Raw genomic sequence first — 72089 nt, 5'->3', positions numbered from 1 at the left:
AAAGTGTTTATCACTTGCCAAAAAAAAGAAAAGTAAGTGTGCTTTCAAATTGGCAAAGAAATTTCGTTTTGTGACTAATGTGAAAACATGACTCTGTGTGCAAATAGGAATTACAGGCAGAGATTTATTGCGTATTGCTCTGGAGATTTCACATTTGCATTAGATGGAAAGGGGGAACCATTTTTTTGTGCAGAAGCAGACTCTTAGCACACACCCAGCTGCTTATCCTGTGGAATCATGCACAGTATTCACAACCGAGTGGGGTTTGAGGTTTCAGTCAGTAATGCAAATACATTCAGCATCATTAAGGCTGGTTGCCCTTGCTGGAGTGTAGTCAGTCACCCAGGTTACACATGGTGCTGGTCTGAAAAAGCAGTTTGGACATGTGCTGTTTTCAGAATCTGAAAAGTGGATTCAAGATGTGTCAGACTGTAAAAGTACTTATCACTTGCCAAAAAAAAGAGAAGTAAGTGTGCTTTCAAATTGGCAAAGAAATTTCGTTTTGTGACTAATGTGAAAACATGACTCTGTGTGCAAATAGGAATTACAGGCAGAGATTTATTGCGCATTGCTCTGGAGATTTCACATTTGCATTAGATGGAAAGGGGGAGCCATTTTTTTTGTGCAGAAGCAGACTCTTAGCACACACCCAGCTGCTTATCCTGTGGAATCATGCACAGTATTCACAACCGAGTGGGGTTTGAGGTTACAGTCAGTAATGCAAATAGACTCAGCATCACTAAGGCTGGTTGCCCTTGCTGGAGTGTAGTCAGTCACCCAGGTTACACATGGTGCTGGTCTGAAAAAGCAGTTTGGACATGTGCTCTTTTAAGAATCTGAAAAATGGATTCAAAATGTGTCAGTCTGTAAAAGTGTTTATCACTTGCCAAAAAAAAGAGTAGTAAGTGTGCTTTCAAATTGGCAAATAAATTTCGTTTAAGGGCCTAATGTGAAAACATGACTCTGTGTGTAAATAGGAATTACAAGCATAGATTTATTGCGTATTGCTCTGGTGATTTCACAGTTGCATTAGATGGAAAGGGGGAACCATTTTTTGGTGCAGAAGCAGACTCTTAGCACACACCCAGCTGCTTATCCTGTGGAATCATGCACAGTATTCACAACCGAGTGGGGTTTGAGGTTTCAGTCAGTAATGCAAATACATTCAGCATCACTAAGGCTGGTTGCCCTTGCTGGAGTGTAGTCAGTCACCCAGGTTACACATGGTGCTGGTCTGAAAAAGCAGTTTGGACATGTGCTTTTTTAAGAATCTGAAAAGTCGATTCAAAATGTGTCAGTCTGTAAAAGTACTTATCACTTGCCTAAAAAGTAGTAGAAAGTATGCTTTGCAATTGGCAAAGAAATTTCGTTTTCTGCCTAATTTCAAAGCATGACTTTGTGTGCACACAGGAATTATTTTTAGATATTTAATTTGTGAAGGTGTTATTGTGATTTTCATTTATAGGAAAGGGGTTTATAGTATTTTAAGATTTCTAAAGAACATAAAAAATGTAGTGATATATTTAAATAAAATAAAGGAATTTTTTTTTTGTTTTTTTCAGGTATTGCTGAAGAGCAGTGAACAAAATTTAAGATGCCTACAAAATCCAGACTAAAGAAAGACCACAAAAAAAACCTATATTTGAAGACAACTGGAGGACCTAAGTTAGTTGGAGATGCTCATGTTGGGAAAAAGTAAAAATCTTCTGGTAAGCAGACAAAAGATTTTTTAAAGAACATATTCAAAAAAAGGAAAAATGTACAAAATGTCTGTACTGGAAAGAATGTTTTCAATAGAAAAGGACAGGAAAAAATTGAGAATTTAGTTAATGCAAATATACCTTCTGCAACTATAAAGATTAACTTAAACAGAAAAACAGCGTTTAAAGAGATACGTAGAAAAATGTTTCAGAGAAGAGTTATGTCCAATTTGATAAAGGATGTGAAGAAATATAAGTAAAAGGCAAAATTTTACATGAGAAAAAAAGAAATTGAAGCCATTGCAGCAAAGGCATTAGAATTAAAAAGGAAACTATTCATTTTAATTTTGAATAGGATGCATACATTAGATAAAATGGTTAATGTACTGAAATCACAAAGCAAAAGGAAAAGAGTAGTGAACAGAACAAACTTTTGTAAAGTGTTTTTAGGAAAATGGATGCATAGTTCAAGTAGTGAACCCTTTTTTAATGAAGAGAGCTATTTTCAAAGTAATAGTTTGCTGCATGCAGTTGACACCAGAGGTCGTGCTTATGAAGTGAAAAATGGTTGCATAATGGAGAAGGAGATAATGGTTCCAAGAGATGAGGTACAAGTGATGGCGGATGAGGCTATGGGGAGACGTCCTAATGCCCCAGTGTACACTTGGAATTGTAGTAGTATTTGCACTGTGCGTCAGGAATCTATTGATAAATTTCATGAGTTTCTAAGAGAATATAGTAAAAAAAGTGTAAAACAGAAGATTAAGGTGCTTCAAAGTCTAGATCCATGCAGAGTGAGAGAGAATACTGGTTTGCAGGGTCATTCTCTGGCTTGTCTATCTAGAAAAGTGTGTAATAGTGTTTTCCATCATTTTAGGATGCTGGCTGTTCATCATACTGAAATGAGAAAGTTTGTGAGACGGTTGTATTTTGCTAAAAGTCCAGCAATAAAGTTAGATGAATTGAATAGGGCTCTGTTCCGTGGATCGGTATCAGATGTAGAGAAGGTTGTTGATGAAATTCAGTTTTGTTACTTTGGTCCTGAACAAAACAGTGCAGAAAAGGACACAGTAAATGGGGAAGAAGTGGAAGAGAATGTAGAACCCTCTGTAAGTAAGACATTTAATGATCACATAACAAAATTTGCAATAATCTCTAATGAAAGACCAAATATTACTTGTATTTGTTGCCGCAGAACTCATTATAGAAAACAAACTAGGAATGTTGATCTCTACAGAAAGAGTGAAAATGAAGATAATTATAAGTGGAAGGATTTTGCCACATATATATTTCTTGAAAATTGTTTTGAATTGGGTGAAGATCAGCGTATTTGTAAATACTGTTACAACAAGTTAGAGGAAAATAGAATGCCGACCAGAGCTGTACATAATAATTTAGAATTGGATGCTATTCCTGCTGAACTTTCTGAATTAAATACATATGAGTCTATACTCATTCAATGTGTTCATCCGTTTTAGACCATAGTACGTATGGAGCCCAAAACTGGTAAATTACCTCCTTCAGATTTACTGAGAGGTTTAAAAGGTAGAGTGGTGTATTTGCCCTTGGATTTGAAAAAAAATATGGAAACTATTGATGCGGATACTTTGGAAACTGAACCATTAATTATTCTGGTTAATGGTGTACCTACAAAGAATAAGAAGATTTGGCAGGAGCTGGTAGATGTACGGAAAGTACAAAGAGCAAATTTGTATTTGAAAAGGAATAACAAATGGTATGAATCAATTTATATAGAAGAAGAAGAAGAAGATTTACAAGAAGACACAGAAAAACCAACTGGACAAATTGAAAAAGTGGACAAGTCAAAGGAAGAAGAAATTTATGAACATTTTAGCATACATCCTCTTCATTCAAAAGAAGTTATGGGAGACAATATTGATCTGTTTCAGATGAAGAAAGCAAAAGGAAATCCCGTGAGTGTATGGGAGGAGAGCTTGGAAGCTCGATGTTTTCCCCAGCTGTTTCCTAAAGGAAAAGGAGGACGATACGATGAACGTCCAGAACAGATTCCAGCTTCTGAGCATCGGACTACAAGACTATATGCTGAAGATCCCAGATTTCGACAAAGTATTCCTTATTTATTCCATCTTTTATTTGAAAGCGACTTGTCTGCATTATCATATGCAGTAAATCACATTTTAAAAAGTGGAGTACATTTACAAAATGTGTCTGCTAAGGATTTTATGGAGAAAGTGCAGCACCGAGATGATCATTTGGAAACACAACTGATCAATCTGATGGCTTGTCAGCGTGGGACAAATGAATATTGGTACCGACGCCATGGTGAATTAAAATGCATGTTACAAAATTTAGGAACACCAACATGGTTCCTTACCCTAAGCTGTGCTGAGTACGCTTGGGATGATTTACTGGATTTTCTACGAGAGGCAAATTCAAACATTAAAAACATCGAATACAAGACAGCAGGAGAACTGTGCTCATTGGATCCGGTTAATGTTTGCAGATATTTCAATCATAGATTTGAGGCTATGATGTCCTTCATCTGCAATAAAAAAATCCACCTCTAGGAGAAGTAGTGGATTTCTTTTGGAGAAAAGAGTACCAGGCAAGAGGTGCTCCTCATATTCATATGCTGTTGTGGATCAAGGAGGCCCCAAAGTTTGGAACATATACTGATGAAGCAGTGTTATCTTACATTGAAGAATATGCAACATGTGCTATACCAAAAAGCACAGAAGAGAAAAAGTTAAAGGAGCAAGTTTTACGTTTCCAAAGTCATCGGTGTGGAAAATACTGTCGACGGAAATACAAGAGCAAAGATAAATACTACACTAAATGTCGATTTGGATTTCCTAGACCTGTTCTTTCAAATGGAAGAGTAAACAGTTTTATGTCATCTGTGAGACATACTATCACAAGAAAATCACCTAAGAATACCTACAACCTAAAAAGAAAAGAAGAATCAAAAAATATAAATGACTACAACCCAGTCATTTTATCCATGTGGAATGCTAACATGGATATACAGTATGTAGCTGACAATTCCATTGCTGTTGCTCGATATGTAACGTCTTACATTACTAAATCAGAAAAAACTGAATTGAAAGAAATGTGGGAAGAGATTTCTCACGAGAAGACTGTCAGTAAGAAGCTGTACAGTTTCAGTTTAAAGATGTTATCGCATCGAGAAATTGGATCCTACGAATGTTCAGATAGGTTATCTTCTGCAAGTCTCTACTCGAAATCAAGAAGAATAATTTGGGCAAGTTTAGGCCTTGCAGCAATGAGAAATCTGGTACTGAAATCTGTTGGAGATATTGAATATTTGGCCGAGAATGACCCAGAAAGTACAGATATTTTGAAATCAAACATGTTGGACACATATTATCCCAAGAGAAGTCAACATCTGGAGAACATGTGTCTCTATGAAGTGCTGCAGAACTACATTTATTCACGGAAAGCCGCAGAAGACATCAAAAATGGAAAATATAAAGTCATTGGTGAGGAAGGATGTTTGGTGAAGCAAACAAAAGGAAGTTTGATAAATCACCGGAAGCTGAGTTGCGACACTACTGACAAAAAGGAATTTTACTACTTGGCTCTTTTACAGCTGTTTAAACCATGGCGTTCAGAGGATGGACTACTGGGAGAATTTCAAAGCTATGAAGATTCATTTAATGCTTGCAAAGACAGCATACAATGCAGTACATTCACAACTTATCTGCAAATGTTAAATGAAGAAATTGAACAGGAAACTACAATTGCAGCAGAAGTAGCTAGAGACAGTTCTCAGGACAGCCAAAGTTCAGGAACACTCAGTCAAGATCCCCTAGGACAACCAATCGTTGAAAATGAAGCATCAATAGCCATGAATGAAGTGGAAACGGCTATGAATCAAGCTCAAGAAGAATTTATAGACTTACAAAATTTGGAAAGACAACTGAATGAAGAGCAGCAACAAATTTATGAAGAGATCAGAAACAAAATTGATCACGGATTTCTACATGAAAAAAAAGAGTGCTCATGCACATCATTTCATCCAATCAGGATGTATGTAAGTGGACAAGCTGGAACTGGAAAAAGTTTCTTAATAAAAGTAATCAGAAGCTACCTACAGCAAAAAACGGATTCTACTTTGTCTTGTGTGGTTACTGCTCCAACTGGGTTAGCAGCCTATAACATAAAAGGAATCACCTTACATCGTTTGCTAATGTTACCAGTGGAGCATGAGAACAAAATACAATACAACAAGCTAACTGGAGAAGCATGCTTGGAAGTTTCAAGAGTATTGAAGAAGATGCAAGTTCTCATTATTGATGAGGTGAGCATGGTATCAAACTTAATGCTTGCCTTTGTGCATTTAAGAATGCAGCAAATTCTAAGGACAGACTATGACGTGTTATTTGGTGGAAAACATGCCATAGTTTTTGGGGATCTTCTACAGCTTACTCCAGTTAAAGGACAACCAGTGTTTAATACTGTGACACATGAAGACACAAAGAAGTCATTGGGAAGCATTGGTAATGCAAATATTTGGTCCTTCTTTGAGTACAAGGATCTTACTACTAATATGAGGCAAGCAAACGATGAAGAATATGGAAGTATTCTGAAAGATATCAGGATTGGACTACTCACTGAAGCAGGCACAAAAGCATTACAGAGTCGGTTGCTACATAATTTATTTCCAAAGGAAGAAATAGTTGCAGAGAAGATATACAAGAACATTGCAGAAAAGAAAAGTGTCATCTGCTTAATGCCAACTCTACGTGAATGCTCAATATTCAATGAGGAGCTTTTGAAATTGGAAAAGGAAGATATCAGGAAATTGGAAGCAGTGGACAAAATTGAGGATGGAAGAATTACTATCACATTAACAGGCACACTGAAAAATAAATTGGATTCACTAGAGAAGAACATTTCCAAAACAGCTGGATTAGAAAAAAATCTATATGTTTGCATGAACTGTAGAGTATTTTTAAGGAGAAATTTGGATGTTGAAAAAGGTTTAGTTAATGGAGCTATGGGACGAGTTGTGGGTTTTATTAATTACCAGAAAAAAGATGGAATTGAATGTTTAAAAATAAAATTTGATCAGATAGAAGAAGTTAAAGACATTTGTCGTTGTTCAGTTCGTTTCATGCTTGTGAAAGACTTATATGTACGTAGGAAGCAGTTTCCGTTTTCGCTAGCATATGCTGTAACTATTCACAAGTCTCAAGGATTGACTGTAGATTGTGCTTTTGTGAACATTGGTTCAACTGTGTTCAAAGATGGTATGGCTTATGTAGCTTTGTCACGAGTGAAAACATTATCTGGTTTATTCATGATAGACTTTGATGACTCAAAAGTTAGTGCTGATACAAATTGTGTAAAGGAGTATAATAGATTAAGAAGAACCTATGCTCCTCATTTAGGTCAGTATCCTGTGTTGGAGAAACGTGTAGTTTCTCGTAAAAGGAGAAATGAGAATATCTGTAATGAAGATGTAGAGAGGAGGAAAAAAAAGAGGAGTGATGTAATTGCAAGCAAAAAGAAAAAGGAAGAAGAGGTTGTAGGATGTCATTTTGAAAATAGCTCTGGTGTCAACTGCTACGCTAATGTAGTGCTGAATGTTGCATTTTATCTGGAAAGTGTGCATGAGCAGATAATAGTAAATCAGGGAAAAATATTCTGTTCTGAGTTGAGTCTCCTTTTTCAAAAGCTGAGTAATGATAAAACTCAAATAGAAAGTGCTACTGAAATTAGAAAACTTTTAGATGTATGTTCAGGACGAACACAGTTTTCTCAAAATGTACAGCAAGATGCACAGGAATTCTTGATGTTTTTTCTTCAGGTACTGGAAGAAGAAGGGGTTCCCATTAAAAATGTGTTTGGTCTCTCTTATAAATGGGAACATAGTTGTGAAAACTGTTTCAATACATGTGGCTCTAATGTTGATTCTGAAAGGTTTATTTATTTAACATTGCCAGAAAGTAAAACAGTCACTTTTGCTAAATTAGTTAAAGATGCTAATCATAACATGGAATGCAGTGAGTGTCAATCTGAAATGTTTTCAACGTTACTTTTAAAGGAATACGGACAATATGTAATTTTAATGATGCAACGATGTAAAGCTGATGGTTCAAAATTGGATACTTTAATCAAGAAGTTTACAGGACAGCAATTATCAATTTCAGGAAAAACTTTTGTAACAGTTGCAATCATTTTCCATGAAGGACCTACTGTTACTTCTGGACATTACACAGTTTATCTTAAATGTGAAAAAGGCTGGACACTGTGTAATGATTCCCAATTGATTTTCAAGCAACGTTTGCCTTTTGATTTAGCAAATTCCTATCTAATCTTCCTGAAACCTAAATTTTAGAGAGACTTGGCAAGATGTGTACAAAACAATTTTACCATTTTATTGGATTACCATTGGAATTTAAAAAAAAAATGATTTTTCAAATTACCATTTGGCCTAAAGGAAAGGTAACCAATTGTAATGTGGACTTTTTAAATTTTTAATGAAACTTTGGAAAACCAAAAATTTAGACAAAATCGGTAACATCTGCACAATTTAAATTTTGGAATGTTATTGGATTGCCATTGGAAATTTATTCAAAAAAGATTTTTAAAATTACTATTTGGCCATGAGGAAAGGTAAACAATTGTATTGTGGACTTATTTAATTATTAATTAATCGTTCGGAAACCAAAATGTTACAGAGAATCGGTAAGATCTGTACAATTTAAACTTTAGAATTTTATTGGATTACCATTGGAAATTTAATCAAAAAAGAATTTTAAAATTACTATTTGGCCTAAAGGAAATGGAACCAGATGTATTGTGGAGTTATTTGAGATATATTTTTGTGATTATACTTCTGAAACAAAAATGTCAGACGATATTTTAAAGAAATAAGTATTGATATTAGTTGATATTTTTTTAGAATATTATGCATTTCTATAATGTTATGTTTAAGTTAAAAGAGATTCTGGGCTTTTTTTAAACAATCTTTGAGATTGTTATTTTTTTTTTGCCCGCTGTTAAATGATGAATGCAATTGCTTTAACAATTTATAGTGAAATGCAATATATTCTGAAAACAGCAAAAAAAAGGCAAAACATTTTTGGGGAAAAACATGTAAATTCGTGTACTGTGTAATATATTGATTTATTAAATATTAATACTTTTTTCTTTTTTTTCAGATTGTGGAAGAAAATTTTCAAAAAAAACCAACCATTTTTTCAAGTAATTTCAATTACATTTTAATTAAAAATTAAAATGTTGGGTGGGACAGGTAACTGAGAAATTAGAAGGTCTCTTTCTTCCACTTTATCTCAAAAAGATTTTTAGTATTTAGTTATTAATTCCTCAAGGATCTTGAGATGTGGTAATTGATTTTTAGTGTTTTTTAAAAAAAAAAAAAATACGCTTACCGTACGCGTACGGTAAAAAAAAAAAAAAAAAGTTTTAAAGAAAAAACTAAAAAAAAGTTGAGAGGTAAGGTTGGCTCTTAAAAGAGCCGTTGTGTTCATGCAGGGACAGAGGAAAGGAAGTATGGGAACATTAGCTGGTTGGACATTTGTGCTGATCTATTCTGTTGTTAATGAGGGAAACACTGGTCTCCCTGTGAACAATTAGATCATGGCAAAATGAACACCGCATAGTAACCCTACCAAACCGAGGGTTCATTTCCAGAGGTTCAGAAAAAGGTGATTGTGCCCCCACAGATGAAGGGCTCTGCTGAGCTTCCGAAGAAGGACTCGGCTGAGCTGCTGTGGATGTGCTCGCTCGATTTACTGAAGGGTTGCCCCTAGTATGTCGTGCATGTGTCCTAGGATGCACATCCTTAAGGTGTCTCAACATAGTGTGATTCCCAAAGGAATACTTCTTGTTGGGATTACCTCTCGAAAGTACACGCTGGCACAGCTTGCAAGTCACCAGTGCAGCATTGACTTTTTTTTCACCCTCTGGAAAACTGAAATACTCCCATATGAAAGAGCTCTTCTGTTTCCTCCTTCTCTGCCTGATGGTGGTGCTGCTAGCCTCACTCTCAGCAGAAGAGTGGTGGTCTGTATCGTATCCCAAAGACAACTCAGCTCCTTCTCCTAAGGGATCACAAGCAGAAATGAGGGGAATGGGTGTGGTGTAGGAGAGTTCTAGAACTGAAAGTAGTTTCAACCAATCAAAAGTTGTGTTTCATGATCACATGACCCACCGTGCGCGTACGTTACGCTTACGTTACGCTTACGGTGCGCTTACGGTAAAAGTGCGCATGCGCGTAAAAAAGACACGCGCTCGCGCGCATGCGCAAAAGAGTCACTCTACAACACTTCCGCGTAACGTGCGCGTGTAGCGTACACGCCTACGTGCCCCACGCACAGTACGTGCGGCTACGCAAATTGCGTAACTATACGCAAACAGAGTAGATAAATTACGGACATTGCGTAAACCGTAAGCTTACCGTACACTTACCGTACGCGCACTAAAAAAAAAAAAAAAAAAAAAAATATTTTCTATGTTATACTAATATATGTTACCTGTTTGGTAAAAAAAAAAGAGAAAACTTGATATATTGCATATATTTTATTAAAAAAACATAGTGTTTTAAGAGAATAAAAAGTTTAAAAAAATTGTTTTTTTTTTAAAAAAAAACACATTTAAGATAAGAATTTATAATAAAAAAATCATACAAAATCAAAAAAAAAATATGGGAATCACATATGTTTTAGGTAAGAATTAGCATTTAAAAAACCATACAAATTCACTGAAAAAACCATAGGTTTCACACACGTTATAGTTAGAAATTAGCATTTAAAAAACCTTGCAAATTCACTGAAAAAACCATAGGTTTCACACATGTTATAGTTAGGAATTAGCTTTTAAAAAACCTTGCAAATTCAGTGAAAAAACCATAGGTTTCACACACGTTATAGTTAGCTGGACATTTCACTCGTAAAAAACCAATTAAATTTTCTCGTTATAGTTAGTTAAGCTAACTATAACTCGCGCGCCCGCAATGCACTGCTGATGACGTCACATATTACATCACTCATGACATGGTCAGTGACATCACTCATGACATCACTGATGACATCTCAAATGACATCACTGATGACATCATCCATGTGATGGAGTGGCAGATCTCCTCTCACCCTAATATAACCTTTGATACACACATTCAAAAAGAGAGACTGAAATTTTTCAAAAAAATACACATACCAATACCAATTACAACAACCTCTTCAATAATTCTAAGAACCACATAAACATCCACTCATTCACCAACAGTCCTGTACAGTCACTCATTCGTGTACTCACACATCATATGTACACATACACCAATACATCCTGTTATACAATGCCACTCATCCACAGAGTTACTGACACACATAGTCACTCATGCTAATAAAGAATCAACCATACATTTACTTGCATATACAGTTATACACACACCACCACACTTACTTCTACAGAAACTTACATATACTTAGTCTTTTAAACAATCACTTATAGAAACACATACTTATTCATACGGGAACTCTTTCAATCTCTCACTCTCACATATACTCACTTATATACACCAATAGTCACATATACTAGTTTAAAACATATGTAGTTACTCATAAAGACACTATTGAGACAGCCATTCACTCACTAACACACCCATGCACACACTCATCCACCCATACAGTCCTGCACACATGCTGTCTTCAACACATACAAACAGTGAGTCACTCATTCATGCACCTATGCACTACGTAATACCCCCCACCGAACCATATAGACACTGATACTCAAAAAACCAACTAATAACCTATATAGACACTCATGTAGCTACTCACCAACCCATGCAGCCACTTATACACAAAGTGAGAGACTGATACAGATATTTACATATTTAAACATTACTCACTAAGCCATGTATTCACTAAGATACACTTAATCAGTCAGTTACACAATCAATTTTTAAAAAACAAATCATCCATTTAGACACTTATATACCCATTTATTCTTCCATCGACCTTGAGATATACATATATAAAACATATTTAATTTTCAGAAAAACACACATTCACTGGATGAAGTCATCAGTGATGTCATCAGTGATGTCATTTGAGATGTCATCAGTGATGTCATGAGTGATGTCACTGACCATGTCATGAGTGATGTAATATGTGACGTCATCAGCAGTGCATTGCGGGCGCGCGAGTTATAGTTAGCTTAACTAACTATAACGGGAAAATTTCATTGGTTTTTTACGAGTGAAATGTCCAGCTAATTATAACGTGTGTGAAACCTATGGTTTTTTCACTGAATTTGCAAGGTTTTTTAAAAGCTAATTCCTAACTATAACATGTGTGAAACCTATGGTTTTTTCAGTGAATATATATATATATATATTATCTACTGGCGGTCGCCAGTAGATAGTTATAGTTAGGACCGTGTTATATACATATATATATATATATATATATATATATACATATATATATATATATATATATATATATATATTCCTTTCGTACTCCTCGGGTATTCTCTGCCACTCCAAAGCGAGAGTTGCGTCGTCGATTTAGAATCCTCGAGGCGAGTCAAACAAATATTTCAAAAAATGATGACGACGCCATGTGCGGGTAAAAAAATGTATTATTCTGCCGCCACCAAACGCGTTTCTACTGCCAAGCAGTCTTGCTCACTGGTATAAGTATTGTAAAACGCGGCCATTTTTTAAAGTGCAACACGTGCAGATTGTGACTACAACTTTAAATGACATAGAAAACAGACTCGTAGTTTATGGCAACATAATCACACAAAATATTTTCTCAAGCATAATACTTTGGTTGTACAATTTTTCTAATGAGCAATTTGTTAATTTAAATTACTCGTATCACAGGGGCAATTTAATCCTTGTATTCTCTATGTTATCGCTGCTGTGTATATTGCAAATTCAAGCTTCAGTAAGCTTTATTGATACCGCATGCAAAACGACAAACGTAGTCATTTAGATTAACGAGAGCCTGTGTAAATTTACTCACATATTATAAATAAAACTCAAGTGAGATTCGTTAACACAGCGCATTACATCTTTATTTCGCTCAAGTGAGCTTACACTTACTATATAATTTGTTGAAACCTCGGTTCAACAAATTAACTTGAATACAAATAATTAATTCATTTGCCCAAAAATTCAAGCCCAAGTGGGCTTAAATCAATCTACTTTTAACAATCATTCCATACTATTCATATTTAGTGATTCTTTTGAGTCTGTCAAGTTTCTCTCTCTCTCTTCTTAATTAAAACATGCTTTTCAAAGGCAACGCTTGACTATTACTAGCTATAAGTGAGTGTGTAAATCTTCCTCCATATTCAGGCCTTCAGGTTGTTTAGAATTCAACTCTATAATATATCGAGACTCAAGTCTCCGCAGTTTCTTGACTCTATTGCCTCTTCTTACATTTGCTTTTACCGAGTCGATCACATAGTAAGTTAGCCCTTTGGTGTCTTGATTATGGACTTTCTCAAAGTGCCGGGCTACTGGGTATGACCTATCCCCATTCTTGATCGCCCTCAAATGCTGCAAGACCCACTTGTGAACTTCGAGAATTGTGCTGCCCACGTAGCGCAGGCCACAAGGGCACTGCAGTACGTAGATTGCATGATCTGTTTTGCAGGTATATCGGCCTTTAATCTTCCTCATCACATTTGTAAGGCCTACTTTGTATTGTGACATGTTAATTCCATAAGTACAAGCCTTGCATTTGGTGCACTTGATGAAACCTTGCTTATTGCTTAACCAAGTTGTTTTGACTGGCTGCTTTCTCATTGAATTGCTTACTAGTGCCTGTTTGAAGGATTTGGCCTTTCGGAAAGTGATCTGCGGTCTCTTAGCAACTTGTTTACCAAGCAGAGGATCATTTCTTATTACGTGCCAATGTTTATTCAGTATTCTTCACACATCATCATGTTGCCTGCTAAAAGTAGTGATGAACCTACATTGATTATCACTATTTTTACTAGTCTTCTTATTGGTATCAAACAAGACTTCCTCTCTTTTCTTCTTCAATGATTTGTTCACACCATTGTCTATCCAAGCGTCTGGATAACCTCTACTTTTAAATCTTCTAGTCAATGTATCTAATTCCATCCTGCATTCTTCTGGTGCACTCCAGATTCGCCTAACTCTAAGACTCTCTCCATAAGGAATGCTCCTCTTTAAATTTACAGGATGGAAACTATGGGCGTGCAACAGGGTATTACCGGAGGTAGGTTTCCTGAACAGTTTAGTCTCAACTTTCCCATTGTCAATGTAAACTGTTAAATCAAGGAAATTAACACTTACATTACTAATTTCACTTGTAAAGTTCAGATTCAAATCATTTCTTTGAATTTGGGCTATGAACAATTTGACTTCTTCTTCAGTACCCCTCCACACCAGAAATAGGTCGTCAATGAACCGACTCCAATGCATTATATGGTTGTCCCATTCTCTGTGGTACTGCACTCTGATCACCCCTGAAGAACAGGGGCTAGCTTCGATCGGTAAACAGCTGTTACAATGACTTTTTTACTTTGCGATACCATTACAACGCATGCATTACAACGCATGCGTTGTACATCGCGAAGTCATTACTACACATTTTTTTAGAACGCATGGTCATTTACCACGCATGCCTTTACAACAAATTTTGTTGTAAAGGTATGTATGATAAATGACCATGCGTTCTAAAAAACATGTAGACGATCCACGTTGTTATAAGGAAACAGAGGCTGTTCCGTTTCCTCACAACGACGTGCACCGCCCCTCAGAGACGACGTGAAGCAGGAACCATGAGGAGAGAGGAACCACAAGGAGTGAGAGGTAAGGGGGATTGGGCATGGGGTGTTTTTTTTTCTAGGGTCATGCTGGGGGTAGTGTTTTAGGGTTTAGGGTAGTGCAGTGGTGTATGGATAGTGTAGGGGGTCGTGCTGGGGTAGTGTTTTAGGGTTTAGGGTAGTGCAGTGGTGTTTGAGCAGTGTAGGGGGTCATGCTGGTGGTAGTGTTTTAGGGTTTAGGGTAGTGCAGTGGTGTTTGTGTAGTGTAGGGGTCGTGCTGGGGGTAGTGTTTTATGGTGTAGGGTAGTGCAGTGGTGTTTGGGTAGTGTAGGGGGTCGTGCTGGGGGTAGATTTAGGGTTTAGGGTAGTGCAGTGGTGTTTGGGTAGAGTAGGGAGTCATGCGGGGATAGTGTTTTAGGGTTTAGGGTAGTGTAGTGGTGTTTGTGTAGTGTAGGGGTTGTGCTGGGATAGTGTTTTAGGGGTTAGGGTAGTGCAGTGGTGTTTGTGTAGTGTAGGGGTATTGCTGGGGGTAGTGTTTTAGGGTTTAGGGTAGTGCAGTGGTGTTTGTGTAGTGTAGGGGGTAGTGTTTAAGGGTTTAGGGTAGTGCAGCGGTGTTTGTGTACTGTAAGGGGTCGTACTGGGTTCTAGTGTTTTAGGGTTTAGGGTAGTGCAGTGGTGTTTGTGTAGTATAGGGGGTCGTGTTTTAGGGTTTAGGGTCGTGCAGTGGTGTTTGGGTAGTGAAGAGGGTCGTGCTGGGGGTAGTGTTTTAGGGTTTAGGGTTTAGGGTTTAGGGTTTAGCATTTAGGGTAGTGCAGTTGTGTTTAGGTAGTGAAGGGGGCTGTGCTGGGGGTAGTGTTTTAGGGTTTAGGGTAGTGCAGTGCTGTTTGTGTAGTGGGTCATGCTGGGGGTAGATTATTGTTTAGGGTAGTGCAGTGGTGTTTGTGTAGTGTAGGGGGTCGTGCTGGGGTATTGTTTTAGGGTTTAAGGCAGTGCAGTGGTGATTGTGTAGTGAAGGGGGTCATGCTGGGGGTAGTGTTTTAGGGTTTAGGGTAGTGCAGGGGTTGTGCTGGGGGTAGATTTCGGGTTTAGGGTAGTGCAGTGGTGTTTGGGTAGTGTAGGGGGTCGTGCTGGTGGTAGTGTCTTAGGGATTAGGGTAGTGCAGTTATGTTTGGGTAGTGCAGGGTGTCATGCTGGGGTAGTGTTTTAGGGTTTAGGGTAGTGCAGTGGTGTTTGGGTAGTTTAGGGGGTAGTGTTTTAGGGTTTAGGGTAGTGCGTCCACCCAGCCACAATATCCGTGGAAAAAGGGGATCCTGACTCTTTTGAACGCTCCACCAATTGAATAATTTGGGTCAAGTGCTCTACCACATCCAAGACCTATCAATTCCTTTCTTGGACTCCCTCATATACGTGGAGAAAAAGGTACATAGTTTCTCATCAATTTCAGGCGTGTGTGACACCTTCCCCTTCAGTGAGGGCCTGGGGCATTCTCCCCTCATCCTATTCCTGACCTCCCTTTCAAGGGGTTGATGGATTTTCCCCACCACTTACTCTGCTCGAACATGTCGCCAGTAGGTAGTTATAGTTAGGACCTATTTTCCAAAGGAAATCCGCAACATTCTATTTGGAATACCGTTGGCGCCAGTTGACGAATCTTCGCGAAATTTTCCAAGTTTCTGGCCAGCTCCATTCCGCTCCTATCCTGAAAATTTCACGGTGATTTGTCAAGCGGGGGCTGAGAAAAAAGGGGGTCCCAAAACACATTTTCCCTATGCATTTTCCCATAGGACCTGTTGACGCAGCTACAGCCCGAACTGCTGAACGGAATTACACCAAATTTGGCAAAGAGGTAGTCCTCAGTTTAGACTCGTGCCTTTTGCTTAAATGCTGTAAATCCGTTTAGTAGTTCCTGAGAAAATTAGAGTTAGAAAGATAGTTATATCTGGGCAGAGCCTAACCACAAATCTCATCGTGAGATCTGATTGGCTGTCAGTACTTCATCCAAGAAGTGTTGGCAGCCATCTTGGGACCAATATACATGATAGCACCTCATTAAAAAGCATTGCAGTTAATAGAAGGTTTTAAGACTTTAGTTACATTATAAATCATTTGTTGATGGTACCATACTCATTTTAGGAATTGTGGTGTGTTCTAAGGTGATTTTACCATGTAAAAAAGCCTTCTGCTGTGATATCATGAATCATGTTTGAGAGAAAACTATTTTCTCATGCTTTTCCCACAGAGGTTTGGAAGGTGATCTATAAGCTAAACTGAGAGCATATTTTCTGTAAATTCACATTATCTTTCTCAGTCATGTGAGAGTGAAGTCTGACATTCTCAGTAAAACATCTACATCCAACAATGGCAGAGACTGTCAGTTGATTCCTTTGTGTTCTACTGCAGCTTCCCAGAGTGTTCTAAAGAACAACTAGAGCGCTAACAGTCCTACTTATGACAAACGTATTGCACACCTGAAGCCATCTTTATTGGAATAAAGTGGTAACTCTTAAAACATTTAATTTACAAAGAAACAAAATGAGGGGGTTCATTTTGCCATAGAAAGTATGATTAGTGCTGCAGGAAGAAAAATTAGGGCACATTTTGAGTGACTTCTCAAATCCTCTTCTATTTCATAAAAAAATTCTGACATGCAGACTGAAACATGCACTTTGAATACCAGCAGCAGACTTCCCTGGTGAGCAGTAGCTTTACTACAGTGATCTAATGAGCAACTAGAGTGCAGACATTCAGAATGTATGGCAAATGTGTGACACATCTGAATGCCTTCTTGATGGAACCAAAGTAAAAAACTGAAAGTATTTCCTACTGAGGAGACTGCAGTAAATGAGGAAATTAGGAAACTTCATAACAAATAAATCTCCCAAGATGGCCACCAGAGACAAATGAGCCCAAATGTAGCCCAAATATCACCCAGCTGTAGCCCAAGTATAGCCCAATGACAGAATGTCCCAGAGTATTCTAACGAACAACTAGAGCGCTTACTGTCTTACTTATGACAAAAGTATGGCACACCAGAAGCCATCTTGATTGGAGTAAACTGGTAACACTTAAAACATTTAATTTAAAAAGGAACACAATGAGGGGGTTCATTTTGCCATAGAAATTATGATTAGTGCTGAAGAAAGAAAAATTAGGGCACATTTTGAGTAACTTCTCAAATCCTTTTCTATTTCATTAAAAAATTCTGATATGCAGACTTCCGTGTTGAGTAGCAGCTTTACTACAGTGATCTAATGAGCAACTAGAGTGCTAACATTCAGAATTTATGGCAAATGTGTGACATATCTGAATACCTTCTTGATGGAATCAAAGTAAAAAACCTGAAAGCATTTCCTACTGAGGAGACTGTAGTAAATGAGGAAATTTGGAAAACTTCATAACAAATAAATCTCCCAAGATGGCCACCATAGACAAAAGAGCCCAAATGCAGCACAAATATCACCCAGGTGTAGCTCACATGTAGCCCAATGACAAAAGTGTGCAAAACACTTATTTTTTGTGTATTTGCGGTTTTATATAGTGCAGACTTGTCAGGTATTGGAGTGCTTTACATGAGCATTGGTTACATCACACAAGATCAAATTCATTTTGGTTGTAGACATGGGGAGATTAAGTGATTTGACCAGAATCACAGAATGTTGAGCGAAGCAGAAACTCCAACCTGGTTCCCCAGTTGCAAAGTCTGCAGCTCTGGAAGTAACACCACATCCTCTCCCCTAAGTGCAACATTCAATCAAGTGGTCAACTGGATAAAAAAAATAAAGATTACAAATAATTTAAAAGTTCTTTGTCGCTATTTGAAAACTCAGAAAATATGTCCTCATTTTAGTGTTTTAGAGTACTAACCATAATTTTGATGCAAATAAGACCCTCTCATATATGTAATTTCTAATGGAAATGCTCTAGGTATTAGAGTTTTGATTACATCAAGATGACGTCAGGCGTTCCACACTTTTGTAATAAATATAGAATGTTGGCAATCTAGTTGTTTATTGGGATACTGTTGAGAGGCAGAGGCCAGGGGCACGGACTCTGACAATTGAAGGCAGGTGGGAGAGCGCAGAGGCATCAATTTGACCACACTGGGCAGGCAGGAAGGGCAGTGGCAGCACAACAGACTATGGAGGGCAGTGGAAAGGGGGGCAGGGGCAACAAACCAACAATACAGGACTGTCAAGAGAGGCTGTGGCAATATAATAGACCATTGTGGGCAGAAGGAAGAGGCACTGGTAGTACAACCATACATGCCATCAGACCCGTGTCAGCCAGGAAACGTCCAATGTTTTTAAGCTCAAATGGGCTTTATTTAATCTGTCTCCTGTCTAAAATCTCCTCTTTTTCAATGTAACTCAGAGGGGAAAGTCAATACCCCAGTTTGTTTTTCAAAATCTCCCTCTTATCAAGTTCAAAATGTTAGCAAGTATGGTACATTGGATCATGGTAGGCAGGAGGAATTGGGGTAGGGACATGGACTCGGATAACAGAGGACAGGAGGTGCACCAAACTGACCCTACAGGGCAGGCATCAGGGTTTGCAGCAGCACAATACACCACACAGGGCATGCGGGACGGGAGTGCAGCACAACAATCCAAAGAAAGCAATAGGGAGGGGACAGGACCATGCACATAGACAACAGAGAACAGAGGGGAAAGAGGCAATAGTAGCTAGCTGACCATAATGGGCAGACAGGAGAGAAAGCTGCAGCATAACACACCATAAATGGCAGGAGAGACCGAACAGGGGCATTACAATGGAACAGACAAGCCAGGAGGGAGGGAATAGGGGTCTGCACATGGAAACAGAGGGCCGGGGACAAGGGGGCAGGGCAGGAGCAGCACGATGACCATGGAGGTCAGGCAGGATGGGCACTAGAAACAAAACACACCATGGAGATCAACAGTGAGACTATGATGGCATACACACAGACCATACAGGGAAGGTGGGAGGGGGTCAGGGGCAGCTAGCTGACCACATAGGGAAGGTGGGAGGGGCCATGGCAGCACAGAAGACCATGCATGGCAAGCGGGAGGGTTAGTGGCAGCACAATGGCTATGATGGGCAAGAAGGAGGGTGCAGGGGCATGCACAAAGGACCATGGAGGATAGAAGGGAGGGTCAGGACTTGGGCACAGACAAGAGAGTTCAGGGGAATGGGCCTCACAACAGACCGCGTGGGGCAGGCAGGAGGAGCAGTTGCAGCACAACAGACCAGGGAGGGCAGAAGGGTGTGGCAGTAAAATGGACCACGGAGGACAGGAGGAAGGGGATAGGGGCATGGCATGTGGACAGGCAGGGTGGAGGTGGGAGGGACAGGTTACAGTCATCTGACAATGCTAGGCAGGTGGGAGGGGAGTGGCAGCTCAACAGAACACTCAGAGTAGATAGGAGTGGCAGGTCCATGGAACATGGTGGGCAAAAAGGATGGAGCAGGGGCATGCACAAAGACATCAGAGGGCAGGGGGAAGGAGAATAGGGTCAGCAAGCTAAGCACAGAGGCTAAGCAGGAGGTCAATGATGGGCCATAGAATTGGGCAATGAAGGGCAGGAGGAGTGGACTGGTACATCATGCTAAATGGAGAGCAGTGGCAGCACATCAGACCATGCATGGCAGGAGGGAGGAAGCTTGTCCATGGATTCAGACAACAGAAGATAGGGAGGAGGTGGATGGGGCAACAAACTAACTGATCAGAGAAGGTGGGTATTAGAAACGTCATTGTTTTTAAAATGTGTGTCTGTGCGAACTACTTAAAATATGAACAAGTATGCAGCATAATCTCACTTTTATTCAGGAAGAAGAGGACGTTTGTGACTGTGACTTCTGGCTCACTTGGCAGAAACACCCCCTCACTCTCCACCCCCATCGCAAAATGTAATGCCCATGAAAAGGGTAGGTGAACGCAGTGTTATATAGAACATAATCCTGAGAGCATTATTGAAAATGAAAACTAGATATAGTATATGGTATAAACTATGCACCAAAAAGTGTGATATAAGATGAACCGGGGCGTGAAATATAATATGCAATACATTGTGGGCAATGGCAGATTCATTGGAGAGCGCGAGATAACACAGGCAGTAGCACGTGCTATGAGATATGCACCTTGGAGTGTAAAATGCACAGGGCAGTGTTGTGTAACCTAACTAGTCTCTAAAGTTGTAATATAAAATATGTGCTGGGGAGTGTAACATTGCATATGCACTGTGACAAAGATATGGATTCCAGATTTTAATATGTATGGCATAGCGCTGTGCATTCTAACATAGGCATCGAGGAAGGCACGTTAGATGGGGCAATATAACCCGTGCGAAGGCAAGTGTGGCATGACATATTCACGGGGTGGTGTTACAGTGCACATGGGCTAGAGAGTGTCATAGCATACGCACTAGCTGGTGGAATACAACACAGAGGTGTGTGGCACTCGGCGGGCACTGGTGGGTGTAACACAGCATTGGGCTCAGCCAGGAGCACGCTGTGACTCTCAAGTGAGGTTCGTCTCCTTTCCAGAGAGTAAAATAAAAGGTATTACACATCCGGCGGTGGATGTGTGTTTTATTAACCGTGAGGGGTCTTCTTGCATAGTTTGGTCTAATTTTTGTCTAAACCCCTTTGAATGGCTTAGTGTGCGTGTGTATTAAATGTGCTTGTCAATAGCTACCCATGTTTGTATAAATAAACGACAAGGGTGTCTACTTGGAGAGTACCCACCGGTGGGGGCACCGGGATTAGGCACGGTAGGGCGTCAGACACGTCAGAGCTTCACTAGCGGTGTAAATACATTCCACGTGGATTCATTGTATGCATAGTCGCCATTTAATGAATATCACACAAATTGTTATGGTGATAGGTACATACGGTTTGTCCAGAATGTCCTAGGTGTTTCTATAAATATATTTTGAAACAAAATATTAAAAAACAAAGGCCGGTCCCAGGGGATGGGGTCCCCGGGGCCATAAGTGGCCTGAGGAGGGGGGCTATGCAGGTGTTCTGAGGACATGCCCCTTTTCACACCTCTATGCAATGCAGCTCTGTGGCGCTTACTGGAGGTACCTAGTGGTCTAGTTGGACCCTAGGGACCCTCAGGATTCAAGGGGACTTAATCTCCCGACTTAAAATGGCCACAGGGTGTGTTTACACAGTGGGGAAGGGAGGGGACGGGGCCTGAGGTGACGTGTGCAAACACGCCCTGTGGCGCGTTTTAAGAGGTAGTTTTAATCCCCTGCCCTATTATATACTAGGTGCTTACACAGGAGGTCATGCTAATCACAGGGGGAACCCAACGCATAGTGTTCCCTAGTGTATGTAGGTGTTTTCACTGTATTCTGAGTGTCTTTTAACATAGCAATGGTTCTAGGACTAGTTAGTCAGACTCTGTTGCCACCAGTATCCGTCTGAAAAAGTTGAGGGTACAGGATGATTTTGCAACGATTTTCTGCTCTTCTGTTTGTTCTTTCTGCACGTTATCCTTCTTCCTGCACTTTTCTTTGTCTTTGAGGACTTTCTGCATTTCTTTTTTTTCTTTCTGTGCGTTTTTTCTTCTTTCTTCACAAGTTACGTTTATGTGTTCAAAAATAAGTAAACGGTGTGCAAGATTATAATGAACGTATTTTTTCCACATACTAATTTTTACAAAATTGTTTTAAAAAGACATTGCATATAGCTGGATCTGAACTGGGGGGGCATGGCCAACTGCAGACAATGGCGAACACGAGCTGAGGGAGCTCCGTGCCGAGACACGACACTTGCTAAATATCCTGCATGAACGGGGGCCGATGAAGACCTAAATAAACACTACAAGCAGCAGAGCAGTTGTGGAGTCTGCGGCTCTGCTGTGGAGGATCCAGGCACAGAGATGCGGTGTTCCCGAGCCGACACCCATGGAAAAGGAAACCCGGAGGAACAGGACTGCACGAGAAGAGCTCTAATGTTGAATGTATTGGTGGGATTCAGGATAGAGAAAGATTTCCAGTATGAGTCTGCGGACGATGTCTGAGGACGGGTGTTAAAGACTTGCATACCCTGAACAACCGATATTGAGCGCCCGATAAGCCAGTACGGAGGACTGCTGGAAAGAGCACAGACAAAATGGCGGGTGGCGGCGAATGAAGGCGGCAATACAATACAGACCGTTGGGGAGTTGCTAGAAGGATACAGTGAACCAGACACGCACTGGCAGACCTAGGGTTGATTGGACCAGGCAGATGCCGAAAGGGTTGGCGAACATTGTTGGGTGAAACGTGCGTACAGCGGCTCTGCTAATAACTGCGTCATGGGCAGGCTCTTGCTCCATGGTTACAAATACCTTTGCCTTACGATCTTATTGCCTGAGAGCCGGTCACTAGCGAGGCATGAAGAGCGGTCAGTTGACACACAGTACACGCTACAGCGAACAGATAAAAGTACAACTGGGACATTGTGTGATGGCTGTTTGATCGCGCTGTGACACCAGAGATAAATGCGATTGCGACATCGAAGGCCATAGACTTCACTGTGGTGGGCTGTAGTAAGGACTCCCTTAATACGTACATACATTGTTAAGTTAGCATAACCACGTTGGAGGTTAGAAAGCCATCTTGCTGCTTTTGCACACGACACTGTGTTCACATGTTATTGCTTAAACAAACTGCTGACTCGAGTTTTGCCTCACGCGAGAGCAATCTGTTGTTACCATCCCGAGCTCTGCGCAGCGACCTTGGTCTGCACACGATGTGACAAACAGTCTGAGTTGTTAGACAATGCATGTTTTCCACTCTAGGTTGATCGACCCACTATTTAGTCATAACACACGAGCAGCTGCAAATACCTGAAAGTTGGTGCTTTTAATATCACAGACATCATGTTTACTATTCAGACCGAAGACGAGCCTTCCTGCGAGAAGACTCCTGATGCTCCTGTGATGTGATTTCACTAAGCTGATCTTTGAGGTATGGGGTCCCCTATTCAAGCCTAAGAGACCTTCTGTTAGTCTAATAATAATATTAGTTTCTTAGTAAAGGGAAGGTGGTAGTATCCACTGTCATTATAACATGATCACCCCTTTTATATTCTATGGAATTGTAACGATGTTGATGGTTTTGATTTTATTCATTTGTCTGCTTGTATTAGCCAAAGTACTGCATCTTAGGACACGTGGTCTATAAAAATAAACTCTTTTTATTTTCACTGTGTCTCTGTTGATTATTGTTGTGGACTGATGTGAGAATAATATACGAACAGGTATTTCCGATTCCCACCATTACTGAGAGTATACTGAGTCGCTTGTTCTGGGTTGTCTTTTCATTGGGACCGCCGAGCTAAATCTCGGATAACGAATGGGACACTTATGCTAGCCGGATACTGGGTTCTGGGTTCTGAGGTGAGTTTCTGATACACCACAATTCACTGAGGTCCTGGGGTTCTACGCATAGTTCTGTGTATAAGCAGAATCCCTGCAACATGGCGCACCTAACGTTTGGTCTATGAGTTGAAACGCCTTAGTAGTGCTCGCATTTGTCCACAACACCCTCATTCTTGTTTCCGGATAACAAGTCTGACGGATTTAAACCTACCTAGGTCTATTGATATAGGTTCCTTCAAGCTTGATCATTAAAAAGGTTAGTGAACCCTTGTGCTACTGATAGTTTCGAGTGTGTGTTGTCCTAATGTCGGTGGATATTGCGGCGCATAGCCGTGCAGCTCTGAAACGTCATTTGACGCAGTATGGGGTGCCGGACACTGGTATGAACGTCATCTTTGTGGTGGGAGCCGATGCGGCTCATCCCTATGAGTTGTTCTTCTCTTGGGTGACGATTCCGGCGGTAAGTGAGGATGATAATACCTTTCATTCTTACACTGCCGCTGCCGTGCCAGCGAACTATACGCCGTATAGGACACAAGAAATACCAATATCTGCTTGGCAGCATCTTATTTGGTTTAATGGCGCCCTTCCCCATGTGGTTATACCGCCAAGAATGGGCCCTTTATCCATTGCAGGGGCCACTTGGCCGGTACTAGCCGGATTTACGCCTCATCCCCGTTACCTCACGGTGACGGTGGCTGAGTTGCGTGTACTGCACACTGCCCTAATTACGGTATATAGGGCGTTAGTGCAGTACGTGTCGCGCAATGTGCAGGTGGGGGCACCTGCTGTTGCGGGGCAGCCTACTGATCACCACGCGGTGGTCATTAGTCCTGTTATGGTTAATTCTGTTATGGGCAAGCGCCCCCAAACTAGGGATGATTTCCCCTTTTGGCTTGCTGAAAAATTTGACCAAATAGAAGCGGTATACCCGAATACATCTCCTGTGGAGAAACACAGGATCCTCACCATTAGTTTGCCTAAAGACTTGGTCCCCCACATAGATGATTGTGTAAATTGGGGCAAGGTCTTTGCAGCGACGTACGCGCAGTGCTTTGGCACTCCGTCTATGTTGCAGCTGCCCTCCGTTATCAAACGAGTTCAAGAGAACCATGGTGCGGAGTCTGCGATAGAATTAGGGATGAGGCTCCTCGGTCAATTTGACCTGGTGGCTACCATGATAATGGGAAACCTTAAGGGTGATGCTTTGCATTTCCAGGTTCGTAATGAACTGAAGCGAGTTGCTGAGGAGGACAAACCGCAGGAATTTGCGAAAATAATCGCAGAAGCATACCGGGATTTGGGTCGTAGCTAGGAGTTAAGCCTGTAATCAAGAATCCCGATCTAAAACAGCAGGGTAAGGCAGAAACCTCTGGTAAGGACGACCAACCAAGTTTTCCAAAACAAAATTGGCGGTTTAAACAACAGGGAAAGCAGCAGCAACAGAAACAGGGCTCTCGGCCTGGCTCTCCCGTACAGTCAAGTAGTGAACGCACTTATGATCTGCGCGATCGTGCTACTATAAAGTCTCCTGATAGATTTCAGGTTTCTGAACAGCGCTCTCCTCGTTCTTCACAGGAAACATCGGCTACACAGTCCGGTGGCGGAGGCGGTGGCAAAGGTCGGGGTGCTCCACAACAGCATGACCAACCCCGACAGACTGAGGGTAAAGGCAAGCAGGACGAATTTGCACGACAAAGACCCCCGTTTCAGAAGAAGAAAGTGGCGGCTCTGACGGCAAGGTATGCCTCAGATAGTGCGGACACAGCTTCGGAACCGGACATGGGCGCTGACGCTACTGGACAGCGCAGCGGAAATTACCATAGTCCGTCAAGCTCTGCGTCCATTTCTGGCGGTGACAGCAACTGATATATCGGTTACTGTTGAAACAGCTGACACCAGAGTGGCTCCCCCTGACAGACTTTATGAAATAGTCTTATTAATTGAGGGTGACATGCAACGTACAATAAAAGGGATTTTTTGGGATAATCTGACCACCACCTATGATATCCTCCTAGCGGAGGCAGATTGGCCTCCGGCGTTCATTTTAGAGGCTCCTAGAGGGGAGGAAGTAATCCTCCCGTCCTTTGCGCACACAGTGCCTAAGGACCAAGCTGAAGTGTATGCTGGGGAGTGGGCGCTTGCGCTTGCGCCAGCGGTGTATCGTACTCAGGTGGGATGGGACCGATTGTCCCCCTGCCATGAGATTCCATTGCGGTCTATGCCCCAGCCTCAACCTCAATATCCCATGCGTCGTGAAGCGAGACCCCACGTCGCGGCAATCCTTGAACAATTGGAATATCAGGGTGTTATTGAAACATGTGTGTCCCCTATTGTTAGACCTGGCACCTTGGCGTGAGTTTCCCTTCCACTTTTTGATGGTGTGCCTCGACTGTTTTGCTGGTGTTGTCCGCTCAGGGCACTGCGCCACGGCTAATCCGTGCCGCAGTGCAAGTGCTCCCTACGTAAAGTGTACCTGTAATTGGTGTCCATGATTGGTTCATTGGATTCACTGTCAGTCCCCAGTAAAGTGCACCAGGGGTGCCAGGGCTTGTGGATGCCAATGCTGCTGGTGGGCTTGCAGCGCTGGTTGCGCCACCCACAGAAGCGGCCTTGTAAAATGTGTCTAGGGTCTGCCACCGCAGACCCTGTGCGCGGTCCGGGACCGTCGCGCTGACTGCGCAAGTGCCCCCACTTGCCAGTCCCTAAACCTTCCCTTACCTACATATTAGCCACCCCTCTGGTAGGCCCAAGGGCAGGGTGCATTGTAGGCATAAGGTAAGACATGCCCTGGTGTGTGTGGCATGTCTTGGTAGTGAATTACAGCCCTTGTCGTTTTTCACTATTGAAGGCTACCTGCTCTCCATAGGCCAGAATGGGCTGCTGGGATCACGCCAACGCTGTGACCCCAGTGGACTCAGAGAGCATGGTAGAAGTGTCAAGTTTAGTATGCCTGAACTCAGGATGATAAAATACTTCTTGTAGTCAAGTTTATTTTAGTATCCTGGGTTTGTAAATGCTACTTTTAGAAAGTTAGTATTTACTGACCTGACCATCTCAGTCCGCCTCTGCTGTGTGTGTGTGTGTTCTGCCCAGCAACAGTAAGGAGCAGGGTGGGGGGATCCCCAGAGACAGGTTGGCTGCCAGGTGGTGGGTAGAGAGATTACACCTGGATGGGTGGGAGGAGTACACCTTGACTCTTGAATAGACCTGTGCTCTGCCACCACAAAGCCGGCGCCACCCCCTGTGGGGCGGCTGATGTCTCTGCCCTGCTGCTGAAAGGAAAGAGCAGAGTCACCATAGCAAAGTGCTCCAGAACTGGACTGAGCCAGGCCTAGGCCCCCTGGCGCTAAAGAACAAAAGAATCATGGTATAAAAGTAGGAGCCTGGCTCCTAAGAAATCAGAATCCTGTTTACCACAAAGAACCTCTGCCCGACTAGAAGGAGAAGGAGACGCTGGAGGAGCTGGCCTGCTGCCTGCCTTGCTGAGAAAGGAGAGGAAGAGACTTACTGAAAAGACTTTGCTACTTTGTGCTTGAACATTCTCCAAGGGCTTGATCTGAGCTTGCCCCCTGAACTGAACCCCAGGAACAGTGGGTTCTCTGTGCTTCTTGCTCGTCCTCCAATTCGAGCCGTGTGTGCATCCCGCTGGAAAAGAGACTGCGCCCCTCATCGCCCCTCCTAGGGCCGTGACACTCAGAAGCTCGCCTGCCTCCAACCCGTGAGAGCCCCGCTCCGTCCCGAGCCGCTCTCTGTTCCCGGGCCAGGCCGCCTGCATCCCTGTCACCGCCTGCCATTGGAGTGCGCTGAACGCGCTATCACCCCTCCTGCCGGAAGCCGTCCGACGACTGTGATCTACGCCGGGTCACCCAGCTGCACTAACCGTGCCCTGCGACCCCGCTTCGCTATCCCCGGACATCTCAGGCCGCGCCGCCCCCGCTGTGGAGACCCTCCTGCACCGCCGTGCTAAAGGGTCGCGGGCCGCGCCTGCCTACTTGCCCACACCTGCTGATTGAGGACCCAAGAACACTTCCCAAGCTGAGAGTCGCACCGACCTGGGCTGACTCTCCACATCACGGAAGAAGTTCCAGCATCGGGCTCGGGGCCCGCAACGCCTTATTTCCCCGTTCGCAGGAACCGATCTCTGTAAGTACTGGAACTACAAGTAAAGAGACTACGAAGTATCCATTTGAAGCTACGAACAACGAACATTTGCCCGCTGTATAACCTGGTGGCATAGCGAAAACGTTATTGGTCTTGTGATAAGTCTGCTGAGATATATATACCTTATTTTTACATAAAGAATCGTATTTTTATATATATCCAAGTCTGGTGTCCGTTTCTGGGGGGATTGATGTATTTACTGTGTGTATGATTGTAAGTGCTTAACCAACAACGCCTGAGGAATCGCCTTGGCTGCTCACGCCACGCACCTAGAGGGTGAGCAAGGGTCATTCGCGAGGGGTTATCCTGCGCCCTGACGTGGAGGAGAGGGTTCCTGCTTGACACAAGGGCAACCTTGCGCCAACCAGAGATCCCCGACTCTAACATTGTTGGCAGCGGTTGGGATTTCGGATTGGCACTTGTAATTTGCATACAGTGAATTATTAATCACCAGATAGTGAGAGCAGACCAAGTAACGCAGCCACAGGTTTTCATTTTCTGAACTTTGTTGAGACATCTGCCATTACTGCGACCATGCCGGGCTCACACTCCGCTGGGAGAGCACTCTCTGTGATTTCTGGAATCGATGAGGTGGATTGGGAGAGACTGGAAGGCTACACGATGGAGCAATTGAAAGGCTACAGTGTACAATTCAGAGTCCCCCATGCTGGATGCAAGAGGAAGACCCAGTACACCAAGGCGTTGAGAGCCTGGAAGGAGTCACGAGACCTACGGAATGCGGGGGACATCGTTCCACCCGACAACCTTGAGGAGCCCAGCAGAGTCCGGTCGCCAGAGGAGCTGGCAGACAGGGCAGCAGACAGGGCGCATGCAATGGAGATGGCAAAGTTGGCAGGACAAATGGAAATGGAAAAGCAGAAGTTGGCCCTGGAGGCACAACAACGCCAAATGGATCATGATATCAGATTGAAGGAGTTGGAGCTGAAGGCGAAAAGTTTGGACACCGCTCCTTCTGGTGGCAGCACTCCACCAGCGCAGGTAGAGTCCAAGGTGTACATCCCCAAAGATGTAGTAAAGGAGTATTTTAGAAAGGATGACATAGGGCAGTGGTTTAGGGCCTACGAGGTGGCCATGTCCTCACACCGGGTCCCTGAGAAAGACTGGGGAGCGGGGTTGTGGGGAAGGTTCCTTGCGGAAGGGCGGGACACACTGTTAGATTTGCCCTTAGAAGTCCAGACCTCATACCCCCATATGAAGGAAGCTTTAATGACCAGGTATGGGTTAACTCCTGAGCTATATAGACAGAGGTTCAGGGAGACCAAGAAGATCCCTGAGAGTACGTATGTGGAATATGTGACCTTTTTCTGCCGAGCGCTGGATGGTTGGGTGAAGGGTAGCAAAGTGAGTGATTATCAAGGGCTGCTTGATTTAATTGCATGGGAGCACTTGTCCAGTCAATGTTTTCCTGAGCTACGCCAGCACCTGATTGATAGCAAGCTGTCCAACCCGAGGAAGCTTGCTGAGGAGGCGGACCGCTGGCTCAGCACCAGGGTCCACAAGGGTCAAGTGGGAGACTCCGCCAAAGGTGGGCAGGGTCCCCAGCAGAAGAGTGGGGGGGACAAGGGTAAACAGAAGGGGTTCCAAAAAGGCCCCCAAAGTAATTCCCAAGGGAACCAGCAGAAGGGTTCTCAGCCTCCCCCAACCCCGCAGCAGAACGGGGCCCCGACAGGTAGACCTGTTCCAAAGGGGCCCTTCAATTGTTATAAGTGTGGCGATCCGGGTCACATTGCCTCTGATCCTAAGTGTCGCCTGTTTGGTAAGACCGCACCCACTGGTGCTCCACCCCGGCAAGTAGCTAGTGTTAACTTTGGGGAGGAAGTAGCAGTCCAGGAGGGTGGGGGTCCCGGGCAGATGACCCTAGTCTCGCTAGGAGACAGTGAGATGGTCCCTGTAACCTACCTGCCCTCTAACACTAAGAAATATGGGCAGGTGGTGACCATCAATGGAAAGAAGGTGGAGGCTCTTAGAGATACAGGAGCCAGCGTGACCTCGGTGAGGCAACACCTGGTGTCTCAAGAGCAGATTGTACCCAATGCCTACTGTAGGGTTGTCAATGCTGACAACGTAGAGAGTCGTTGTCCAATGGCTCAAGTTCCCTTTGAGTGGGGGGAGGTCTCTGGTACTCTACAAGTCGCTGTGAGAACTGACATGCCTGTAGATTGTCTGCTAGGGAACGACCTGGAGAGTTCCCCTTGGGAAAAGGTGGAGAAGACCACGCATCTGAGGATGGTGGGTCTACCCGACTGGGCGTGCGTGACCACCCGGTCCATGGCAGCCAGTAGGGGTGTTGAGAGGGTCCTGGAGCCTGAGGGAGAGGTCCAGGAACCGGCCTTAGGGAGAAGGCGCAGGAGGCGCGGGAAACCGGCCCCCGAAGTTCCCACGGCCCAGGAGGAAGTAGACCCTGAGGGGGATGCTCTGGAGCCTACCGGGGAACAGATTGCCGAACTGGGAGATCTGCCTGAGCTGACCCATTGGCAGCAAGAAGGAGGTCCCTCCAGGGAGGAATTCTGCAGGGAGCAGAAAGAATGCCCTTCTCTCGTGGGTATGCGGCAACAGGCTGCAGACCAGGCCAACGGTGTTCAGGCCAAAACACACTACGTGTACTGGGAGAGTGACCTCCTGTATTCCGAGCCTAAGGCTGCTGAACCTGGGTCAGCCCGTGTGCTGGTGGTACCCCAGAAGTTCAGAACCTTCCTACTGGGGCTGGCTCATGATGTGCCGTTAGCAGGACATTTGGGGATGGACAAGACCTATGACAGGCTTGTCACCCACTTTTACTGGCCCCAAATGCATAAGAATTCCGATTCCTACTGCAGAACCTGTCAGACTTGCCAGGCAAGTGGTAAGAGCGGAGGGAAGCACAAGGCTCCTCTGCAACCTTTCCCTGTGGTCGGTACGCCATTCCAACGAGTGGGTATTGATATTGTAGGGCCTCTGGATCCCAAGACAGCCCTGGGCAACAGGTTCATCCTGGTCTTGGTGGACCATGCCACCCGGTACCCTGAAGCCATCCCTCTGAGGACAGTGACGGCCCCCGTGGTGGGACGGGCACTGATGGGAATTTTCTCCCGAGTGGGATTCCCTCTAGAGGTGGTGAGCGACAGGGGGACCAATTTCATATCCACATATATGAAATCCCTGTGGAAGGAGTGTGGGGTAACGTACAAGTTCACCACTCCTTACCATCCCCAAGGAAATGGGTTGGTTGAGAGATTCAACCGAACCCTCAAAGGCATGATCATGGGCCTGGACGGTCCAATGAGGCGTAAGTGGGACGTCCTCTTGCCATGCCTGCTCTTCGCTTACCGAGAGGTGCCACAGAAGTCTCTAGGATTCAGCCCCTTTGAGCTTCTGTATGGTCACCCGGTAAGAGGACCTCTGAGTTTGGTAAAGGAAGGCTGGGAGCAATCTCCCAGGAAACCTCCCCAGAATGTATATAGTTACATGCTGGCCTTCCGAAACCAGACTCGGCGTTTCAGGCAACTTGCTGAGGCAAATCTGGAAGCCAGCCAGGAGGAGATGAAGCGGTGGTACGACCGGAATGCCACTCTGGTAGAGCTTCAACCTGGACAAAAGGTGTGGGTCTTGGCCCCAGTGGAGCCGTGTGCACTGCAGGATAAGTGGACAGGTCCATTTGAGGTTGTGGAGCGCAAAAGTCCTATCACCTACTTGGTGGACATGCAGACTCCCAGGAGCCCTTTGAGGGTCCTACATGTTAACCGCCTTAAGCCCCACTTAGAGAGGACCGAAGTGGGCATGCTGCTGGCCACTGATGATGGAATGGAAGAGGAGACCGAGCCTCTTCCTGACCTCTTAGTGGCCTCTGAGAAAGATGGGTCAGTGGATGGAGTTAACCTCTCACCCACCCTGACGCCCGAACAACAGGAAGACTGCCGCCACTTGCTGGGACAGTTTTCCGACCGATTCTCCCTGGTTCCTGGTGTCACAGATTGGTGCGTCCATGATGTGGACACAGGAGATAGCTTACCTGTGAAGCACAAGGCTTACAGGGTAACTGACAGGGTCAGAGCTTGCATTAAGGAGGAGGTCTCCAAAATGCTTGCGCTAGGGGTGGTTGAGTCCTCCAGCAGTCCTTGGGCCAGCCCCGTGGTCTTGGTCCCAAAGGCTGCTGCGCCGGGAGCCACACCTGAACTCCGGTTCTGTGTGGACTACAGAGGACTCAATTCAGTCACGAAGACTGACGCGCACCCCATCCCCAGAGCTGATGAGCTCATTGATCGGCTGGGGGCTGCCCGGTTCCTCAGTACGTTTGATTTAACGTCTGGGTACTGGCAGATCGCCTTGACCGATGGGGCCAAAGAGAGGTCAGCATTCTCTACACCAGATGGGCACTTCCAGTTCCGAGTCATGCCATTTGGAATGAAGAATGCCCCTGCCACCTTTCAGAGGTTGGTCAACCAGGTACTGGTTGGGCTGGATGCGTTCAGTGCCGCCTACCTGGATGACATCGCAGTGTTCAGTGCCACCTGGCCTGAACACCTGCGCCACCTCTGGGAAGTGTTGATGGCGCTGCGCCGAGCAGGCCTCACGATCAAGGCAAGCAAGTGCCAGATCGGGCAGGGTTCCGTGGTGTACTTGGGACACCAAGTGGGGAGTGGCAAGGTGGCACCCTTGCAACCCAAAATCGAGACCATCCTGGCTTGGGAACCCCCCAAGACGCAGACCGCAGTGAGGGCCTTCCTGGGGCTCACTGGGTACTACAGGAGGTTTGTCAAGGGCTATGGAACGATCGTTGCCCCCTTGACCGAGCTGACTTCGAAGAAGCAGCCCAGGAACGTGATTTGGACTGACACCTGTCAGAAAGCTTTCGACACCCTGAAGACTGCCATGTGCACGGCGCCCGTGCTCTTGGCCCCTGACTTCTCCAAGGAATTCCTAGTCCAGACAGACGCTTCAGAGCATGGTGTAGGGGCTGTTCTCTCACAGATGACTGAGGAGGGCTGGGACCAACCCGTAGCCTTCATCAGTAGGAGGTTACTTCCACGGGAAAGTAGGTGGAGTGCAATTGAGCGAGAAGCATTTGCTGTGGTCTGGGCGCTGAAGAAGCTAAGACCCTACTTGTTTGGGTCTCACTTCCGGGTTCAGACGGACCACAGGCCCCTCAGATGGTTGATGCAAATGAGGGGTGAGAACCCGAAGCTGTTGAGGTGGTCCATCTCCCTACAGGGTATGGACTTTACGGTGGAACACCGTCCTGGTACAGATCACGCCAACGCTGACGGTCTGTCCAGGTATTTCCGCCTCAGTGACGAGGAACCCCCTGGGCAAGGGTAGTTCTCCCCACATTTCAGCTGGAGGGGACACGTGTTAGACCTGGCACCTTGGCGTGAGTTTCCCTTCCACTTTTTGATGGTGTGCCTCGACTGTTTTGCTGGTGTTGTCCGCTCAGGGCACTGCGCCACGGCTAATCCGTGCCGCAGTGCAAGTGCTCCCTACGTAAAGTGTACCTGTAATTGGTGTCCATGATTGGTTCATTGGATTCACTGTCAGTCCCCAGTAAAGTGCACCAGGGGTGCCAGGGCTTGTGGATGCCAATGCTGCTGGTGGGCTTGCAGCGCTGGTTGCGCCACCCACAGAAGCGGCCTTGTAAAATGTGTCTAGGGTCTGCCACCGCAGACCCTGTGCGCGGTCCGGGACCGTCGCGCTGACTGCGCAAGTGCCCCCACTTGCCAGTCCCTAAACCTTCCCTTACCTACATATTAGCCACCCCTCTGGTAGGCCCAAGGGCAGGGTGCATTGTAGGCATAAGGTAAGACATGCCCTGGTGTGTGTGGCATGTCTTAGTAGTGAATTACAGCCCTTGTCGTTTTTCACTATTGAAGGCTACCTGCTCTCCATAGGCCAGAATGGGCTGCTGGGATCACGCCAACGCTGTGACCCCAGTGGACTCAGAGAGCATGGTAGAAGTGTCAAGTTTAGTATGCCTGAACTCAGGATGATAAAATACTTCTTGTAGTCAAGTTTATTTTAGTATCCTGGGTTTGTAAATGCTACTTTTAGAAAGTTAGTATTTACTGACCTGACCATCTCAGTCCGCCTCTGCTGTGTGTGTGTGTGTTCTGCCCAGCAACAGTAAGGAGCAGGGTGGGGGGATCCCCAGAGACAGGTTGGCTGCCAGGTGGTGGGTAGAGAGATTACACCTGGATGGGTGGGAGGAGTACACCTTGACTCTTGAATAGACCTGTGCTCTGCCACCACAAAGCCGGCGCCACCCCCTGTGGGGCGGCTGATGTCTCTGCCCTGCTGCTGAAAGGAAAGAGCAGAGTCACCATAGCAAAGTGCTCCAGAACTGGACTGAGCCAGGCCTAGGCCCCCTGGCGCTAAAGAACAAAAGAATCATGGTATAAAAGTAGGAGCCTGGCTCCTAAGAAATCAGAATCCTGTTTACCACAAAGAACCTCTGCCCGACTAGAAGGAGAAGGAGACGCTGGAGGAGCTGGCCTGCTGCCTGCCTTGCTGAGAAAGGAGAGGAAGAGACTTACTGAAAAGACTTTGCTACTTTGTGCTTGAACATTCTCCAAGGGCTTGATCTGAGCTTGCCCCCTGAACTGAACCCCAGGAACAGTGGGTTCTCTGTGCTTCTTGCTCGTCCTCCAATTCGAGCCGTGTGTGCATCCCGCTGGAAAAGAGACTGCGCCCCTCATCGCCCCTCCTAGGGCCGTGACACTCAGAAGCTCGCCTGCCTCCAACCCGTGAGAGCCCCGCTCCGTCCCGAGCCGCTCTCTGTTCCCGGGCCAGGCCGCCTGCATCCCTGTCACCGCCTGCCATTGGAGTGCGCTGAACGCGCTATCACCCCTCCTGCCGGAAGCCGTCCGACGACTGTGATCTACGCCGGGTCACCCAGCTGCACTAACCGTGCCCTGCGACCCCGCTTCGCTATCCCCGGACATCTCAGGCCGCGCCGCCCCCGCTGTGGAGACCCTCCTGCACCGCCGTGCTAAAGGGTCGCGGGCCGCGCCTGCCTACTTGCCCACACCTGCTGATTGAGGACCCAAGAACACTTCCCAAGCTGAGAGTCGCACCGACCTGGGCTGACTCTCCACATCACGGAAGAAGTTCCAGCATCGGGCTCGGGGCCCGCAACGCCTTATTTCCCCGTTCGCAGGAACCGATCTCTGTAAGTACTGGAACTACAAGTAAAGAGACTACGAAGTATCCATTTGAAGCTACGAACAACGAACATTTGCCCGCTGTATAACCTGGTGGCATAGCGAAAACGTTATTGGTCTTGTGATAAGTCTGCTGAGATATATATACCTTATTTTTACATAAAGAATCGTATTTTTATATATATCCAAGTCTGGTGTCCGTTTCTGGGGGGATTGATGTATTTACTGTGTGTATGATTGTAAGTGCTTAACCAACAACGCCTGAGGAATCGCCTTGGCTGCTCACGCCACGCACCTAGAGGGTGAGCAAGGGTCATTCGCGAGGGGTTATCCTGCGCCCTGACGTGGAGGAGAGGGTTCCTGCTTGACACAAGGGCAACCTTGCGCCAACCAGAGATCCCCGACTCTAACACCTATGAATAACCCTTTATTCACTGTAACGAAGCCTGACGGCTCGTACCGTTTAGTTTTGGATTACCGGCACCTAAACTCCCATTGCCGGACCTGCGCGGTACAAAATACACATAGCTCGGCTTTGGTCGACAGTCTCGTGCGTAAAAGGTTTAAAACGACACTTGACATTTCCAATGGCTTTTTTAGCCACAACCTGTCCACACTGAGTAGCCAGTGGACGGCGTTTACTTCGGGCGGCAAACAAAAACAGTTTACAAGATTGGCCATGGGTTACAAAAATAGCCCTGGCGTCTTTTCTGCTCGCGTGGTTTCTCTCTTAGAAAGAATAGACCCCGACGCATACTCCTATATTGACGATATCTATCTTACGGATGATGAGCTGATGCCACATCTGTCTCGAGTCAACAATATTATCGTGAGTTTTGCTGACTATGGCTACAATTTCAATTTTGCGAAGTCTCACATCGCAGAATATACGGTGTTGTTTTTGGGCTACGAGCTCAACAATGAAGGTAAGGGGTTAGCCCCCCACTTTCTGGAGAATTGTGCACGCTTAAGTGCTCCTACGACACTGAAGAAATTACAATCTCTGCTGGGCTTTCTGAATTTCGGCCGTACGTACATTCCTGATTATGCCCAGCGTATCAAGCCACTTTACGCCTAGGTACAACCTTCGTTTTCGAAGTCTAGCTGGCAGCTAGAACACTCTGCAATTTTACAGTCTTTACAGGCTGACCTTCTTGCTTCACAATACTTGCTGACACGTGATAACCGCACTAACCTGGTAATAAGAATAGTACCAGGCGCCGTGGGGTTCACGTATTTGACGTTTAATGAGGGCGATACAGTCCCCATTGCGTACAAATCCCACTTGTACACCTCTGCTGAATTACGTTTTTCCACGGTCGAAAAAGTTCTGACTGCTGTGCAGATGGCGATCCTCAAGGAACGCGCACTGTCGCATGGGAAACAGATTCTGGTTGTAACACCATATCCTGCTTTAGAGGCAGTGACTAAAGCAAGTGTACCAAATTCTAAAGCTTTGCATCCACGGTGGATACAATGGGCCACAACACTGACGTCACCAGATGTCACTTACATCTTTGATGCCTCATTACAGACTCAAGAGTACTTGCAGTATGAATTCGTTCATCCGGCACCTCTGTCTTTGCGCCCGCTCGAAGAATACCATTGTGTCATATACACTGACGGGTCTGCGCAGCCCGCAATTGGATCAAAGCACGCTTATTCAGCGGCTTGCGCAATTGTCGTAGGTACATTCGTAAATGGTGAATTCCAATCTGATGCAGTGCATACGCAGTCATTGGGTGATTGTACTGCGCAATTAGCGGAGCTTCGGGCTCTGGTGCTTGCACTGGAGTTTGCTGATCCCCGAGTCACTACTCTTATAGTGAGTGACTCCTTCTACTGTGTCCAGTCCTACAATGACAATTTACACTTTTGGTCTCAGAATGATTATCGAGACACTAAAGGTAGCACAATTAAGCATAAAACGCTTTGGGTTCGAGTGGCAGACTTTAAAGAACGTCTCCCTCTCGTGAGTGTTATTCACACTCTTGGTCACCAACGACTTGGTGTCCATGCTGTCGGCAATAGCTTAGCTGACGAGGCGGCGAAAACGGCAGTGGCTACATACTTAGTGGCAGCAGTTACAAGATCCAAAAGTAAGATTGATGATGACATCTTGGCAGCTATTGCTGTTACAGAGAAGGGAGGTGATTACCCAAAGGGTTTTCCCTCTCGTTATATTTATCATTTAAGTCCTGATAACGTCCCATTAGTGAGGATTAACGACGTTGGTGACAGAATTATTCCCAACGCGGACTGCAGACCAGCACTGATCCTAGCTGCGCATGAGGGGTTGGCGTCAGCCCACGCCGGTGTGTCAGCTACAATATCTCTGCTACAACAACGTTACTGGTGGTTTGGTTTATATAAACAAGCGCGCGCATATGTTCTTGATTGTGACATTTGCCAACAGATTAAACCTTCTGCTGTTGCGCGCCCACCACAGACACAGCTGTACATCTCTAATAAGCCATTTGGTTGTGTTTATTTAGATCACTGCGGTCCTTTTTCTTCTGATACTGCGTACAAGTATATCTTGGTTGCAGTGGATTCGTGCACACGTTTTCTTTGGGTGTGGCCACAAAGGAGTGCTGACTCGCGGACTTTCATCAGGGATTTGCGTGTCTTTGTGGGAACTTTTGCGTGTGGTACCTTCCATTCTGATCAGGGCCCTGCGTTCGCCTCTAAGGCTTACAAGGAGGCTATGAGAAATTTGGGGGTCCTAGTCAAATTTTCGTCCCCCTACCGACCTGAGGGTAATAGTGTGGTGGAGCGAATGAACCGTGACTTAAAGCAATCATTGACAGCACGTGTTTTAGGCACAGGCCGGAACTGGCTAGCCCATTTGTATAACGTCCAACGTGCACTTAATAATCTCCCTAGAAGGTCTCTGGGTGGGCGGACCCCGTACATGATGCTCTTCGGAATCAGGAAGTTTGTTCCAGACCTTGATGGTCTAGACATTGCGGCGTCGACCGCACCCTTTGACGTAGATGATCACTGTGCTGTTTTGCAGACTCTACAAGAAGCCAGAGACTCTCTTTCGAAAGAACACTTGCCCTCCACATCTGAAGCTGAGGTTCAGATTCCGGTAGTCGGCTGGCTACCCCGAGTTGGAGATCTGGTCCGTGAGAAGGTGGAGAACAAGAAGGAGTTCGGCCCCTCTTATCGTGCACCAGTTCCAGTGCTTGGAGTGCAGGGTACAAGAACAGTCATTTTACCTCCACTTCCTGGTCGCAAAGAAAACAGGTACATCTCTATTGACAATGTCAAACTTCAGCGAGTGGCCGATACTTCTTAGTATGACTCCGGCAGTTTCATGCCAGACAATGCAAAGAAATTCAATGTTGGTTCCTGCTTCTAACACCTTGTCTGATGTTGCCATCGAGATGCATTCAGTTACTGATCCCTTGCTGATACCACCGGCTGGTGGTTTGCCCGAAGAGACTGAGTATGCTTATCCTACACGTGGACCCTCGCCTGTTTTACAATCTACAGCGCTTGGCCAGTCCCGTTTTTCCTTTGACACTAACTCTTTGCCCTCAACTCCCCCATCGAACATTGCTGTTTTTGTAAGTTGGTTTAAGAGACATTTTTTGATAGCCCCTTGGACATACTTCTGGTTGCTGCTTTTCAGTATTTTTTTGTTTATGTCCATTGGATTTGTTATAGTTTTTTTCCGTTTGGTGGATGGCCATTATCTCAAAGAGAGATCGACAATTAGACTTATCAATGGAACTTTGGCCCCCCACTCCTCATCCCACATCATGAAAAGGGACCAGACTTTTGTGAATATTACTGCCTGGCCCGTCATGGATGGAATCGCATGGGATGCAGTTAAATTTCAAATTCATGGGCCTACAGAGGTCATTAATGTGCCTAATGTATTTCGTGTTTCTATGGGTGATGTAGTTAAACAGAACATACGTTCTGATGATTGGGATGTACACGCCATTGAGGCACTGTTTTCAGATTTGAAATTTTATGCCGCTTTTGATGCTGAGGATTTGTATGAAAATGCGGCTAATTATGCAGAACAGTATTGTTTTCAACATTATGGCAATCACTTCCTGCATAAAGCGAATACGTTTAGAAATTTTGTAAATTTTACCCAGTAGGAACACTGTCCCACCCCCTCGTTTGGCAGTTCACATACATTAGTTGATAAGTTTACTTATTTTACTGATTTCAGTGTTTCAGCCCCGGCATCCTTTTATTTTAAGGTTAAGCCTGAGTCTGCCTCCAAGGTTAGACTGACACACACCAAATTGCTTTATTCTAAGTCCTTTATGGATGAGTTGTCAATCAAGGGTTATGATCTATGGAAGGCTACTATTGATCTGGGGTTCCAAACCGTGGCAGGTTCAGGGAACTGAAGCTTTACACCGTGCCTGTCTAGTACCAAATCATATGTTGTTTTTAAATTCGACCATCTTCCAAACCACCTGTTTCGGATTGGCCACTTCTAAAAAACTAAATTCGCCTTCTGTGCCGGATCTGGGCGCTTACCCAAATTGGAGTAACCACACAGATCTGTCCCTTCCTGCTTTGCAGTTATTAGTTTCTAATTCATCTTTCAATATTTCGAAATTTAGTGATGAGGGATGGTTAATTTGGCAAAGCAGTTCTGATACCTGTCAACGTCGTTTTCTAGGACTGAAACCGGGGTATACTCAGGAACGCGTAGACCCCCGGTTTGAGTCGTCACATACAGTAACTACATACTCTGTAGGGAAATTATGTCAGTCCTGGCTGCGACATTCCACCTTGGCATCTGTCAAAGTTCATTTATCAAAATTACATGACAAAATAGATTTGAATGATTTTGTTAAAGGTCCTGTGGGTGGCAGATCCAAGAGATGGGCGTATGCTATTTACAACGAAGTATGGAAACTGTCGCAAATTGAGGCAGCTTCAAGATTGAGAGCTATTGATCAGGCTAATATGGAAAAAGTATTTGCAGTTATTGATAACAGCATTAGCACTCTTTCTTCTCGCATTTATACATTGGATAATATTGTTTCTTCAATTGTGGATATTGTGCAGGATGATATGTCTGTATTGTATCATGGTCAAAACCAGTTGCGTTCTGTTATGCAGTTTGCATGGACATTACAAACATTGAAGGCAGGGAAGGTCCCTTGGGACTATCTGAATACAACATCGTTATTTCTTCCCTTTAACCTTACTGACAAACAGCAGTTCATGTCCATGAAGGATGCTTCATATTCCTTGCTACATATTGAAAAATTGGAGCCGTTACCTTTCTCTGTAGCGGAAGTAGATTCCGCAGTGTGGCTCTTACATGGATTGATAACTCTCCCGTTCGCACTTTTTCAGTTTACCTCTTGTATGAAACACTATGCTCTGGCTAGATATGAACAGCTGGGTACCGCTTTCATACATGAAGTTTGGTCCCTCCCAATTACGAATAGATGTACAAGGGACGGTACTGAGGTTTATCTGAAGGGTGAAGAATGTACAACGTCACCTGATCATTCTGTAAGGACTCCCTTAATACGTACATACATTGTTAAGTTAGCATAACCACGTTGGAGGTTAGAAAGCCATCTTGCTGCTTTTGCACACGACACTGTGTTCACATGTTATTGCTTAAACAAACTGCTGACTCGAGTTTTGCCTCACGCGAGAGCAATCTGTTGTTACCATCCCGAGCTCTGCGCAGCGACCTTGGTCTGCACACGATGTGACAAACAGTCTGAGTTGTTAGACAATGCATGTTTTCCACTCTAGGTTGATCGACCCACTATTTAGTCATAACACACGAGCAGCTGCAAATACCTGAAAGTTGGTGCTTTTAATATCACAGACATCATGTTTACTATTCAGACCGAAGACGAGCCTTCCTGCGAGAAGACTCCTGATGCTCCTGTGATGTGATTTCACTAAGCTGATCTTTGAGGTATGGGGTCCCCTATTCAAGCCTAAGAGACCTTCTGTTAGTCTAATAATAATATTAGTTTCTTAGTAAAGGGAAGGTGGTAGTATCCACTGTCATTATAACATGATCACCCCTTTTATATTCTATGGAATTGTAACGATGTTGATGGTTTTGATTTTATTCATTTGTCTGCTTGTATTAGCCAAAGTACTGCATCTTAGGACACGTGGTCTATAAAAATAAACTCTTTTTATTTTCACTGTGTCTCTGTTGATTATTGTTGTGGACTGATGTGAGAATAATATACGAACAGGTATTTCCGATTCCCACCATTACTGAGAGTATACTGAGTCGCTTGTTCTGGGTTGTCTTTTCATTGGGACCGCCGAGCTAAATCTCGGATAACGAATGGGACACTTATGCTAGCCGGATACTGGGTTCTGGGTTCTGAGGTGAGTTTCTGATACACCACAATTCACTGAGGTCCTGGGGTTCTACGCATAGTTCTGTGTATAAGCAGAATCCCTGCAACATGGCGCACCTAACGTTTGGTCTATGAGTTGAAACGCCTTAGTAGTGCTCGCATTTGTCCACAACACCCTCATTCTTGTTTCCGGATAACAAGTCTGACGGATTTAAACCTACCTAGGTCTATTGATATAGGTTCCTTCAAGCTTGATCATTAAAAAGGTTAGTGAACCCTTGTGCTACTGATAGTTTCGAGTGTGTGTTGTCCTAATGTCGGTGGATATTGCGGCGCATAGCCGTGCAGCTCTGAAACGTCATTTGACGCAGTATGGGGTGCCGGACACTGGTATGAACGTCATCTTTGTGGTGGGAGCCGATGCGGCTCATCCCTATGAGTTGTTCTTCTCTTGGGTGACGATTCCGGCGGTAAGTGAGGATGATAATACCTTTCATTCTTACACTGCCGCTGCCGTGCCAGCGAACTATACGCCGTATAGGACACAAGAAATACCAATATCTGCTTGGCAGCATCTTATTTGGTTTAATGGCGCCCTTCCCCATGTGGTTATACCGCCAAGAATGGGCCCTTTATCAATTGCAGGGGCCACTTGGCCGGTACTAGCCGGATTTACGCCTCATCCCCGTTACCTCACGGTGACGGTGGCTGAGTTGCGTGTACTGCACACTGCCCTAATTACGGTATATAGGGCGTTAGTGCAGTACGTGTCACGCAATGTGCAGGCGGGGGCACCTGCTGTTGCGGGGCAGCCTACTGATCACCACGCGGTGGTCATTAGTCCTGTTATGGTTAATTCTGTTATGGGCAAGCGCCCCCAAACTAGGGATGATTTCCCCTTTTGGCTTGCTGAAAAATTTGACCAAATAGAAGCGGTATACCCGAATACATCTCCTGTGGAGAAACACAGGATCCTCACCATTAGTTTGCCTAAAGACTTGGTCCCCCACATAGATGATTGTGTAAATTGGGGCAAGGTCTTTGCAGCGACGTACGCGCAGTGCTTTGGCACTCCGTCTATGTTGCAGCTGCCCTCCGTTATCAAACGAGTTCAAGAGAACCATGGTGCGGAGTCTGCGATAGAATTAGGGATGAGGCTCCTCGGTCAATTTGACCTGGTGGTTACCATGATAATGGGAAACCTTAAGGGTGATGCTTTGCATTTCCAGGTTCGTAATGAACTGAAGCGAGTTGCTGAGGAGGACAAACCGCAGGAATTTGCGAAAATAATCGCAGAAGCATACCGGGATTTGGGTCGTAGCTAGGAGTTAAGCCTGTAATCAAGAATCCCGATTTAAAACAGCAGGGTAAGGCAGAAACCTCTGGTAAGGACGACCAACCAAGTTTTCCAAAACAAAATTGGCGGTTTAAACAACAGGGAAAGCAGCAGCAACAGAAACAGGGCTCTCGGCCTGGCTCTCCCGTACAGTCAAGTAGTGAACGCACTTATGATCTGCGCGATCGTGCTACTATAAAGTCTCCTGATAGATTTCAGGTTTCTGAACAGCGCTCTCCTCGTTCTTCACAGGAAACATCGGCTACACAGTCCGGTGGCGGAGGCGGTGGCAAAGGTCGGGGTGCTCCACAACAGCGTGACCAACCCCGACAGACTGAGGGTAAAGGCAAGCAGGACGAATTTGCACGACAAAGACCCCCGTTTCAGAAGAAGAAAGTGGCGGCTCTGACGGCAAGGTATGCCTCAGATAGTGCGGACACAGCTTCGGAACCGGACATGGGCGCTGACGCTACTGGACAGCGCAGCGGAAATTACCATAGTCCGTCAAGCTCTGCGTCCATTTCTGGCGGTGACAGCAACTGATATATCGGTTACTGTTGAAACAGCTGACACCAGAGTGGCTCCCCCTGACAGACTTTATGAAATAGTCTTATTAATTGAGGGTGACATGCAACGTACAATAAAAGGGATTTTTTGGGATAATCTGACCACCACCTATGATATCCTCCTAGCGGAGGCAGATTGGCCTCCGGCGTTCATTTTAGAGGCTCCTAGAGGGGAGGAAGTAATCCTCCCGTCCTTTGCGCACACAGTGCCTAAGGACCAAGCTGAAGTGTATGCTGGGGAGTGGGCGCTTGCGCTTGCGCCAGCGGTGTATCGTACTCAGGTGGGATGGGACCGATTGTCCCCCTGCAATGAGATTCCATTGCGGTCTATGCCCCAGCCTCAACCTCAATATCCCATGCGTCGTGAAGCGAGACCCCACGTCGCGGCAATCCTTGAACAATTGGAATATCAGGGTGTTATTGAAACATGTGTGTCCCCTATGAATAACCCTTTATTCACTGTAACGAAGCCTGACGGCTCGTACCGTTTAGTTTTGGATTACCGGCACCTAAACTCCCATTGCCGGACCTGCGCGGTACAAAATACACATAGCTCGGCTTTGGTCGACAGTCTCGTGCGTAAAAGGTTTAAAACGACACTTGACATTTCCAATGGCTTTTTTAGCCACAACCTGTCCACACTGAGTAGCCAGTGGACGGCGTTTACTTCGGGCGGCAAACAAAAACAGTTTACAAGATTGGCCATGGGTTACAAAAATAGCCCTGGCGTCTTTTCTGCTCGCGTGGTTTCTCTCTTAGAAAGAATAGACCCCGACGCATACTCCTATGTTGACGATATCTATCTTACGGATGATGAGCTGATGCCACATCTGTCTCGAGTCAACAATATTATCGTGAGTTTTGCTGACTATGGCTACAATTTCAATTTTGCGAAGTCTCACATCGCAGAATATACGGTGTTGTTTTTGGGCTACGAGCTCAACAATGAAGGTAAGGGGTTAGCCCCCCACTTTCTGGAGAATTGTGCACGCTTAAGTGCTCCTACGACACTGAAGAAATTACAATCTCTGCTGGGCTTTCTGAATTTCGGCCGTACGTACATTCCTGATTATGCCCAGCGTATCAAGCCACTTTACGCCTAGGTACAACCTTCGTTTTCGAAGTCTAGCTGGCAGCTAGAACACTCTGCAATTTTACAGTCTTTACAGGCTGACCTTCTTGCTTCACAATACTTGCTGACACGTGATAACCGCACTAACCTGGTAATAAGAATAGTACCAGGCGCCGTGGGGTTCACGTATTTGACGTTTAATGAGGGCGATACAGTCCCCATTGCGTACAAATCCCACTTGTACACCTCTGCTGAATTACGTTTTTCCACGGTCGAAAAAGTTCTGACTGCTGTGCAGATGGCGATCCTCAAGGAACGCGCACTGTCGCATGGGAAACAGATTCTGGTTGTAACACCATATCCTGCTTTAGAGGCAGTGACTAAAGCAAGTGTACCAAATTCTAAAGCTTTGCATCCACGGTGGATACAATGGGCCACAACACTGACGTCACCAGATGTCACTTACATCTTTGATGCCTCATTACAGACTCAAGAGTACTTGCAGTATGAATTCGTTCATCCGGCACCTCTGTCTTTGCGCCCGCTCGAAGAATACCATTGTGTCATATACACTGACGGGTCTGCGCAGCCCGCAATTGGATCAAAGCACGCTTATTCAGCGGCTTGCGCAATTGTCGTAGGTACATTCGTAAATGGTGAATTCCAATCTGATGCAGTGCATACGCAGTCATTGGGTGATTGTACTGCGCAATTAGCGGAGCTTCGGGCTCTGGTGCTTGCACTGGAGTTTGCTGATCCCCGAGTCACTACTCTTATAGTGAGTGACTCCTTCTACTGTGTCCAGTCCTACAATGACAATTTACACTTTTGGTCTCAGAATGATTATCGAGACACTAAAGGTAGCACAATTAAGCATAAAACGCTTTGGGTTCGAGTGGCAGACTTTAAAGAACGTCTCCCTCTCGTGAGTGTTATTCACACTCTTGGTCACCAACGACTTGGTGTCCATGCTGTCGGCAATAGCTTAGCTGACGAGGCGGCGAAAACGGCAGTGGCTACATACTTAGTGGCAGCAGTTACAAGATCCAAAAGTAAGATTGATGATGACATCTTGGCAGCTATTGCTGTTACAGAGAAGGGAGGTGATTACCCAAAGGGTTTTCCCTCTCGTTATATTTATCATTTAAGTCCTGATAACGTCCCATTAGTGAGGATTAACGACGTTGGTGACAGAATTATTCCCAACGCGGACTGCAGACCAGCACTGATCCTAGCTGCGCATGAGGGGTTGGCGTCAGCCCACGCCGGTGTGTCAGCTACAATATCTCTGCTACAACAACGTTACTGGTGGTTTGGTTTATATAAACAAGCGCGCGCATATGTTCTTGATTGTGACATTTGCCAACAGATTAAACCTTCTGCTGTTGCGCGCCCACCACAGACACAGCTGTACATCTCTAATAAGCCATTTGGTTGTGTTTATTTAGATCACTGCGGTCCTTTTTCTTCTGATACTGCGTACAAGTATATCTTGGTTGCAGTGGATTCGTGCACACGTTTTCTTTGGGTGTGGCCACAAAGGAGTGCTGACTCGCGGACTTTCATCAGGGATTTGCGTGTCTTTGTGGGAACTTTTGCGTGTGGTACCTTCCATTCTGATCAGGGCCCTGCGTTCGCCTCTAAGGCTTACAAGGAGGCTATGAGAAATTTGGGGGTCCTAGTCAAATTTTCGTCCCCCTACCGACCTGAGGGTAATAGTGTGGTGGAGCGAATGAACCGTGACTTAAAGCAATCATTGACAGCACGTGTTTTAGGCACAGGCCGGAACTGGCTAGCCCATTTGTATAACGTCCAACGTGCACTTAATAATCTCCCTAGAAGGTCTCTGGGTGGGCGGACCCCGTACATGATGCTCTTCGGAATCAGGAAGTTTGTTCCAGACCTTGATGGTCTAGACATTGCGGCGTCGACCGCACCCTTTGACGTAGATGATCACTGTGCTGTTTTGCAGACTCTACAAGAAGCCAGAGACTCTCTTTCGAAAGAACACTTGCCCTCCACATCTGAAGCTGAGGTTCAGATTCCGGTAGTCGGCTGGCTACCCCGAGTTGGAGATCTGGTCCGTGAGAAGGTGGAGAACAAGAAGGAGTTCGGCCCCTCTTATCGTGCACCAGTTCCAGTGCTTGGAGTGCAGGGTACAAGAACAGTCATTTTACCTCCACTTCCTGGTCGCAAAGAAAACAGGTACATCTCTATTGACAATGTCAAACTTCAGCGAGTGGCCGATACTTCTTAGTATGACTCCGGCAGTTTCATGCCAGACAATGCAAAGAAATTCAATGTTGGTTCCTGCTTCTAACACCTTGTCTGATGTTGCCATCGAGATGCATTCAGTTACTGATCCCTTGCTGATACCACCGGCTGGTGGTTTGCCCGAAGAGACTGAGTATGCTTATCCTACACGTGGACCCTCGCCTGTTTTACAATCTACAGCGCTTGGCCAGTCCCGTTTTTCCTTTGACACTAACTCTTTGCCCTCAACTCCCCCATCGAACATTGCTGTTTTTGTAAGTTGGTTTAAGAGACATTTTTTGATAGCCCCTTGGACATACTTCTGGTTGCTGCTTTTCAGTATTTTTTTGTTTATGTCCATTGGATTTGTTATAGTTTTTTTCCGTTTGGTGGATGGCCATTATCTCAAAGAGAGATCGACAATTAGACTTATCAATGGAACTTTGGCCCCCCACTCCTCATCCCACATCATGAAAAGGGACCAGACTTTTGTGAATATTACTGCCTGGCCCGTCATGGATGGAATCGCATGGGATGCAGTTAAATTTCAAATTCATGGGCCTACAGAGGTCATTAATGTGCCTAATGTATTTCGTGTTTCTATGGGTGATGTAGTTAAACAGAACATACGTTCTGATGATTGGGATGTACACGCCATTGAGGCACTGTTTTCAGATTTGAAATATTATGCCGCTTTTGATGCTGAGGATTTGTATGAAAATGCGGCTAATTATGCAGAACAGTATTGTTTTCAACATTATGGCAATCACTTCCTGCATAAAGCGAATACGTTTAGAAATTTTGTAAATTTTACCCAGTAGGAACACTGTCCCACCCCCTCGTTTGGCAGTTCACATACATTAGTTGATAAGTTTACTTATTTTACTGATTTCAGTGTTTCAGCCCCGGCATCCTTTTATTTTAAGGTTAAGCCTGAGTCTGCCTCCAAGGTTAGACTGACACACACCAAATTGCTTTATTCTAAGTCCTTTATGGATGAGTTGTCAATCAAGGGTTATGATCTATGGAAGGCTACTATTGATCTGGGGTTCCAAACCGTGGCAGGTTCAGGGAACTGAAGCTTTACACCGTGCCTGTCTAGTACCAAATCATATGTTGTTTTTAAATTCGACCATCTTCCAAACCACCTGTTTCGGATTGGCCACTTCTAAAAAACTAAATTCGCCTTCTGTGCCGGATCTGGGCGCTTACCCAAATTGGAGTAACCACACAGATCTGTCCCTTCCTGCTTTGCAGTTATTAGTTTCTAATTCATCTTTCAATATTTCGAAATTTAGTGATGAGGGATGGTTAATTTGGCAAAGCAGTTCTGATACCTGTCAACGTCGTTTTCTAGGACTGAAACCGGGGTATACTCAGGAACGCGTAGACCCCCGGTTTGAATCGTCACATACAGTAACTACATACTCTGTAGGGAAATTATGTCAGTCCTGGCTGCGACATTCCACCTTGGCATCTGTCAAAGTTCATTTATCAAAATTACATGACAAAATAGATTTGAATGATTTTGTTAAAGGTCCTGTGGGTGGCAGATCCAAGAGATGGGCGTATGCTATTTACAACGAAGTATGGAAACTGTCGCAAATTGAGGCAGCTTCAAGATTGAGAGCTATTGATCAGGCTAATATGGAAAAAGTATTTGCAGTTATTGATAACAGCATTAGCACTCTTTCTTCTCGCATTTATACATTGGATAATATTGTTTCTTCAATTGTGGATATTGTGCAGGATGATATGTCTGTATTGTATCATGGTCAAAACCAGTTGCGTTCTGTTATGCAGTTTGCATGGACATTACAAACATTGAAGGCAGGGAAGGTCCCTTGGGACTATCTGAATACAACATCGTTATTTCTTCCCTTTAACCTTACTGACAAACAGCAGTTCATGTCCATGAAGGATGCTTCATATTCCTTGCTACATATTGAAAAATTGGAGCCGTTACCTTTCTCTGTAGCGGAAGTAGATTCCGCAGTGTGGCTCTTACATGGATTGATAACTCTCCCGTTCGCACTTTTTCAGTTTACCTCTTGTATGAAACACTATGCTCTGGCTAGATATGAACAGCTGGGTACCGCTTTCATACATGAAGTTTGGTCCCTCCCAATTACGAATAGATGTACAAGGGACGGTACTGAGGTTTATCTGAAGGGTGAAGAATGTACAACGTCACCTGATCATTCTGTAAGGACTCCCTTAATACGTACATACATTGTTAAGTTAGCATAACCACGTTGGAGGTTAGAAAGCCATCTTGCTGCTTTTGCACACGACACTGTGTTCACATGTTATTGCTTAAACAAACTGCTGACTCGAGTTTTGCCTCACGCGAGAGAAATCTGTTGTTACCATCCCGAGCTCTGCGCAGCGACCTTGGTCTGCACACGATGTGACAAACAGTCTGAGTTGTTAGACAATGCATGTTTTCCACTCTAGGTTGATCGACTCACTATTTAGTCATAACACACGAGCAGCTGCAAATACCTGAAAGTTGGTGCTTTTAATATCACAGACATCATGTTTATTATTCAGACCGAAGACGAGCCTTCCTGCGAGAAGACTCCTGATGCTCCTGTGATGTGATTTCACTAAGCTGATCTTTGAGGTATGGGGTCCCCTATTCAAGCCTAAGAGACCTTCTGTTAGTCTAATAATAATATTAGTTTCTTAGTAAAGGGAAGGTGGTAGTATCCACTGTCATTATAACATGATCACCCCTTTTATATTCTATGGAATTGTAACGATGTTGATGGTTTTGATTTTAATCATTTGTCTGCTTGTATTAGCCAAAGTACTGCATCTTAGGACACGTGGTCTATAAAAATAAACTCTTTTTATTTTCACCGTGTCTCTGTTGATTATTGTTGTGGACTGATGTGAGAATAATATACGAACAGGTATTTCCGATTCCCACCATTACTGAGAGTATACTGAGTCGCTTGTTCTGGGTTGTCTTTTCATTGAGACCGCCGAGCTAAATCTCGGGTAACGAATGGGACACTTATGCTAGCCGGATACTGGGTTCTGGGTTCTGAGGTGAGTTTCTGGTACACCACAATTCACTGAGGTCCTGGGGTTCTATGCATAGTTCTGTGTATAAGCAGAATCCCTGCAACAGGGCCATATATTGAAAGGTACAGTGGGCCTTTGGAAGGTGATAGACAAGGGGATCTGCCCTTGCACCGCCACTGTGTTATGTTTAATGGCTGATAACCCGCACGAAGCAGACAAGGAAGCTGTCTATGACTGATGACGGGACTTCGACGATTCAGTGAGTAACGGAGGAGCTGCAATTCGGCTGATTATCCCGTGGTTGCATGCAAACAACTACCCAGTGTATGGAAAGGCTGCATCTGATACGTGGGAATATTTACAGAGGGGTACATCTACTGCAGGTGTGACCAACAAACAACTGGGGCTCCTCTGGTGTAGTGCCTTAGAAAGTGGCTGAGATGGTGACCCACTCCTCCCTCAGACCTTCATAGGTTACAGTAAAGCCGGGAGTCGATTTTCAGAGCTATTACCCCACTCAAAGATACGGGGAGTTGGACGGGGGCGGATCTCCCCGATAGTGGCCTCAACAAGAGTCGTGGTGTGGGCCCATTGCAATCTGGGGCGCACCAGAACCAAACAACCTGACCCTCCTGCTGCTGATGATACAGGAGCTGTGATAAACGGCAATCAGGCACATGGCCCCAAAACTGATGTGGTGCCACCTACATGAGCTGAACAACACACGGACAAGCTGGATTTAATATTAAAAGAGATCAGAGATACACTTGTGGCACTTGGAATGCAATTAGGGACTCTTTCTAGTAGCCCCACTCTTCTGCAAGTGGACCACAAGAAATTAGCCGAAAAAGTAAAATCTAACAAATTTGCTCTAGATGATTTGATTCCGCAGCAAACCATGCATACTTCTCAAATGGAACAATTGCAGTGCCAGTTGCGGGGGCTTCAAGACTGAGTGGATGATGCAGAGGGGAGATCACGCATACCGGGAATACTGGAACGTAGCGAGGGGCGTACTCCCACCCAGTTTGTGGAGACCTGGCTATGAGAACATGTTGCGAAAAAAGGACTGACGGAGCTCTACAGTGTGGAGGGCGCATAGGGTGCCGCCCAGACCTCCCCTACCGGGCGCACCTCCCAGACCACTAATAGCATGCATTCTAAACTATAAAGACCAGGACACTATACTACGTGCTGCAAGAAAAAACACCCATATCCGCTTCAAAAATAAAACAATTTCCTTGTACCCGGATTTTACTTTAGCGGTGCAGAAGGCAAGAGCTACTTTCCAGGATGTGAAAAAGAAATTAAGAGCACACAATCTAAAGTACGCTTTACTTTTTCCAACCCGTTTAAAAGTCATATCCGGCCCAAAAACTATATTTTTTGATAACCCAGAAGAAGTAGCAGACTGGCTAGAGTTCACCTTCACTCCTCCTGCATCACAGAATTCAATCCCATAGAGTGCCTCTGCATGATCCTTGTCACAGCAAGAGACGTCAAAGAACGCAAAGGAGAATCAACTACGTGGTAATGGCCCTGGTGCGAGCCCATCAGCGGAACAGATATCGGAGAGCCAGAAGGACGCTCTACTGACAGCAGCAGCCCTGGCGGAACATGATGAACCAGTCTGGTTCATCATGTCTCTCTGCTCCTCGGATGAGGCCACCGCCCACTCAGACTCTGAAGCCAGTCTAACATTGTAACCCCTGGTTACCCCACGGACTGCGGATGATTACTGAAGTGGTGGGCTGGGCACTCCGGAAATTGGTATTGTATGAAGTACTGACTAGTATACAACAATGGTTTGTAATATCATCTGGTACCCCGTTCTTTATTTTTTATTTTATAATGTAGGGGCTTGTGCTGGAGAGCTCGTAATAAAGTAACGAAATATGAGACAATGAGTGTTACAACTGTGGGGGTAGCCCTCCACCCCGCAGCGACTGCACTATGGTACTGTTTATGTAGAGTTCTTTTTTTTTTTTTGTCCTCATTCACCTCAGAAAAAGAGAAAGATGTCAATTTTTTTTTATGCCCTTATCGTTTGTTAGGGTTACCAACCACCAACGGGCATACCCCAATAAACACCAACCTTTCTACGGCTGTATCTCACACCCGGTATTATACCAGTACTGCTTTATTTTTTGAAAAAAACTGTGAAGGCCCTGAAGAAGTACAGGAGTGTTAGCCGGTGTAATCATTGGACGTGAGCTAATACTAGTATCATAAATATAACCTCAACCATTACTTCATTCACCTTCCAGCCAAACAATTAATGGATTCTAGAAAGCTTTCTTTTTGGACATTTTCCCTGAAAGATCCATTCAAGACATATATATTAGGGATTCCAACCAATCCGAATGCTGTGGAGTTATGTGGAGAGGTGTGGCTCACTAGGTAGAGGCGGCAGACCCGTAAGCAGAGAATCGGCCATGGACCAGGGTTCAATTCCCGACGCGGCAGGGTCGTGGACCAGGGTCAAAATGGACTTGATAATTCTCGCCTCGGTACCTACTCTAACCAGGAACACACTCGGCAACTCTGGGCATTAAGCTTGCCTCATCTCTACAACGGCCCCCCACAGACGCCGGGGATGCCTGGTTTCACCTTGGAGATACCCAGAAAGGGACCATCTCACAGGGATAGCCAGGACGGGTTCCCCAGCGGTCCACAGCGCCGGGACGCCCCCGTTGGTGGGCAGCTGTGCGCTTTACAAGCTTACAACATTTATGTTGCTTACCTATTTACGACAGATTTCCCTTCTGGCCAATAATACAGCATAAAACAACAAATCTCTAGGGGTTCCTGTTAGCTCATCTTCTACCCCAAAGATAACCAGAGAAAGGCTTACCTTTATTAGCCGACCCAAAATACTTTGCTCCAGAACTCACTGATTTCTGCACATAGGAAGAACATATGGACATCGGTTGCCTTTTCCAACCCACATTTCGCACAACTGGTTCGGCTTCATTTCCCCATCTTAGAGAGTTTCTCTGGTGATATGTAAGCCCTATGAAGTGAGAAAAGGTGGTTTCTTCTTAAAATAGCGGGTTTAACTGTGTTGTAAAGAGTACGCATAGATACTTGACAAATGTTCTGCAACTGGTCACCAGGCAAGTGCTTTCCCCACAGCTCCTCCGCCAAAGTGAATTCTCCATCCATGCTGTCTTGAAGGTACCAATACCAAAGAGATATTTCTTTGCTTCCCGGTGGCTTACTTATCAGTTGATCTTCCAGGATGTTATTAGTACCCAATGTCGATGCCTTGCTTTGCGCCCAACTTTTTAATTGAAGGTACTTAAATTTTGAGAGTGAGCCCATCATCAAACCATTTAAGTCATACCAAGGTAGCAAATGTTCATCTCTAGACAGATCTCCCCAGATGTTTAATTTGGCTTCTCTGATTGATATTGCCAATTTATCATTAAGACACTCGGGGGTCCCTGGGGAATCCCAAATCGGGGCAGAATGAGAATAATAATCTATTTTCAGCAAGCGTCGTATATGGTACCACATTGATGCCATCAAGTGCAGTACCTTCAATTTAACTTTTTTGAAGAATTTAGGATCTCCAAATTTAAAGAGAAAGCCAACAGGTTTTATTTTTTGCTCTTTTAGCATGGCTAAAAAAAATGGAGCCTATTACAGATCTATCAGGGGTCTTTAAAAGCACTCTGGAGTTTTTTAATTGGAAGGCCCACGCATACAGCTGAATATCGGGTAGAGTTAGACCCCCCTTCTCCCTTCTTCTGCGTAGCTTCTTCCAAGAAATCCTAATCCCTTTGTTAGCCCAAATAAAATAATTAATTGCTTGCTGGATACTGTGTATGGCAGCATTGTTAAAAGGTAACGGTAATTAATTAAATATAAAAGTGATTTTCAGCAGGATACTCATTTTTACCAGGCTGACTCTCCCTAGAATAGTTAATGGGAGATACATTCAGTTTTTCATTAATTGAGCTATCTCTTTGAACACTCTTCTTAAATTTGTTTCAGCAATTTGATAAATGTCCTGGACTATTCTAAGACCAAGATATCATATCTCCTTTTTAACTAATGGATTACAGCTGACCTGGTTCCATATCATAGCTTCAGTCTTAAGTTCGTTTACAGAATACCCCGATATTCATCCAAAGTCTGTCGCTATACGAAAAATAATAGGCAGATCAAAATCTAGATTAGACGAGTATACCATGAGGTCGTCAGCATATAAAGCGACTTTTTTAACCCAGTTACCCTGACAAAATGGTGGAATGTCAATTGAATGTCTAATTCTAAAGGCCAAGGTTTCCATATATAAATTAAATAAAAGAGGAGAAAGGGGGCAACCTTGTCTTGTGCCTCTAAAGATCTTGAAAGAAGAAGATAATCTGTCATTAACTAATACTCTTGCAACTGGATCTTTGTATATTAGCTTAATAGCCTGGCAGAAATTATCACCCAAATTATAACTTTTTAATACAGAGAACAGGTAAGACCATCGGACGTTATCGAATGCCTTAGAGGCGTCCAATGTTGTTATAGCTAACGGTGTACTAAGGCAAGTTGCAAAATCGATAGCCCCAACAAGCTCATAAGAGAGCTCATGTAGATATCTTCATTTTACAAAACCTCTCTGGTCTTCATGGATAATATACCCCGCAATTTTGGCTAACCTGTCAGATAACATTTTAGTAAAAAAATTTATAATCTGAATTTAAAAGTGATATTGGTCTATAAAACTCACAGGATACAGGATTTTTACCCGGTTTCAAAATAAGGGTAATTGTCGCCTCATTCCACGATTTTGTTAATTGTATTCCTTGATCTAATATCTCATTTATCACTGATGTTAAGAGTGGGGATATCTCATCGACTAAGATCTTGTACATCTCTGTTGGGATGCCATCTGGCCCTGCTGCCTTGCCACCTTTACTGGAATTAATTACTTTAACTACTTCTTCCTTACTAATTGCTTGATTTAGAATATTCTGTTGACTATTATCTATAGGACTAATAGATTCATTAAGCCAATCCTCTACCTCAGTTCCTACAATATCCTCTTTTTCTTCTGTGTATAGATCACTAAAGAAGTCTTTGAAAGTCTCTCTTATCTCCGTCTCCCTACTTAGTATGGCTCCAGACCGTTCTTCTTTGATCTCCTTAATCCTATTCCTGCTTCATTCTGACTTGACTTTCCAAGCTAAAAGTTTTCCCGCCCCCTCACCATACTCAAAGTGGGCCAGCTTACTGGTCTCCCACCTTTTTTTAACTCTTAATTGGAGAATCTCTGATAATTGATTCTTCTTAAATAGTAGCTGCTTCCCAAGCTCCTCTTTTTTCTCCTCTGATTCAGATACTCTTATTTCTAGTTCTATGTTTTTCATCTCTTCCTCTAGTTGTGATATTTCTCTTCTGTATTTCCTATTTCTATGGATCGTTATACTGGAGATTTTGCCCCTTATAAAGGCCTTTAGACTGTCCCACTCTATTCCGTTTGATGCCGAGCCTATATTAATCTCTATGAAATCTCTAACGTCACCTTTAAGCTTTTCCATTGCTTCGGTGTCCATTAGTATAGTTCGATCCAGTGTCCACCTGATCTCTTCACACTCACCACTGTTTTTTAGAGTTAAAAGTACCGCCGAGTGATCTGATAAATGAGCCGCCTTATATTTAATGTCTAAAATATCTTCTCTAAGACCCCAATCAACAGGAAAATAGTCAATTCTTGACCTGCAGCCATATTTTTTATTATGGAAGGATATTCCCTGTAAGGTCCCTGCTCTTTCTCTCCAAAGATCACATATTGTATGTTGAATCATCAAGTTTTTTAATAGTGCACGTGAATTTGGGGTTGGTATGGTTCTGGTTTTATTTGATTTATCCAATTTTAAATCTAGCACAACATTGAAATCACCTCCCATAATTATCGGACCAGTGAAATCCAAGAGATTAGAGAATAGGTTTGTCAATGGTTCACAATCATCATAATTCGGGCCATAATAGCCTACTAGCGTCAATGATCTATCATCAATTTTAGCTTCTGCAATAATCCATCTTCCCCCTTTGTCTGTTTTTGTACATGTTACCCAGACTTTTGTCTGTTTTTTTACTATTATGGCCACCCCCTGGTATTCCCACTCTGATCTGTTCAAAAAACTTGTTGTACCCATCTTAATTTTCCAAAGATATCTAGACACTCCTTTTTCAATAGGTGTGTTTCTTGTAGGATCAATATTTGTGCAGGGGAGTCTTTTAGATATTGGAGTTGCCTGGCCCTTCGACCCTTCACCCGTAACCCATTAATATTCCAAGTTAATATCTGTATGGACATATCTTTGATAATGCAATTCTAAATATAAGGACTAATACTGAGGTGTTTGAGGATTTTGTTTATGTTTTCCCATATGCTCCCCACCCTGTGACACCCTTCCCTCCCACACCCTCCCCTGGAGAACCCACCCCTGCTTCTTCCTCTTGGACATGGTGTTAGTCCAAGTTAAAGATACAAAAACCCTAGCACACAACAAAGATATTGACACAGTGTTCGTCATATCAGAATTACAATGATCACACTTCTGAAAGAATCATTTGATGCGAGACTTGTCCTTATTGGTTATCTTCCCGGTCCTCTTTAATAGCACAACTGTGATTCGGTACGAGAGCCAATGTCAAATGCCAACACGTGTTTCGTCGCCTTCACAATTTACATGCAACTTTTTCAAGGCTAAAAACAGATAAGGAATCACAATAAATACTAAATACCCAATGTCCTGAATAGCTAGTCAGATAACAACACCCAGGACCCTCCACCGTGTCAGAAAACACTAGTGCAGATTAAAATTCTGGTCAAGCAATTGAAAAAATATACAATCGAGAAAAGGCTACGTGAAATACATCCGAGTTCAAACATCCAATTTAAAGAACACAAGGGAGACATAGATACAAGAAAAGAGAAAGTCCAAAAGTGAAAAAGATGAAAATTTCCTTAGTCACCACTAGAAATTACTGCGGGGACAGTCATAGCATCCCAGAATCCCTATACCATCAAAGGTGAGTGCCCTGCCACCCACGCGTATCAAAAAAAGCCACCAACCTGTATTGGCTTCAATAGGTGCAACTGTAGGGTACATAAATATCAAGTATATCAGGACCAATGCTACAATCCAAATAGTAATCTCAACATAAAAAAAAAAATACAGTGTATGTGAATGAGTAATTATACACTTACTAAACGTGTGGTGTTAATTCCAACCCACACGGTCCTACGGCGTGAGTAATCAAACTTAAAAGGAGATAGCAGTCAGATATCGCGTAGGTAACTGTAAAAATATAGAATCAGGTGCTAGTAATAGCTAAAATCTATATAGGTAATAGTCCATTGTAATATCTTTCAGAATGCTCACTTGGACCCTGCCAGCAGGAAACTGCCATATTCGCAGTGCCCCTCCAGCACGAGGCGATATCTTAATATGTAACCCCAGGAGATTACGCTAAGTTAAAATCACCCAAATTTAACCTAACGTTATGATTCAGTGTCCCACATCATAGAGCTGTATTGGATCCCAGACTCTACCGTCGGAACACGGATTGTGTGGTAGTGATCAAAATAGAAAGACAGGCAGCCTCATGATATTACTTCCCATGTCCAGTAATCAATGCAACATTCAATATACAAGACCCGTCAGGTAAAAAAACAACCGGCTACAGCTAGACGTAACTAATATGTCTGTTTGTTGGGGGAACCTAGTATTGGGAAGGTTTTACAGGCTCAGCTTCAGTTTATGTGATAACAAACCGGTTTGTTGGTTGCCTTGATCCCAGTGCATCCCGTCACACCTAAGACCTGATGCGCTCCCTAGCGGATATAAGTACAGCTCCTGGAATGTAAAGAGGCTCGGCTCTGTTCATAAACGGCATAGATTATTAGCGCAGTTGAACAGGCGGAAAGTCAATATTGCGTTTCTTCAAGAAACCCACCTAAGCCATGATGAAGCAGTTAAGTTACACAAGAAATGGCGAGGGCAACTAGTCATTTACGTCATATTTGGCCTTTGCTCGTGGAGCTGCGATATGGCTGAGGAATGGTACTCCTTTTAAGCTGTTAGAACAAAAGATAGACACGAATGGTAGATATGTCATCATACACGGATTGCTAGATGGGGAGTACATTGTACTGGGAAGCATATATGCTCCAAACACTGACCAGGACAAATTCCTGGAGGTACTTAGTGCAATACTGATAGGGTGGGAGGAATACCCCTGGATATTAGGTGGAGATTTTAATGCGGTGCTTGATATAGATTTGGATAGGTCCCACCCCCCATTACACAACACGGGTTGTAGGAAGCTGGCGGATGCATTGAAAGGATTGGCGAATGGGTAGGGGATAGGAGATGCATGGCGGGCAAGACACCATATGGACAGGGAATACTCCTTTTATTCCCCGCCACACAAGTTGCATATTAGAATAGACAGAATATTGTGCTCCTTCTCTACTGAGCAATATCAGTGACTCGAAACATTTGGGTAAAACACTATCTGATCATAATCCTATAGAACTTACACTTCAATGGGGCAGAATACCTACCCCTGTACCGACCTGGGAACTACGCCTTTGCTTTTAGAAGACTCGTTTTTCCAAATTGCGCTTTCCACAGCCATAAAAAATTACTTCGCTTGAAAATGCGAATACGGCCTCCACGAGACAGATTGAGTAGAATGCTTTCAAAACTGTAATAAAAGGGGTAGCAATCAGTGCCCTTATTGTCCAACTTACGGACCTTGAAAATAACCTGGGTAGGCTGGAACAAGAAGCTGCACTAAATGCTGATCAACACATGCAATTGCAAGAAGCGCATATAAAACACGCAGAACTGTTGGAAGAGCTGCGAATATTAGACTACCATCTTTACACACAGAAACAACATGCCACTGCGGACAGGGCGGGTCCATTGCTCGCTAAAAATTATTAAGGATCCCCCATCAATATCCCCTATTTTAGAGATTAGGACTATGGAGGGAGATATGGTGTGTACACAACTTGACATAAATAACGCCTTCAAAGATTATTATGAGACATTATATAAAAAACTGGCTGACACTACTGACATGGAATTTTATTCATTCTTTGATGGCCTGCAAATTTCACGCTTGTTACAAACCCATAAAGAGGAACTGGGACAACCGATGACAGGCATGGAAATAAAACTGACAATTAACAGTTTGCCCCATAACAAGGCACCGGGGAGATGGCCTACCCATTGAATTCTATGCAACGTACTCTGGCTTGTTAGTACCTCACTTACAGCGGTTATACCAAGCATCTCTGGCGAATGTCGCCGTTCCCCTTACCACACTTCAAACGACGGTGGTCTCGCTTCTAAAACCAGGGCGGGATTGTACGGACATGGTGGGGTATAGGCCTCTTTCATTGTTGAATGCGGACTACAAAATTTTGAGTAAATTGTTGGCCAATAGACTTTGTCAGTTCATACCGCAGCTGATACACATTGACCAATGCAGTTTTCTCCCGGGTAGAAGCAGAGTCCTTAATATTAGGCGCTTGCATCAAATAATGGCACATACACAGCCCACAGATGATGCTAGGGGCTGCCTTTCATTAGATCTATGACAAGCCTTTGATTCCCTGCATTGGAATTATATGTTTTACGCCCTTTCCAAATTCGGCATACTGGAGGGCTACTTAAAATGGGTGAGGCTACTATACCTACATCCTACGATACGAGCACGTATGGGACAGCATATTTCACAACAACAAAGGGTCGCTCGGGGCACTAGGCATGGCTGCCCATTATCACCATTACTATTCATCTTGGCTTTGGAGCCACTCCTATATAAACAGTGTACAACATCGGGACATAAGGGGATTGTAGTGGGGTCCAATACACACATTGTCTCTGCATATGCAGATGATTTAATACTATATTTCAAGCACCTAGATGAGGACTATGACCTTGTACCTCACACCTTTGACATGTTCCAGATACATTCCGGACTCTCGATTAATGAGAACAAGTCATATGTTTACTTCTTTACTGACACAACAAGTAGAGGGTCTCTCGGATTTGGGAACTGGATGTTTCACATAGCACCTATAACTTTCAAATATCTAAGAATAAACATGTATAGGGACACTACAGATCTTTTAGATGGCAATTTACGCCTCGCTATAACTAACCTCAGGTCCCCAAAACAATTCTGGACTTCCCTGCCTGTCTCGGTGGCGGGCAGAGTGGCAATCGCCAAGATGGTGATGCTTCCTAGGTTGCTATATTATTTAAATAATCTGTCCATTATGGTCCCGGCACAGATATTTAATTTACTATCCTCCCTTTTGATTGAATTAATCTGAGGTAGGGGTCGGAGGCGCATCGGGATCACAAAGTTGCAACTTGACACTAGCCAAGGAGGGTTGGGGTCCCGGACCTGAGAGCTTATTGCTATGCGAGTCAGTTACAATGGCTGGCGTATTGGCTGGCGGGGCATAACCTACAGGAGATTAGCATGTCTCAAGTGGCTCGGCAGAGGGGTGAATTACATACACTCCTATTACCCAATAGTAGAATTCCCTAGACGGCACCTCCTCTGCTGAGGATAGCGTTGCTGTATTGGAGGAATTCTGTTAGGTATACCAGGGCAGTGCCACCATACGCCCCCACCATCCCCCTTCTGGGGATCCCACACAGTCAGGTACTGTTGCGAGTAGGAGAATGTTGGCATGGGGAGATGCCTGAGTACAAACAGTGGGCGCGTTCTTTCTGGACGGAACCCTGATGACTCACGTTGACTTTGTTCAAGAACACGGAGTGCCGAACACACTGTTTCTCCTAGACGCAGGTGTGTCCTGCAACATACGTAACACTTGGGCCCCAGGGGGGATGGAACTGGCAACGCATGCACTGCTTACTATGCAATATATGATGGGGAATGGGCGCCATTTAACGAGATGGTTATACAAGGGGATCCGCACGGTAGCTACAGTGCCGCTCCAACCCCTCCATCATAGATAGGATGCAGATGTGGGTAGGGTACTTGCTGACAAAGAATGGAGTGCTATTTTGGAATATCCCAGGAAAGTGTCGAGAAACTCCAAATTTAAGTTTATACAACTTAGGCTCCTACATAGGGCCTACCTGACCCCTCGCACGTTGAGTTTTATGTTCCCAGAGGCAGTGGATGTGTGCCCGCGTTGTCAGTCCTCAGAAGCGGGCCTGATACATATGTTGTGGAGCTACCCGCGATTACAACACTATTGGGTATTGGTTTGTGCGATACTGAAAGAGGTCGCCCCGGTGCGAAATGATGACCTGTTGGAGTTTTGCCTGCTGGGCCCAAAGGGGAAAAAGGGTAACCCAGTTAACAACTTTGCTAACCTTGCCTTAATATTAGCCAAAAGGAACATTACCATGAAATGAAAAAGTGTCAGACCACCGTCTCTAACGGAATGGCATGGTGAGATGGTACGTTGGGGAAGAGCAGAGAGTGCTGAACTGATGAGAGAGGAACAAAGGGGGTTGCGCAAAAAGCCCATTCCTATGGAATGGAATATGTTATTAGAAGAGTTTACTGCTGTAGATCTGCAAACATATTGACGGGTTCCTGATGCGTCTCCCCCGCCCCCCTAATGGAGACCACCGGGTAGCCGAGGTAGACGACTGGAGTTAACATACATCTTTATAATATACGAATGGTTGTTCTCATGGTGTGCTGTATTGACTTTCTAAAACTATGATGCACTGGGATGGATAAACTAAATGTTTGCATTAAAGCTGAGCCTACGGGGATGGGAGGGGGTGGTTGTGAAAGTTTGGTTTAGCTTTTGTTTCAGTATGTAATTGGTAGAAATATGGTCATGGAACCTGTTACTCTGATTGGGATCATAGTGTTCTGCAGTCGATTAAGTAGAGATCATACCGATCAGCACCTGAAAAATAAGGCATTGCTATGGTTAGCCCAATCTGTTATTTGTCATATACTGTACGGATATATTCTCAGAGTATTGTTTGGAGATCTGTTCACACTATTGTAAACTCCAAGATTCATAATGACAATGTATGAATCTACTGCAAATATCTACTGTTTTGATGTTTGCTGCTTATATTCAATAAAAATATGTTTAAAAAAAAAAAGTAGCTGGGTCTGAACTGGGGTGGCGAAGTGATCTAAAAAACGATAATGGATCCAACCCAGATCTGTGACTAGGGGTGAGTGTTTGAAAAGTTTCAGAGCTCCATCCATCATCTCCTTGTGTTTGTTTTGTTTGCCCTAAGTTGGCAGGGTATGCTCAGACGTGGGTCCCTTGCTCACTTTGCCACTAGATTTAAGCTAGCCTGGCTGATGATGGGTGTTACCTCAAAACCGGTCCCAGGATCCTTGTTTCCGGTCCAGGGAAGAACTGGCTTGGCAGTTCGGGCTGCACTCTACCCATGAGGCACAGGGTCAAGACTTATTTGCATACAGCTGGGTCTGAACTGGGGTGGCGAAGTGAGCTAAAGAAGGATGAAGGCTTCAACCCAGATCTGTGACTGGGGGTGAGTGTCTGAAAAGTTTCAGCGCTCCGTCCATCCTCTCCTTGTGTTTTATTAATGTTTGGAACACACTCGATAAAGTTGCTTTACTTGAAATGCTTGCATAAGATCAAATTTTACAATTTTTTTGTCATTAACACGGATAAATATTGTTTGAACTCAGCCAGTTGCAGAAAATTATACAAATACAAGGGTTAGGAGTATTCCAAGCAAGGATACTCAATAAAGTTATATCAAATGTACTGAGTTGATTGCCCTTGATAACGTTGTGTTATTTTGAATATGTTGAATAAGTCAAGTCAACTAGAACTCTCTGAGGAACCATAATAATAAACACAAAGAAGGGTACTATACCCAATTGTAGGAATCAAAATGTGCCTGTAACCACATTGTTATTCTAAAAGGTCCATTCAGTTGCAAGATTATGATAATGTGCTTGATTAACATATCTTTAGAGGTTGGCAACACTTTGGCAACCACAATGTGTATCAACTGACGCGGCCACTTGTCAATCCCAATATTCTTGTATTTTCAGAAGACCATCATTAAAGTGATGCCGACTCTTCTTAAACAAAATTCGTTCAGAAATATGCAATGATTTATGATTTAATGCACATTTCTGATATTTGTTGATTGTATCTATGCTAAAACACTAGTCCATTATTTATGTTTATGTTTATGTTGATGTGTGGGCATCATCGAAGATGCCGCGAATGCTTAAAATAACAGGCACTCAAAGTACAGTCATGTGACCAAGAACGTGTGAGGTCGATACACGTTATCGATTGCCCGAATAAATTGGATTAATTTAGAACCACAACTGATGAGGCTTGTTCATTTACTGCGATTCCGGTAAGAATTCTGTTTGATTTACTGGAGTAGTGGCCTCCGCCCGAAACGAGCCCCAACCAACTTGGAAGGGTGTTTGAAGACGCCATTTCCCGTTTTATTCAGGCAGCAGCGCAGTTTAGCAAGTTCACAGTTTTCATATTATAATGCCTTACGCGTTTCAGATTGCAAATAAATCCTTGATCATAGGCATGGGCGGCAGCACAATCAATGGAAAAGACTCACGATAACATCACCAGTACCTTTTATTGCCCACAGGTGAGGGGCTTGCATGAGGTTAAAATAGCATTCTAGGATCTGTAGTCTTTACAATACATTCCTCAGTTCACAATGAAACTCATACTGCTCACTCGTTAATAATAAACTTCAATTCAGCCATTAGTGGGGTCACTGCAAGTTGCACGCTGCGTTGCAATTTAACAAATGCCAAGACTGATGGTCCGATGACGGCTCCCCACATAGGAAGCCCACCAGCCCGCTGTCATATCGCGCGGTGGTGCAACCTCACGGCAGGGCTGCCGTGTATAGATACAGTTCTACAAGTGCCCAAGACTTCAGGACGCACTTGCAATCAGTAAATCTCCGTTTATCAGGCAGCAGCGCAGTTTAGAAAGTTCACAGTTTCCATATTATAATGCCTTACGCGTTTCAGATTGCAAATAAATCCTTGATCACAGGCATGGGTGGGAGCACAATCAATGGAAAAGACTCATGATAACATCACCAGTACCTTTTATTGCCCACAGGTGAGGGCCTTGCATGATGTTAAAATAGCATTCTGGGATCGGTAGTCTTTACAGTACATTCCTCAGTTCACAATGACACTCACACTTCTCTCTCGTTAATAATAAACTTCAATTCAGCCATTAGTGGGCTCCCTGCAAGTTGCACTCTGCATTGCAATTTAACAAATGCCAAGACTGATGGTCCGATGGCGGCTCCCCACATAGGAAGCCCACCGGCCCGCTGTCATATCCCGCGGTGGTGTAACCTCACGGCAGGGCTGCCGTGTATAGATACAGTTCCACAAGTGCCCAAGACTTCAGGACGCACTCGCCATCAGTAAATCTCCGTTTATCAGGCAGCAGCGCAGTTTAGCAAGTTCACAGTTTCCATATTATAATGCCTTATGCGTTTCAGATTGCAGTTAAATCCTTGATCACAGGCACGGGCGGCAGCACAATCAATGGAAAAGACTAACAATAACATCACCAGAACCTTTTATTGCCCACAGGTAAGGGCCTTGCATGATGTTAAAATAGCATTCTGGTATCAGTAGTCTTTACAATACATTCCTCAGTTCACAATGAAACTCATACTGCTCACTCGTTAATAATAAACTTCAATTCAGCCATAAGTGTGCTCACTTCAAGTTGCAGGCTGCGTTGCACTTTAACAAATGCCAAGACTGATGGTCTGATGACGGCTCCCCACATAGGAAGCCCACCGGCCCGCTGTCATATCCCGCCATGGTGCAACCTCACGGCAGGGCTGCCGTGTATAGATACAGTTCCACAAGTGCCCAAGACTTTAGGACGCACTCGCCATCAGTAAATCTCCATTTATCAGGCAGCAGCGCAGTTTAGCAAGTTCGCAGTTTCCATGTTATAATGCCTTACGCGTTTCAGATTGCAAATAAATCCTTGATCACAGGCACGGGCGGCAGCACAATCAATGGAAAAGACTCACAATAACATCACCAGTACCTTTTATTGCCCACAGGTGAGGGCATTGCATGATGTTAAAATAGCATTCTGGGATTGGTAGTCTTTACAATACATTCCTCAGTTCACAATGAAACTCACACTTCTCACTCGTTAATAATAATAATATATATATATAGGTATTTTATTTAGAGTACCAAGAGCCTGTTTACACACGCGGTGTCCGTCACCGCTATGAGAGCACCCGATCGAGAGTGAAGAGAAAAAGACGGAGTTCGGAGCGTGATATATATATATATATATATATATATATATATATATATATATATATATATATATATATATATATATATATTATCTACTGGCGGTCGCCAGTAGATAGTTATAGTTAGGACCGTGTTTCCATAGGAAATCCGCAACATTCTATTTGGAATAACTTTGGCGCCGGTTGACGAATCCTCGCAAAATTTTCAAAATAGGTGGGGGGCTCCGCTCCGCTCCTACCCTGAAAGTCTCGGGGTGATTCGTCAAGCGGGGGCCGAGAAAAAAGGGGGGTCCCAAAACGCGTTTTTCCCATGCAATTTTCCATAGGGACCTTTAGTCCAAGGTACAGCCCGAACGGCTGAACAGAATTACTTGAAATTTGGCAGAGAGGTAGTCCTCAGGTCAGAGAAGTGCCTTTTGCAGGTCTGGTGTCAATCTGTTCAGTAGTTCCTGAGAAAATCAAAAGTAAAATCATATATATATGTGGGCGGAGCCTAACCACACATCTCATCCTGACATCTGATTGGCTGTCAGCACTTCATCCAAGAAGTGTTGGCAGCCATCTTGGGACCAATATACATGATAGCACCTCATTAAAAAGCATTGCAGTTAATAGAAGGTTTTAAGACTTTAGTTACATTATAAATCATTTGTTGATGGTACCATACTCATTTTAGGAATTGTGGTATGTTCTAAGGTGATTTCACCATGTGAAAAAGCCTTTTGCTGGGATATCATGATTGAGAGAAAAATATTTTCTCATGCTTTTCCCACAGAGGTTTGGAAGGTGATCTATAAGCTAAACTGAGAGCTTATTTTCTGTAAATTCACATGATCTTTCTCAGTCATGTGAGAATGAAGTCTGACATTCTCAGTAAAACATGTACATCCAACAAGGGTAGAGACTGTCAGTTGATTCCTTTGTGTTCTACTGCAGCTTCCCAGAGTGTTCCAAAGAACAACTAGAGCGCTAACAGTCCTACTTATGATAAACGTGTGGCACACCTGAAGCCATTTTGCTTGAATTAAAGTGTTAACTCTTAAAACATTTAATTTAAAAAGAAACAAAATGAGGGGGTTCATTTTTCCATAAAAAGTATGATTAGTGCTGCAGAAAGAAAAATTAGGGCACATTTTGAGTGACTTCTCAAATCCTCTTCTATTTCATTAAAACATTCTGACATGCAGACTGAAACATGCACTTTCAATACCAGCAGCAGTTTTCCCTGGTGAGCAGTAGCTTTACTACAGTGATCTAATGAGCAAAAAGAGTGCTAACATTCTGAATTTATGGCAAATGTGTGACACATCTGAATGCCTTCTTGATGGAATCAAAGTAAAAAACTGAAAGTATTTCCTACTGAGGAGACTGCAGTAAATGAGGAAATTAGGAAACTTCATAACAAATAAGTCTCCCAAGATGGCCACCAGAGACAAAAGAGCCCAAATGTAGCCCAAATATCACCCAGATGTAGCCCAAGTATAGCCCAATGACAGAATGTCCCAGAGTGTTCTTAAAAACAACTAGAGCGCTTACTGTCTTCATTATGACAAAAGTATGGCACACCTGAAGCCATCTTGATTGGAATAAACTGGTAACACTTAAAACATTTAATTTAAAAAGGAACACAATGAGGGGGTTCATTTTTCCATAAAAAGTATGATTAATGCTGAAGAAAGAAAATGAGGGCACATTTTAAGTGACTTCTCAAATCCTCTTCTATTTCATTAAAACATTCTGACATGCAGACTGAAACATGCACTTTCAATACCAGGAGCAGACTTCCATGGTGAACAGTAGTTTTACTACAGTGATCTAATGAGCAACTAGAGTGCTAACATTCAGAATTTATGGCAAATGTGTGACACATCTGAATACCTTCATGATGGAATCAAAGTAAAAAACTGAAAGCATTTCCTACTGAGGAGACTGCAGTACATGAGGAAATTAGGAAACTTCATAACAAATAAATCTCCCAAGATGGCCACCGGAGACAAAAGAGCCCAAATGTAGCCCAAAATCACCCAGATGTAGCCCAAATATAGCCCAAAGACAGAAGTGTGCAAAATACTTACTATTTTGTGTTTTTGCAGTGTTATATAGTGCAGACTTGTCAGGTATTGGAGTGCTTTACATGAGCATTGGTTACATCACACAAGAACAAATTCATTTTGGTTGTAGACATGGGGAGACTAAGTGATTTGACCAGAATCACAGAATGTCGAGCTGAAGCAGAAACTCCAACCTGGTTCCCCAGTTGCAAAGTCTGCAGTTCTGGAAGTAACACCACATCCTCTCCCCTAAGTGCAACATTTAATCAAGTGGTCAACTGGATAAAAAAACATAAGGATAACAAATAATTTAAAAGTGCTTTGTCGCTATTTGAAAACTCAGAAAATATGTCCTTATTTTAGTCTTTTAGAGCACTAACCATAATTTCGATGCCAATAAGACCCTCTCATATATGTAATTTCTAAAGGAAATGCTCTAGGTATTACAGTTTTGATTACATCAAGATGACGTCAGGCGTTCCACACTTTTGTAATAAATATAGAATGTGAGCAATCTAGTTGTTCATTAGGATACTGTTGAGAGGCAGAGGCCAGGGGCACGGACTCTGAAAATTGAAGGCAGGTAGGAGGGTGCAAAGGCAACAATTTAACCACACTGAGCAGGCAGGAAGGGCCGTGGCAGCACAACAGACTACGGAGGGCAGTGGAAAGGGGGGCAGGGGCAACAAACCAACAATACAGGACTTGCAAGAGAGGGTGTGGCAATGTAATAGACCATTGTGGGCAGAAGGAAGAGGCAATGGTAGTACAACCATACATGCCAACAGACCCAGGAAACGTCCAATGTTTTTAAGCTCAAATGGGCTTTATTTGATCTGTCTCCTGTCTACAATCTCCTCTTTTTCAATGTAACTCAAAGGGGAAAATCAATACCCCAGTTTTTTTTCAAAATCTCCCTCTTACCAAGTTCAAAATGTACGCAAGTATGATACATTGGATCATGGAAGGAAATGGGGTAGGGACATGGACTTGGATAACAGAGGACAGGAGTGACGTGGAGAGGTGCACCAACTGACCCTGCAGGGCAGGCATCAGGGTTTGCAGCAGTACAATACACCACACAGGGCATGCGGGACGGGAGTGCAGCACAACAATCCATAGAAAGCAAGAGGGAGGGGACAGGACCATGCACATGGACAACAGAGAACAGAGGGGCAAGAGGCAATGGTAGCTAGCTGACCATAATGGACAGACAGGAGATAAAGCTGCAGCATAACAGACCATAAAGGGCAGGAGGGACGGATCAGGGGCATTACAATGGAAGAGACAAGCCAGGAGGGAGGGAGTAGGGGTCTGCACATGTAAACAGAGGGCTGGGGGCAAGGGGGAAGGGCAGGAGCAGCAAGATAGCCATGGAGGTCAGGCAGGATGGGCACTAGAAGCAAGACACACCATGAAGAGCAACAGTGAGACTGTGATGGCATACACACAGACCATGGAGGGAAGGTGGGAGGGGGTCAGGGGCAGCTAACTGACCACACAGGGAAGGTGGGAGGGGCCATGGCAGCACAGAAGACCATGCATGGCAAGTGGGAGGGTTAATGGCAGCACAATGGCTATGATGGGCAATAAGGAGGGTGCAGGAGCATGCACAAAGGACGATGGAGGATAGAAGGGAGGGTCAGGACCTGTGCACAGACAAGAAAGTTCAGGGGAAGGGGCCTCACAACAGACCGCACGGGGCAGGCAGGAGGAGCAGTTGCAGCACAACAGACCAGGGAGGGCAGAAGGGTGTGGCAGTACAATGGACCATGTTGGACAGGAGGAAGAGGATAGGGGCATGGCATGTGGACAGGCAGGGTGGAGGTGGCAGGGACAGGTTACAGTCATCTGACAATGCTAGGCAGGTGGGAGGGGAGTGGCAGCTCAACAGAACACTCAGAGTAGATAGGAGTGGCAGGTCCATGGAACATGGTGGGCAAAAACGATGGAGCAGGGGCATGCACAAAGACATAGGAGTGCAGGGGGAAGGAGAATAGGGGCAGCAAGCTAAGCACAGAGTTTAAGCAGGAGGTCAATGATGGGGCATAGAATTGGGCAATGGAGGGCAGGAGGAGTGGACTGGTACATCATACTAAATTGAGGGCAGTGGCAGCACATCAGACCATGCATGGCAGGAGGGAGGAGGCTAGTCCATGGATTCACACAACAGAGGATAGGGAGGAGGGGGATGGGGCAGCAAGCTAACTGTTCAGAGAAGGCGGGTATTAGGAACTTTATTGTTTTTAAAACGTGTGTCTGTGCGAACTACTTAAAATATGAAAAAGTATGCAGCATAATCTCACTTTTATTCAGGAAGAAGAGGACGTTTGTGACTGTGACTCCGGGCTCACTTGGCAGAAACACCCTCTGACCCTCCACCCCCTATCGCAAAATGTAATGCCCGTGAAAAGGGTAAATGAACACAGTGTTATATAGAACATAGTCCTGAGAGCACGATTGAAAATGAAAACTAGATATAGTGTATGGTATAAACTATGCACCAAAAAGTGTGATATAAGATGAACCGAGCGTGAAATATAATATGCAATACATTGTGCGCAATGACAGATTCAATGGAGAGCACGAGATAGCACAGGCACTAGCGCGTGCTATGCGATATGCGCCTTGGAGTGTAATATGCACAGGGCAGTGTTGTGTAACCTAACTAGTCTCTAAACTTGTAATATAAAATATGTGCTGGGGAGTGTAACGTTGCATATGCACTGTGACAAAGATATGGATCCCAGATTGTAATATGTATGGCATAGCACTGTGCGTTATAACATAGGCATCGAGGAAGGCACGTTAGATGGGGCAATATAACCTGTGCGAAGACAAGTGTGGCATGACATATTCACGGGGTGGTGTTACAGTGCACATGGGCTAGAGAGTGTCATAGCATATGCACTAGCTAGTGGAATACAACACAGAGGTGTGTGGCACTCAGCAGGCAATGGTGGGTGTAACACAGCATTGGGCTCTGCCAGGAGCGCTCTGTGACTCTCAAGTGATGTTTGTCCCCTTTCCAGAGAGTAAAATAAAAAGTATTACACATCCGGCAGTGGATGTGTGTTTTATTAACCGTGAGGGGGGTTTCTTGCATAGTTTTGGTTGAATTGTTGTCAAATCCCCTTTGAATGGCTTGGTGTGCATGTGTATTAAATGTGCCCGTCAATAGCTACCCATGTTTGTATAAATAAACGACAAGGGTGTCTACCGGGATTAGGCACGGTAGGGCATCAGACATGTCAGAGCTTCACTACTGGTGTAAATACATTCCACGTGGATTCATTGTATGCATAGTTGCCTTTTAATGAATATCACGCAAATCGTCATGGTGATAGGTACGTACAGTTTGTCCAGCATGTCCTAGGTGTGTCTATAAATATATATTTTTTAAAAATAATAAAAAACAGTGGCTGGCCCTGGGGATTGGGGTCAAAAAAATGTAATTAGGAGACAGGCCCTGGGGGATGGGGTCATCAGGGCCAATAAATTAGAATAAGAAGGGGAACCACACAGCCCCCCTTCTTAAAAAATTAAAATAAATAAAAGACTGGCATCGTGCCGGAGGCCACGCCCCCTCCTTGCAGCACTCGGCAAACGCGCCCCCTGGCGAGTTGTAAGTTGGGGAATTAATTCCTCTTCAATACTGAGGGTCCCTGAGGGCCAACTAGCCCAACAGGCATCTCCAGTATGCGCCAGGAAGCTGCGCTGCAGACAGGTGTTCTGAGGCCAAGCCCCTTTTTACACCTCTCTGCAACGCAGCTCTGTGGCGCTTACTGGAGGTACCTAGTGGTCTAGTTTGACCCTAGGGACCCTTAGGATTCAAGGGGACTTATTCTCTCAACTTAGAACAGCCACAGGGCGCGTTTACACAGTGGTGAAGGGAGGGGACGGGGCCTGAGGTGACGTGTGCAAACACGCACTATGGCATGTTTTAAATTGGGGATATAATTTGCCTTCAATACTGAGGGCCCCTGGAGGCTAACTAGCCCACCAAGTGCTTCCAGTAAGCGCCACTGAGCTGCATTGCAGAGAGGTGGTCCAGGCCTTGCCACTTTTTACACCTCTCTGCAACACAGCTCTGTGGCACTTACTGGAGATACCTAGTGGGCTAGTTGGACCCTAGGGACCCTCAGGATTCAAATGAACTTAATCTCCCAACTAAAAACGGACACAGGGCGTGTTTACACAGTGGTGAAGGGAGGGGACGGGGCCTGAGTTAACGTGTGCAAAAACGCCCTGTGGCCTGTTTTAAGAGGTAGTTTTAATCCCCCTGCCCTATTATATACTAGGGGCTTACAAAGGAGGTCATGCTAATCACAGGGCGACCCCAACGCATAATGTTCCCTAGTGTATGTAGGTGTTTTCACTGTATTCTGAGTGTCTTTTAATATAGCACTGGCTCTAGGACTGGTTAGTCAGACTCAGTTACCACCAGTATCCGTCTGAAAAAGTTGAGGGTACAGGATGATTTTGCAACAAGGCTTCTTTCTGCTCTTCTTTTTGTTCTTTCTGCACGTTATCCTTCTTCCTGCACTTTTCTTCATCTTTGAGGACTTCTGTTGCTTCTTTCTGCACTTCTTTTTTTTCTTTCTGTGCATTTTTTCTTCTTTCTTCACATGTCCTATCTCTGTAGGCATAGTTAGAAATTAGCATTTAAAAAACCTTTGAAATTCACAGAAAAAAACATAGGTTTCAGGCACGTTATAGTTAGGAATGAGCATTTAAAAAACCTCAGAAATTCACTGAAAAAACCATAGGTTTCAGGGGTGTTATAGTTAGCTGGACTTTTCACTTGTACAAAACCATTGAAATTCCCCCGTTATAGTTAGTTCAGCTAACTATAACTCGCGCGCCTGCAATGCACTGCTGATGACGTCACATATTACATCACTCATGACATGGTCAGTGACATCACTCATGACATCACTGATGACATCTCAAATGACATCACTGATGACATCACTGATGACATC

The sequence above is a fragment of the Triturus cristatus genome, chromosome 2_2, assembly GCF_964204655.1.
Source record: "Triturus cristatus chromosome 2_2, aTriCri1.1, whole genome shotgun sequence".
Taxonomy (NCBI): Eukaryota; Metazoa; Chordata; class Amphibia; order Caudata; family Salamandridae; genus Triturus; species Triturus cristatus.
This window is presented reverse-complemented; position numbering follows the sequence as displayed.